The 70,771-nt window shown below is 40.2% G+C and overlaps 4 protein-coding genes and 1 long non-coding RNA gene across 17 annotated transcripts; 1 reads left to right on the top strand and 4 right to left on the bottom strand.

The window, feature by feature from the left end:
- The first annotated feature begins 30,927 nt into the window (after positions 1-30,927).
- LOC133735720 (cyclase-like protein 2) lies at positions 30,928-33,940 on the top strand. Its single transcript, XM_062163155.1, has 6 exons — positions 30,928-31,295; positions 31,395-31,439; positions 31,608-31,680; positions 33,204-33,301; positions 33,506-33,576; positions 33,681-33,940. Exons 1-6 carry the CDS (start codon positions 31,088-31,090, stop codon positions 33,807-33,809), a joined length of 624 nt encoding a protein of 207 aa, XP_062019139.1. The 5' UTR covers positions 30,928-31,087; the 3' UTR covers positions 33,810-33,940.
- Positions 33,941-34,089: 149 nt separating this feature from the next.
- Positions 34,090-38,617, bottom strand: LOC133735719 (cyclase-like protein 2). 2 transcript variants are annotated; one of them, XM_062163154.1, is made up of 7 exons: positions 38,102-38,617; positions 37,847-37,891; positions 37,537-37,609; positions 36,739-36,836; positions 35,725-35,795; positions 35,177-35,307; positions 34,090-34,257 (listed from the first exon to the last, which is right to left on the bottom strand). In XM_062163154.1, the coding sequence occupies exons 1-6, from the start codon at positions 38,505-38,507 to the stop codon at positions 35,182-35,184; spliced, it is 819 nt and encodes a 272-aa protein (XP_062019138.1). In that variant the 5' UTR covers positions 38,508-38,617; the 3' UTR covers positions 34,090-34,257; positions 35,177-35,181. The 2 variants fall into 2 exon arrangements, with proteins under 2 accessions (XP_062019138.1, XP_062019137.1); XM_062163153.1 differs by lacking the exon at positions 34,090-34,257 and having other exon boundaries at positions 34,934-35,307.
- A 2,758-nt stretch (positions 38,618-41,375) lies between these two features.
- Positions 41,376-45,356, bottom strand: LOC133739490 (cyclase-like protein 2). Its single transcript, XM_062167270.1, has 7 exons — positions 44,875-45,356; positions 44,621-44,665; positions 44,311-44,383; positions 43,513-43,610; positions 42,500-42,570; positions 41,928-42,074; positions 41,376-41,717 (listed from the first exon to the last, which is right to left on the bottom strand). The coding sequence occupies exons 1-6, from the start codon at positions 45,284-45,286 to the stop codon at positions 41,949-41,951; spliced, it is 825 nt and encodes a 274-aa protein (XP_062023254.1). The 5' UTR covers positions 45,287-45,356; the 3' UTR covers positions 41,376-41,717; positions 41,928-41,948.
- A 10,625-nt stretch (positions 45,357-55,981) lies between these two features.
- On the bottom strand, positions 55,982-59,561 carry LOC133739318 (uncharacterized). 10 transcript variants are annotated; one of them, XR_009860539.1, is made up of 9 exons: positions 59,183-59,561; positions 59,003-59,084; positions 58,680-58,803; positions 58,460-58,547; positions 58,107-58,294; positions 57,728-57,826; positions 57,494-57,580; positions 57,048-57,121; positions 55,982-56,248 (listed from the first exon to the last, which is right to left on the bottom strand). It is a non-coding gene; the product is annotated as an uncharacterized LOC133739318 (long non-coding RNA). The 10 variants fall into 10 exon arrangements; XR_009860541.1 differs by having other exon boundaries at positions 57,494-57,608; positions 58,680-58,785; XR_009860536.1 differs by having other exon boundaries at positions 58,680-58,785.
- A 4,956-nt stretch (positions 59,562-64,517) lies between these two features.
- On the bottom strand, positions 64,518-70,042 carry LOC133738575 (cyclase-like protein 2). Of its 3 annotated transcripts, none has more exons than XM_062166134.1 (7): positions 69,599-70,042; positions 67,456-67,500; positions 67,185-67,257; positions 66,393-66,490; positions 65,697-65,767; positions 65,128-65,274; positions 64,518-64,910 (listed from the first exon to the last, which is right to left on the bottom strand). In XM_062166134.1, the coding sequence occupies exons 1-6, from the start codon at positions 70,026-70,028 to the stop codon at positions 65,149-65,151; spliced, it is 843 nt and encodes a 280-aa protein (XP_062022118.1). In that variant the 5' UTR covers positions 70,029-70,042; the 3' UTR covers positions 64,518-64,910; positions 65,128-65,148. The 3 variants fall into 3 exon arrangements, with proteins under 3 accessions (XP_062022118.1, XP_062022117.1, XP_062022119.1); XM_062166133.1 differs by having other exon boundaries at positions 64,518-64,917; positions 69,599-70,039; XM_062166135.1 differs by lacking the exon at positions 69,599-70,042 and adding an exon at positions 68,657-69,144 and having other exon boundaries at positions 64,518-64,917.
- Positions 70,043-70,771: the final 729 nt, after the last annotated feature.

Genomic DNA, 70,771 nt, shown 5'->3' with positions numbered 1-70,771 from the left:
TTACAAGTATTTGAACCAAAATTACAACATTGAGAACAAAAGTTACCATATTCATTTACACTATTTACATATAGTTAAACAAAAATTACAACATTGACAACGAATTTGTTCAAAAGCTTGTAAAAATGTCGTAAGAGGTGTAATTACCATTATTAGAACTAAGATTACAACATTGACAACGAATTTGTTCAAAAACTTGTAAAATGTCGTAAGAGGTGTAATTATCATTATTAGAACTAAGATTACACAAAGTAAGACTCAAATTACAATTTTGACAACAAAATTTGTTCTCACTTTTGTAAATGTGGGTATGAGATACCCACCAGTACACTAGAATTTCCCATGTTCCTCTCTACTTGAGTTAATTTTAACAATTTCTTCCAACTTTAAAGGTCTTCACAAGGTACAGATTTCATGCATAAACATCTGTCCCCTAAACCGAAAAATCCCAAACTGCATGCGCCTCGAGGGGCAGGGTAACCCATTTTCTTGCACTCTTCTATACAGAATGCAAATCCAGTGACCCATTGTTTCATACATAAAGTTTTTGGACCATCTTTGTGTCCCCTATAACATATGTTCGTTCTTGGGTCAACATCTGCAATATTCATCAGACTTTAATTACATCTCTATCACTGCAAATTTGAAAATGATTCATGCTTAAATAAATTACAGAGGAGTATGAGAGACTTACACTTGTACGAAGTTGCATTCGAAAAGATCAGGAAGAGCATGAGCATGAAACCAGATAACCTCATAGCCATGGCTAGCTAATTAAGTGTTGTATTCTTCTGGATCTTCAATTCTCCTTTTCTTTTGAAAGTAAAATTTTCTTCTCAATATGTGTTATCACTAACAACAATAACTATTTATGCAGTTTACATGCATCAGGAATATGAAGGAAGGTAAAAAAAAACGTCATAACTAGCAGATACAACCTCAAGGAATTATGACAAATACTCTCATCCATTAGCAGTAATCTAATATAACGTACCATAATTTATATTTTTTGGTCAAAAACGTACCTTTATTAACAACTTCAACTTCGAACAACTCCTTTCTTAGCTGTGTAATTAATAAGTAACTGTTTCATCATTATCTTCCTTTTCCTACCGAGTAATTATGGAGTACAGGTTTCCGTCTCGTTTTCATGATTCTCAGTGTAGCGGTTACTGACTTAACTTGACTCATAAACTCTCGCAAGCGTACGAATCGTTGTCAAGTAATGGAAGTATTAAAACCTTGATTATTGTACCTTGTGGATTAAGCGTTGGACCTAACCGAGGTAATTGGCGCTAGAATCACTCGAAAGCATACAATGAAAAATAAAAATAAAATAAAGTAAAATAATATTCACAAGGCACCAAGCCTCGGCAATGCTCGGCTTAGCGTCAAAGCCACTAATTTGTAGCCCAAATGAGTTATGCACAATGGAATGTGGAATTTTGTTTGGGAGTTTTGAATTGGGAATTTTAAATGCAAACTAAAATAAAAGCAAACAACTAATTATCAAGCAAGAAATTAAATTTGGATTTTCAAATTAATGGGAACATGGGAGTGTCGGGTGATTCACACTAACTATCTTGTAAATATCGATGCCAATTTCACAAATGCATGCATTTCATATATGTGTCGAGTCTCATATCTAGTACCGGTTAAGGCTACTAAACCAATTATCCTTTCGGTGTTTTGACTATGCTGGTTAAGGCCACAATCAACTCTCTAATTTGGGCATTACGCCGGTTAAGACCGCAATATCCAAAATTAGAGGCCTAGAGAGCAAGATAATAGAGACCCAAGCAAGCTTAGCTACAATTAAGCTAGATAATGGTCACCACACTTAAATCCTAGATGCCACAAGATTAATAAGTTGTCAATTTATCAATCTATTCATCACAATTGCCCACAACATAATTTCAAAGGTTGACAAAGCCTAGAAACATGCTTCTAATGACCAATAAATTCGGATTTAAAGCATACACAATAGAAATTGCATTTATTAAAAGTAAAGCATCAATATTTATACAAGATGAGTTAGGGTTTCACAACCCTAACTCCCAAAATTGAACTACTAACAACCTATTATCAAATACATCATCAAATACATAAGAAATTAAGAGAAATGATAGAGGGGAGAGGGAACACAAGCTAAGCTCACAATTTGCTATAGGCAAACATGAACCCAACTTGAAATTAAGTCCCTACTCTTTACCAAGTCAAAATCCCTTTGTGGTGATGAATCATTGATGATATAGAGTAAGAGCCCATTAATTTTTCCTTAATATTTCTTGAGAAAAATGGTTGAGAATGGTATTGGAAAGTGAGAGAAATAGGAGACTAGAGAGGGAGGTGGGTTGCGGCTATGTTGGAGGAGACGATGGAGAATATGGATCTGGGGGTCTGCGGCGCTGGTAGGGTGAGGTCAGAGAGAATAGATATATATATATATATATATATATATATATATGGCTGCAATTATGTGAAGAGATGAGGAGAGTAGGGTGCACGTGCCAGTTAAGAAGGAAAGAACAAAATAATGCACGGTGGGTTTTTAAAAGAGAGAAGAAAGGAATGAAATAGAGGGCACGTGGCTGTTGTCGAAGGGGAAAAGATGAGGATTTAATTGGTCTTGGGCTGCCATCAAAACAAAGGGAAATGAATTAATGGATGGCTGCCAAATGACTCAAGCCAATTAAATAAGGGTCCTTGATCCAAAGCATCAAAATCAGCCAAAATTGTTCCACTTACTCCAGTAATAAATTTGTATTCCCACTAACCCAATTTGAGGCAAAATAACAATTTTACCCTTAACCAAATTGTTTATTCCCCTATCTCTCTCCTATTTCATATCTCGGTCTCTCTCTCATCTCTCATCCTCGACGTACTCGTCGGTAAACCCGACTTGACTCACATCCAAATACAACCCTAGCTCTTTGTTTAGGCCGGAAGCACGTCGATTCCCTCCGGCATTGCCAAACCGCCGTGCGACAAGGCCGGAGAAACTACCTGGAGGATCGTGCTCTTTGCGCTCTCGACCTTCGCATTCCATTTCCTGGTAATTAAATTTGGGACTGGTTATTAATTAAGGTTTCGCTTCAGTCGGGAATGCATAAATGGTGTTTTTGGTGCTCCTGATCAAGCTGATGATGATGATAAAGGTTTCATATTTATAGATATGACTCGATTTGCTTTTTCACTTTTGCAATTTTGCAACTGGTTCTTAGGTGTGATTGTTTTGTTGTTTGGGGTTTTGATCAGTGGTTTGGTAGTGCATGCAGAAGACCAGTAGTTATACAAGAGACACCTGCCATATATGTCACTTTTTTATTTTTCTTTTTTTTGGTACAAGCCAAATATGTCACTTTGGTATTTAATACTATGCACTTCCCGAGACTATTTTGGCTTCTCATTTTCCATTGAAATCGATTATGGTTTTTAGGATTCTAACCACGGGCATACAATTTGGGAAGCTTCTTAATTGAAACAAGCAGCTTCCTAGTTAATGGCTTCCAGGAATGCCCTTTAATCCCTTTGTTCTTTATTATGTTGATGAAGGTTTGACAAAAAAAGAAAAAAGAGGTTGATAAAGGAGGCGGTGGCGGAAGAGAGGTTTGAGGTAGTTATTTTCATTGCAGTGGTGTTCAGAAAAAAAAACTATAGACGTCTATTGGGGGGCAATAGACGGCTATTGGGGAGCAATAGACGTTTTGAATTGATGTAATCTTCTTGTTTTTTTCTTCTGTAATCAAAGTTTTATTTGTCTAAATTTAGGGAGATTAGTTCCCATTCTGGCGACTGAAAGTCCTATTGGGGGGCAATAGACGTCTATTGGGGGCAATACATGACTGATAGTCGTCTATTAGGGGCAATAGACGTTTATTAAGGTGCAATAGACGTCTATTGGGGGGCAATAACCCCTCTATTAGGGGGCAATAGATGTCTATTGGGGGCAAAAAAACCTTTCCGGTGAGATTTTCAGCAAATTCCGGTGGGCAGTGGCCGATGATCAGAATCCGGCGAAAGTTTGCCTGATTCTGGTGGCCGGTGACCGGGCTCCGGCGAAGTCTCCTATGGTTTCTCTCTCTAAGTTTCAAAGGGGTGAGGGCAAAATGGTATTAAAAAAATTAAAAAACAAAAAAAAAATCTTAATGGGGTATTAGGGAATACTTCCTTAGAGTGTTTTGGGTAAGAGTGAATTAAAAAAACTTAATGGGGTAAATGAGAAAAAAATATCTAAAAATGGGGTAAATTGACAAAAACCCATTAAACAAAGATTGTTTAATTGCTGCACGTGATTATGGCATGCAATCATGCATAATTAATCATCAAATGATTAATTAATATAATTGTTTCTTCTTCTTCTTCTCTCTTTTCATTGCATTTCCGCATATATTATCGGAAGCAATTAGATTTCGCTCCCTTGATAGCATTGATCACGGTTGACCCGCAGTGACTATTTCATTCTTCTATCCAAACTCCAGATTGCTCCATTTTCGCTTTGTTTTCTCGCAATTTCCGTAACTCCACTTATTACCTACAAATAAATAAAAATAGATTAACTATATATTAATTAACTTGAGGATTAGCTTAATTCTAGTATTTTAGATATAATTACACGTATAAAAATGCGTGTAATCAGTTACACTGTAATTAGTGATATGTATTCTCATCAAATGAAATTTTCTCTAATCTTACATAAGTGTCGGAATATGAAATATTTCATTCAGTTTTATGTAAGTTCATTAATTAATTTACATCTGAAGCTAAATGTTGTTACTCAAATGATTAATGTATCACAATCTATTCTTATATATATCAGATTGTATCCTTTGCTTAATTTACGGATCACCAAAATATCAAAGAAAAAAAGAACTTTTGTATTTTGATATGAAAACCAATTCAGTTCTCACAGAACCATTGATATATGAACCAATTCATATTCCGGTACGAGAAATTTTTCCATACTACGGTCACACCATCTCATTTGTGTGACGTCCCTATAATAAAACGACACGTGGAAACCTAAGTGTAGTCACCTAACGTTTTCACTTTTGCCATCAAATTTTTTTTTCTTTTTTCTTTTGTCGTCTACATTTGTACTCCTATTCTTCCATTGCATGCCTATCAACGAAGTCTGCAACTCTGCCCAGCAAACATGTTATATTTTGTTATCTAATTAATTCAATGATGGATGAATGTTTTTTCCATCGATCATTAGGTCATAACTATATGGGTTTTTTGCACCAACAGTATCTGGAGAGTTGGGTGACTGACAATATGATACCCGAACTTACAAAGTTATCAAAGTAATACCCAGACTCAATTTTTCTTATCAACGTAGTACCCACGGTCATTTTCAGTCAAGGAGCCGTTAATCTTGATCACGTGTGACGCACGTGAGTCACAAAATGAGGGCAAAAAAGACTTTTTCACTCCATCAAACCCTAAATAAATAAATTAAAAATTAAAAATAATTGGTTTTTCTCTCTCCTCCCGAAACTCCATGTTCATCATCTTTTTTTTTTTTTTTTTTTGATCAACCATGTTCATCATCTTAAATGCAGCAAAAAAGCAACCAAAACAAAACGAATCCCAGCAACAAGAACATCAACGTAACCCATTCAAGTTCATCTTCTTAAACCCAGCAAACCATTATGATGCGATTGATGCCATCTTTCTCTCTCTAGAGTTCCAATCAATTGATACAAACTTAAAGAACAAAAAAAGAAGAAAATTTGATCAACAGTACAAACTCAAACAACAAAATCAAGTAAATTTGATCAACAGATCTGCTATAATTCCATTAAAGGCTACCACATCAGCAGATTCATGTTGGTAACACTTGAACCCAACAATTCTTCATCTTCATGTTCTTGAACCCAGCAAAAAAAAGAATCACAACAATGTTGATTCATTCATGTTCTTGAACCCAGCAGAAAAAAACCTGGTCTTGACTTCTGAGGGCAAAGTTTGCTCAATTGATTCTTTTGATCTTATCTCCACATCCAACCCCAAGGACCTGAGGACACTAACAAATTCAGAGTCCAACTCTTCCTCCAATTCCAAAACCTTCCCCTTTCAGGCTATCATCCAAATTATCAAGGCTAGACACCCCCAGCATCACGATTAGACACAAAAACAAACATTCGAGATTCAAAGGACAAGAAAACAACTAGATTGCAACACTTGAACCCAGAAATTCATCATATTTATGTTCTTGAACCCGGCTAAAAAGCAAAAGAAGAAAATTTCAGCAATCCTTGATTCGTTCATGTTCTTGAACCCATCACGAATTTCTAACCCGCAGCGGCCTTTGACTAGGTTGAGATGGGGATCCACTTCGTTGGCACCATCGATAGCGAGATCGAGGATCGGGTAGTCATCGAGGTTGGATAATGAAATTCTAAGAGAGATGACTTGTTGGTGGGTGTTCTCGGAAATTCCGATGATGTTGTGAACTTTTCCCGGTTGTAAAAGCTCGCCCAAGCGATCCACAGTGTGTTTGACGATGGAGCCGGAGCCGAGACCGAAGATCATGCCGGACTCGACGACCTTGTAGGCGGCGATTTTCTTCAACTCGTCTTGGGTCAGAATTGAAGAGCTGAAAGCAGAAATTGGGAAAGAGAGGAGGCAAGAAAAGGGTCTTACTTCTTTGATCCATTTGTGCGTCACTAAAACTCTTGGTCAGATCAAAAGAAAAAGTTGAAGAGAGGAAGTTGAAGGGAGGGGGACTGGGCGAGAGTGCAGAGGAAGAAGACGAGAGGTGAAGAGGATAAAAAAAACAGTAAATAGGTATATATTATTAATAATAAGTAAAATGTCAAATAAAGGGTAAATTAGTCCTTTGCCCTCATTTTGCGACTCACGTGCGTCACACGTGGTAAAGTTAACGGCTCCTTGACGGAAAATGGCCATGGGTACTACGTTGATTAGAAAAATTGAGTCTGGGTATTATTTTGATAACTTTGTAAGTTCGGGTATCATATTGTCAGTCGCCCAAGTCTCCAGACACTGTTGGTGCAAAAAACCCTAACTATATTTGGGAAAACCCCATGGTCGGTGTTTGAGCCCAAAACAGTCGGCAGCTTTTACTTGAAAATCAAACTAATTCTTCCATATAAACATGGGAGAAATCTCCAGCCTCATAAGCGACGATTTGGAGAACAACATCAGCATGAATTGGATCACTTCAACTCATGGCCATAGTGATCAACCGACCCCAACCCACCCACCGGGAATTAAAACACGGCTTTGGTGGATTTAAAAATTTGTCTTAGCAGATCCCATCATCTTCTACAATCACAAGTAATTTACACCTCGATGCAGACCCATTTATGGACCTTTAGATTAACAATTGATAGAAATGTGGTGTTCATGGAGAGCAAAAGGTTTCTAAAATAAAGACTAATGGAAGAGTTAAGAACAGTAGAAGAACCATGCTGGAAGTAGAAGAGCTTGGTGTTTCAGTCATTCAAGATTTGCATTAATAGAGAAAGATATAGAAGAAAACGTGCCGTAAGACAGCAAAAAAGATATAGATGACTAAACAGTAAGGGTCCACGTGTCATTGTTTTATAGGAACGTCACACGAATGAAGTGGTGTGACCGTAGTATGGAAAAATTTATCCTGGCTGATGCATCATCTTGTAGAGAAATTAAAGGGTTTTTGTCCATTTACCCCATTTCTAGAGATTTTTTTCCCACTTACCCCATTAAGTTTTTTTAATCCCCCCTTACCCAAAACACTCTAAGGAAGTCTTCCCTAATACCCCATAAATTTTTATTTTTTTGTTTGTTTTTTTATTTTTGTAATACTATTTTACCCTCACCCATGTGTTACTGAGAGAGAGAGAGAGAGAGAGAGAGAGAGAGAGAGAGAGAGAGAGAGAGAGAGAGAGAGAGAGAGAGAGAGAGAGAGAGAATGGAAGAGAGAGAAACCATAGGAGACTTCGCTGGAGCCCCGTCACCGATCGTCGGACTCCGGCCACCGGCCAACTTTCGCCGGATTCCCGTCACCTGCCGCCGCTGACTGGACTTTCCTGAAAACCTCGCCGGAGATCCCCAAAGAGGTCGTCGGAGATCTCATAGGTCACCGGAAATGTTTATTGCCTTCAATAGACGTCTAATATTACCCCCCAATAGAGAGGCAGTAGAGGTTTATTGCCCCCCAATAGACGTCTATTGCCCCTTAATACACGTCTATTGCCCCCCAATAGACATACATTTCCCCCCAATAGACGTTTCGATCACCGAAATGGGAACTAATCTTCTTAAAATTAGATAAATAAAACTTTGATTGAAGAAAAAAAAAAAGAGGAGATTACATCAATTCAAAAAGTCTATTGCCTCGCAATACAACTTTCTTTTTTTTCCTTCTTGGATTTATGGCTTTCTGGCCACAGTCTAAAAAAAAAAAAAAAAAAAAAAGCTGATTTGGGCACCCATAAATGATCTCGGCACCAAATTGGAGCAAACCCACCAGAAATCAGGTCAGATCTTGGTTGCAGGCATGCAGCTGAGGGATCCTCGCCGTCGTCATTATCGGAAAGACCGGTTCCCATCAAAACAAGGCCGCGTGGCAGGCCAGGTTCGCGCCGGCACTGTCCCCCGCTACGAAGAGCCGGATATGTCTGCGCTGTCCACGTTGTTTTGATCGACAGTCCACCACATCGTAGAGGGTGGTGCTCCGTTTACCGCTTAAATGACAAGATCCTGTTCTCAGAATCCGATTGGACTGGCAAGCCTCTACGCAGAGACGAAGAAGGCCGGCGAGGCCCACACAATCGACGGGGGAGGATTGGCCGATTTACATGCCTCGAGAAGAGTAACGAGGCCGGCGATGTTGCTGTGGACTGAGCAGAGGTTCTCCATGACGTACCAGACTCCGGCCTGAGCGGCTAGGTGCATGTCTTCGAGCCGTCGCCGGTGAGAGAGTCGTCGACGGGAACAGAGAGAGAGAGAGAAAGTCGTCTGGAGAGAGATAGTGAGAACAAAAATCTGTGAGTGGAATAACTTTTGCTTATTTTAGTGCTTTAAGTCAAGGACCTGAAATTAATATCGCATAATTGTCTATTAATTTAAAAAAAAAAAACTCTCTAGAAAAAATATAATGGACTTTTTTTTTTTTTTTTTTAGTATGGAATACAATGGACTTGGTGTTTTTCATTATGAGAGTTTTTAATTAGAAAGAATATAATGGACTTGGCCTCCGACCAAAAAAATGGTAAGCACCATAATGGTTCGATTAGAAAATTTCTCAACCAATATGTTTATAACGGTGATTCTCCCCAAGTTTGATTATAGTCATTATACAAACCTAGTGCTGGTGTCGAGGCATATCACCCACCCTGATTTGAATAGACATACATAATTTGATAGCAAAAGTCTAACATCATTGAAACTCCAACCGATCTTAACCTCGTTCCGATCAGACAAAAGGTCTTCACCATTTTGTGTATAGTACACTCTTCAGTTCGTTTTAATTAAACTAGAGGAATTAGGACCCGTAATTTAAGAGCCTCAAGTATTCGAAGCTCAAGTGGAGGAGAATGTCGATGTCTTTGGATGCAAGTGTCAACTTTTTGAGAAATTAGATAAAAATTAAATAAAATCTAAGACCAGATGATCAATACTTTTGATTCATCTGTTGGGCAAGGGCCATGGATGTAGAGAGACTAAACTGATTATTTGATCTTTGCATTCTAGCTCTTTGTTGTTCATCCCAGATTTCACAAGGACTCTCATGCAGTTACCTTCCATGTATTGCAGTGGCAGATCCACAAACCTGACGTGTTGTATAAATTCATTTAGTACACAGGTACTTTTTCTCTTAATTAATTGCATAGTGGCATCACAACTCCATTCATCGATGAATTCTACAATGTTGCTCCATAATTTTACAAAACTCATAAATTTGAAGCCTTACATAACTTACTAAAAATCTCACTCAGAATAGTGGACTCCACTCCTATGTTACAATATTAGGTATATAGTGAGAATAATCAAAAAACGACACCAAGGTACATCACCAGGAACAACTTTGTAAAACTATGTTCATTCCTTATAATGTTTGATAAAAAATAACTCATGACTTTTTCTTTTGTTTTAACTCTTTTCAATTCCAATTATTGATCACTTTGGTAAAAGATTGTCCCCTCTTTGGTGCGCATGTACCTTTAGTCCATAATGTTGTCACCGTGACAACAATATGGTTTGTGAATCATTAAAACCAATTACAATTTTGAACTATTTTTTTTTTCCCACCCCACCCAAATGTTAGTGAGATTTGAACACATGACCTCTACGGTGTTAGTTAGGTTAGCTAATCAATAGGTCACGACTCACCGATGATCTATTATTGTTATAACTATGGTTTTGTTGTAGAGAAACTGAAATTGAGAGGAATTTGCTGTATATTCTCATTGATAATAGGGGCCTCTTTATATAGAGGATTACAATGCATAGAATCTCAATCGTACAAGGAAAGTAATCGTACATTGAATAGGAATCTAGATCCTTCTAATTTAACCCTATTACCACTAGGTTAAGTAACCTAGAGTTTGGGCCAAACACAAATAGAGATATCCTTAAACACTCCCCCTTGTGTTGTCCAAACGCGGTGCTTCTCTCGTTGCCTCGTTAAAAACATTGCCGAGTAACAAAAACCCAGTGGGACAAAAATAACCTCAGTCGAAGGGGAAAAAGAGCACAACACACCCTTCACGTTTCGAGACCATACATGTAGACATCTCCCCCTGATGTCTGCATCTCCCCCTGATGACTACGGTCATGGGAGTTCGGGTAACTTCCGCAAACGATGCTACCAACATGTCTCTCGAAAGTGGAATTTAGGCAATGACTTAGTGAGCAAGTCTGCCACTCTGTCCTCAGATTGAACCTAGTTCACTTTGATCTTGAGGAGAGTCTGTTGTTGCTGATTAAGCTTGGTGTTGTCTCTTTGATGTAGCCTTGCTTCATTTGTTCAAAACAAGCTGCATTATCCTAAATGCTCGTAGGCTCATCTATGGTAGACTTCAAACCACAATTGTTCGAACATGCGTAATTATGGATCCAATCCATATACATTCACGAATCTCTTCGTGAAGAGAAATAGTCTCTGCATGGTCCGAAGATATAGCGACTAGGGTCTATTCTGTAGACCTCCAAGATATCGCAGTCTTTACCCATGGTGAACACTTAACCAGTTTGGGAATGACCTTTGTGTGGGTCAGAGAGATACCCAGCATCAGCAAACCTTCCAAAACAATAACTTCGTTTTGGGATGGGGAGAGGGGACGCAGGCCAGTGTTGGCGGCGTTCCTGGTGTGTGATGGGTCCGAATCCATCATCTCTCTGTAGGGATAGAACAAGCCCATATCAATCGTACATCTCAAGTACTGAAATATATCTTTTACACCAATCCTAATGGCGTCGCGCTGGCGCAAAGCTATATCTTAGTTAACAAGCTTACTGCAAATGAGATGTCCGGTCTTGTGCATTTAACTAAGTACAATAATGCGCCTATTGTACTCAAGTAAGGCACTTCTGCCTCTAGCACATCTTCGTCATCATCCTTTTGACAAAGAGGATTCTTTTCAGGATCAAGACTACGAACGATCATGGGGGTGCTTGAAGGCTTGACCTTGTCAAAATGCCTAAGCATCTATCAACACGATGCTCAAGTTCCAAACCGAGACATAATCGTGTTCTCCCAAAATCCTTCATCTCAAACTCGGATTTCTAATGTTCAGCGGTTTCCCTTAACTCTTTAAGGGCTTCTAATGAAGATCATGTCCAACATGAACCGCGATAGAATCCTAAACTTGTTATGGAAACGCGTGGGCATATCCCTTCCCAATCAAGTAGTCACTTTAGTGAGCGTTTCAACCTCTTTGTAAACGCGCTCCGTGGTCTAGAACCACTTGACTTGGGTAAATGAAGTTCACCATGAACCTTCATGTATATTCCGTATCTAGATCCCCATAAAGATACGTAGTGACCACATTTGTAAGCTGCATGTTCAGTTATTCGGAAACTACCAAACTGACAAGGTAGTGGAGTGCAATGACATCCATTACGAGAGAATATGTCTCATCGTAGTCGATTCCAGGGCGTTTTGTGAGAAGCCTTGCGCCATAAGGCGAGATTGCCATCTCTTTTTCTCATCACGCTTTTTAACGAAGACCCATTAGTCAATAGGTTTTATGTCAGGAGGTGTTGGCATCACTAGCTCAGAAAACCTTCCTCTTCGTTAGAGAATCCATCTTAACCTGGATCGCATCTTTCCATTTGGGCCAAATCTCTCTACGTTGGCATTCATTCATCAACGGAGCGTGGTTCGATATCATCGGACTCAACAAACTCATGTGCAACGAAATGCGTGACTACATCATCAATTATGATGGAGTTTTTATCCCACGTCTCATGTACACTAGTGTAATTTTCATAGAGCTCTATATTCTCAGGAATAGGGTTCTAACGTTGAGGCGTCCCCCAACGATAACCATAACCCGGAAGATTCTCATGAGACGGATTTTGAGTGTCGATGATCAAAGGGTTGGAATGTGCCAAAGTATCATTCGAACTCACGGGCCTCCCACGCATCCTAGCTGGGGCCATGGCCTATAACGCCAGAGCACCACTCTCTTTGGCATTGGCGCCATGCCTACCTCTGTGTAGGGTGGCGCTACGTCCTCTCGTAGGGACTTCCATCCTTGCGGGCGTGTTTGCAGCATATTTGTGTGATCTCGTCACTTTAGTAGAGATCGAGATGAGACATAGTGGGGACAGGCCACGACAATTCCTGTCGTTCCTGCTGAACATCTGTGTTCTTATCTCCCCCTAACGACGGGAAGACTGTCTCATCAAAGTGACATCCGCAAATCTAGCGGTAAGGAGATCGCCATGCAAGGGCATTAAGTGGCGGACGATTGTTGGAGTCTCAAATCCAACTGAGTTGCTCATTCGTCTGTAAGGACCCATTATAGAGCGCTGTGGCGGCGCAATTGGCACATAAATGGCACACTCAAATATGCGTAAGTACGATATTTGTACCCAGTCACTAGCTGTAACGCAGAGGTAGATTGAGTGGCGGTGGGTCATAGACGAATTAGCATTGCTGCATGCGATATTGCATCACCCCAAGCGGATAAGGAGATTGGGGCGCATTTCCAATGTCCTGACTACCATCGTAGTCGTTTCCGCGAGACCATTTGGGTGTGTACATGAGAATATGATGTCCAACATCAGTCCCATTGCAATATCCATCGAAAGTCTTCGATGTAAACTCACTAGCATAGTCAAATCCAATTGACTGAATAGGATGATTCGAGGAGTGAGCCCGTTGTCATATGATGTGTGCTAGGAGTGTTTCATAAGCAGCATTACAAGTGGACAATGGCACAACACATGACCAGCGTGTTTGCATATCAACCAACATCATGAGATATTTAAACGTCCGCAAGTTGGTGGAATTAGTCCACAGAATCACTAAGGATTCTATGTAAGAACATAATGAGTATTTTCATATCCTTTGCATAGGACGGTCTCAGTCCTAATTTTCCTAAGGAAGTGGCTTTGTAAAATGAGCGAGAGGCCTTAGAAGCAACCAAGGAGAGTTTTGGTTGGGCCTGAGCGTTTGAAACGCATATTGAAGCAAAGTTTGTGACTACATCACCCATCATGGTGTCATGACCATGGGAAGTGGCATCCATGGCGTTATAACCATGGGGATTGACATCCATGGCGTCATGGCCATGGGTAGCGCCATATATGGCGTTGTCACAAGGGACTTGGGCGGCCATATGGCGCTCCAAGACAGCTGCAGCGCCAGATGCTGCAATTGTTGCGGTCTTGCTAAGTCCAGGAACCAATTTTTGATTCTTGCTTCATTTCGCTCGAGGGTGTCCATGCGAAGTCTTTAGTAGACGGATCATCATATCATGACCAGGGTGACTTATCCTGTCGAGACAAAGCCAATATGTGTCTAAATCCAAGAGATCTTCTCTCATAACTTTATTGGATTTAATAGCTCAAATAGTGACATAGAGTCCACTAGAGAGACACATAAACTTCTCTAAGATGCGCCTTCGTTCGCAATCATTAGAGGCATTGCAAAGGAACTCATTTCTGTTCTCTACATGCGTTTTCACATGGAATCCGTTGGCTATCCATAGGTGCGAGTTGCCCTAGGAGCGTAGAGAGTTTCTGTGACATTAATCAAGGTGCCATTTGGCAAAGAGAACTTGGGCTATTCCATGTCCTTGAATTAATACTGATGGCCCAGCCATCGTAGTCACAAAGTAACATGCTCATGAATCAAAATGGAGTCATAAAGAAAAAGAACTCAAAATTTTATTCATAAGCCAACGGAGTACATCATTGTCTCTTAACCATTAGGAGAATCTAATCCAAATGCTTAGCTAATGCAAAACAATGGTAGTCGTCTAACTTCTTTCGGTAATTCCAACGCAAATGTGACCAGGTGAGTAGGGAGATGTCGGTGGAGCAAAGCTCGCTTAATTACCACTGTTGATATCACTTATACTACATACCGCCAAGCATAAGCAACGACCTCTTAGGTGGGCCCCGCGGCATAGCTAGTCCCGCCTACAACATGCATCCGGTACTCCGACACCCGAGCTACCTCGCTATGGTGGAAGTCGGTCGGTACCTCATAGGAAGGCCACCCTCCCATGCTCTCCAAGAGGCTTCAAGAGAAGCAATATGTACATTGTATCCCACATCGGAAATATAGAATAGATGAGGACTTCCCTTAGCTATAAAGGGAAGTCCTCCCCTTCTTAGAAGGGATGGATCCATTCTCCCCACACTTGTATCACAACAAAGGCTACTTGGCCTCACTCATAGTAGAAATATCTAAGTGGACGTAGCCTTGCCTCAAGGGCAAGGTGAACCACTATACATGTTTGTGTCTCTCTATCTCTCTCTCCCCATCATGATCCACACTTAGTCCCGTTCCGTATTCTTCAGTAGAAACAACCACTTATCTCAAAACCTTCCTAGACATCACATTTACATTGAGTACGCCTACTTTGAAGAAAGACTAAACCATAGGCATCTACTACAAAAATAATATGGCAATTGCCTACATCTCTTGGAAAATAAAGACTTAAACAGAATTGGCGATCTATTGATCCCAGCCAGATTCGTAGTCTTCAACCCTTCACTCTAGATCATCTTCTTGATCTTCTTGTTCTACATAGTGAGCTTCTCTTGCTTCACAAATATGCTTTGTAGGCGGTGGCAAGTTCTTCACGAGCTCTACAAATGTGTGCCCAATGATCAGACACTCCACATTGAGAACATACATCTCTTTGCTCAAACTCCATTGATTGAGGCGCTTTGAAAGCGTCATTTAGATGGCTCTTAGTGTTGGTGGCGCCACCAACATGGCCAGAGGCGTTGCCTCTCTCTCTTTTTCCACGTTGACCTCTTTGGTTCCGTGTTCACATATATTGGCGGTTACCTTCCCAAGTAGAGCGATTATATGGACCAGAACGTCCAGAAGTATCCCTAAGGTTAGGGTTTCGCTCTTGGCGCCGTTTCTTAGGGGCACGACTATAATTGGATTCCGGAATATGCTCTATTTCCACGGATCTCGAATTATAGTTCTTCACAAGGATGTTGTCATACTTTTCAGTGACATTCATAGCTCCAATGAGCTCATGAAACCTTGTGATCCGTCCTGCAGTAACATCAATTCGATAGTTCTTAGAAACCATTCATGCAGAAACGGGGAAGGTAGAGAGAGTCTTCTCAATCAACATCGCATTTGTGATCTCTTTACCACAGAATTCCATTAAGAATTTAATGTGAAGTGCTTCCGAGTTATAGTCAAGAACTGACTTGAAATCATAGGAGCGGAGGCTATGCCATCTCACTTCTAGGTCAGGAAGCAAGGAAGGAGTCACAGACGTTGCCAAATCTTTCTTCGAGTGAGACCCACAGCCTTCTGGGGTCTTCTTCATTCATACACTCGTACTGGAGCGAATCATCCATATGACGAGTCATTAGGATGATGGCTTTTGCCTTATTTCCCTCTAAGGCTGCTCTATTTGCTTCCAAAGCTTGAGCTTGCTCAACAGTTAGCACGTCCTGGCTAGGCTCGAGAATCGTATCCAGGATTCCATCGGCCTTGAGATGCTGGCGGACATCACGAACCCACCTGTGATATTCAGAGCCAGTTGTTCCCAATGGAGCAAAGTCCAATTTGTTCAGGTTACTCATCCTGAAAGAGAACAAGAAATTAGGGTTAGTTTCGGAGCGTGAAAAGCTACCACGAAAACATATAAAATTTCTGAGCGTAGTTGCTTCCAAGAAATTAGGAATTTCCGAGCGTAGTCGCTTCCAAGAAATTCGATTCCAAGAGGGGTTGGATTAGATCGAAACAATGATGTGTGTGGTCGATCGTTTTCTTCTCAACAAACCCTTAAGTTTGGAGGACTCTACAAGCTCCAAGCTTGGAGTGCGCACGAACCCCCACAGTTCGGCTTTTGGTCTCCCCTATGAAGAAGAAAGGGGGGTAGAAGAAGGGATGTTGGAAGTCCCCGAGAAAAGAAGAAGAAATTGAAAAACTTCAAAAACGGGAACTTTTAGAAAAGTTTACCTTGAAAAATAGCCGGAAATCTTGACCGGAAAAGTCTTTGAAGATGGCAGGAAAAAGGTCGTCAGGGGTCGCCGGAAAAGTGGCCGGAAACTGGTGGCCGGAGCTAAGTAGGTTGGTGCAGGGCTGCTGCAGGGCTTGTGCGGGGCTGCTGCATGTGACTTGCAGGGGCTGTGCAGAAGCTATGCGGAGGCTATGCAGGGCTCGTGCAAGGGTTGTCGGCAGGTCTCGGCAGGTGGCTAGCAGGGGCTGTCGGCAGGTCTCGGCAGGGGCCTGTGCGGGGCTGTCGGCAGCAGTCGGCAGAAGCAGGCACACGGGTGCGCAGTACTCGGCAGATGCGCGAGGGGCTTCTCGGCAGATGTCGACAGCACTCGGCAGATCTCGGCAGGGCTGTCAGCAAGTGGAGGCACAGGGGTGCGCAGGGCTCGGCAGCGACTCGGCAGATGCGCAGAGGGCAGGCTCAGGGCAGGCACAAGGCAGGGGCCCGTCTGAATTTTCCGATGGCCGGTTCAGGGGTTTTCCGGCCGGTTCCGGTGGTTCCGCCGCCGGTTCTGGGCTCCTTGGGAATAGGGCTTCGATATGTGAGGCGGTGGTTGCAGGATTTTGAAGGTTACGAAATTAGGGTTTTCAGGGTTAGGGCTTCGTGCTGATAACGTGTTGTAGAGAAACTGAAATTGAGAGAAATTTGCTGTATATTCTCATTGATAATAGGGGCCTCTTTATATAGAGGATTACAATGCATAGAATCTCAATCGTACATTGAATAAGAATCTAGATCCTTCTAATTTAACCCTATTACCACTAGGTTAAGTAACCTAGAGTTTGGGCCAAACACAAATAGAGATATCCTTAAACAGGTTTATAATTTTTATTTTATTTTATTTTAATATAAAGGTTAGTAATTTGCTTAGTGTAGTAAAGTCCTTTCTCCACACATGCAAATATATATTTTTTTTTTTCAGAGAATAGAAAAGAGAATGGTTATTGCTAGGGCTGGGCACCTAAAACCGAAAGCCCGATACCGTACCGAAACCGGCCCGAAAAGTGCCGGGACGGGCCGGGATTAAAATCAAAATTTTACTGTTTGGGCCCGTCCCGTACCGTCCCGAGAGAAACGGGCCCGGGATCGGGACCAGCCCAATAAATCCCGTTAGATCCCGTCCCGTACCGAATTATTAAATAAATAAAATCTTCCATTATTTATTCAATGTGGCTTAGTGTAATTGGTCCATGTAGTCAAGTCTAAGGTTTAACATGTACTCCACGACACTTGATCACAATTTGTTTCAGCCCATTCTACACACCTAAACCCGATCTCCCCATTCTCTCTCATTCAGCCATTTTCTGGTTCTCTCCATAGAAACCATAATCCCCAGTTCTCTATTTCTCCATAGAAAGTTAGAAACCATAACCCCTTCTCCAATATTTCCACTCACACAAATTACACAGACCCTTGTAACCAAAAAAAATTACACAGACCCTCAAAAAAATCCAAAATATCAAAACAAAAACTAAGCCAAATCTAATCCCCCATTGAAGAAGAAGAAGAAGAAGAAGAAGAAGCTGCTCAAGCTCTCATCTCGCCATGGCCAACATGATAATGGCCTCCTCGCCGCGTCCAAATCTCCATCCCCAAGCTCACCAAAACCCACCTCCTCCAATCCCTCAAATCCCTCTCCTTAATCTCTACCACCTCCCTCTCCGTTGCCCGGTCGTCCCTGGCCGCTGAGACCGAGAAGGCGGCGCTCTACGGCTTCGACCTGACCCTGCCGATCCAGGCCATCCAGTTCCTGCTCCTCATGGTGGCCCTCGACAAGATCTACTACTCGCTGCTCGGCAAGTTCATGGGTGTTTGGTCTTTTTTCTTCTTCAGTTTTAGGCTTTTAGATTTTAATGTTGTTCATACTTCATAATGTGCTTGATTTATTGAATAAGATCAGTTGGGGGATTGGACTATTGCTTGTTCTCTTTGAAATGGTCATTTGATTGCAGAGTTGAAGTAATGGAAAAGAAGAAATGCAAACTAGGAAATTTCAGGAACCTGTCTTCTTCTTCTCCTTTTTTTTTTTTTCCTCTCTCTTTCGGGTTTGTCCCGGATTGGGCCCAGTCCCGACCCGGTACCGATCGGGTTCGGGCCTGTCGGGATCACTTCTCAAAATAGCCTTAACCGTCCCGGCCCGTCCCGACTAATAATTCCGGGCCCGGGATCGGGATTAGCGAGATTTCGGCCCGTCCCGGCCCGTGCCCAGCCCTAGTTATTGCAGAGAATCACAGAAATAAGAGAGTGGGTTGTGGGTTTTTATTTTTTATTCTTTTAATAAAAATATATTTTGTCAATGTCATAGTTGTCTTTGTGATTTAATTATTCTCAAAGTTTTTTAATTTTTTAAGGTCGTTAAATTTTTTTTATTTTGGCTAATAAATCCTATTTTCTTAATAATAACATAGACTAAAAAGATTCGTGAAGACTTGAAGATTTTTTTTTTTTGAATTGGGGTTTGGAACCCAGCCTAACTGGGAGGCTCAGCCCCACGCCCGTTATTTATATTATTAAATAAATTTTGCTGCATCGGGGGGGGGGGGGGGACGTAATACCGGAACCCCGAACAAGCATAGTTGCGTTACAATTATCCTCATAGAGAACGTCCTGTATAAAAGCAGGAGCCTCATCTAAAAAAAGATCCACAACATGATCTAGACTAGCAAAGTGTGCCAACCTATTCGCCACACTATTTGCTTCACGATACACATGTCGAACTTTAATCCAATCAAAATCATGTAAATAATTCTTACAATCATCGAGAATCCGACTAACCTCAGAGTTATCCTCCATTTGCTGGTTAAGGGCAGTAACTAGGATATAGCAGTCGGTTTCCAGTTCCACCTGCTTCCAACCCTGATGTATTGCCATAAGCAATCCAGCCCTACAGGCCTCCGCTTCGCCATGGATAAGCCGAGCACATATAAGGTATCTTTCTGGACCAAGCCCCTCGGAAAATACCCATATCATCCCGGACTACTACCCCTATTCCTCCACTCCCTGCATTACTCTTGTAGGCACCATCAACATTTATTTTAAGTCTCCCACGCGGAGGAAACACCCATTTAGCTGTAGCTCCTCTAGGGCTCTTGTGTGAGATTTTCTCAGGATGACAACGCTGGTACTCTGACAGTAAATGCATTGACCACGTAACGGTGTGCATGGGATTGAAAGTACCGCCATTCCAGACCAATTTGTTTCGTTCAGACCATATAGCCCATAGTAGCATGAAGAAAATGTCAACCTGGCTTTTGTTTAGGACATCCAGCATATCCAATACCCATTCTTTCATGGAATTAATGGCATGGTTCCTAGCTCGCAGCCCAAGGGAGCTGAAAAGCCACATGCATGCAATCACATTGCATTCCTTAAACACATGCAACGTAGTCTCATTCTCACATCTGCAGAAAGGACATATACGATCATCCAAGTTCACCCTCCTACACAAATTAACCTTTGTAGGCACAATATTCTTGACAAGTCTCCACACAAAGTTTCGCACCTTTGGTTGTACTCTAGCGTGCCAAACTCGTCTCCACAAGTCTTTATCTCCCTGTGAACTAGACGTAGAGACATGAGAGGATAATGAGGCAACACATCTCGCTACATGATACCCACTCTTCACCGAGTACAAACCACGTTTGTCAAAGTGCCAAATCAACCGGTCTTCTGGATTTCGCAAGCTGAGAGGGATTTTACGAATCATTTCAACTTCATCAGCAAAGAATAACTCTTCCAGCCAATCTACCATCCAGTCCTTTGAGTCCGGATCAATCAAGTCAGCCACCGTCAAGTCCTCCAGTCCTTCCATCACGTTCGAGTAAGGCCGAAAAGAATACGGTCTGGGGAGCCAAGGGTCAAACCAAACAGAAATCCGTGTCCCCGAGCCAACTTGAAAGCGCAACCCTTTTTCCAAAAGCACTTTCCCCTTCATTAAACTCCTCCAGGTATAGGAGTCACCCTGATTCACAGAAGCATGCATAAAATCACTATTGGGGAAATATTTAGCTTTCAAAGTCTTACTAAGCAACGAGTCAGGGTGTCGTAGTATCCTCCAACCCTGTTTCGCTAGAAGAGCTTGATTGAAATACTCCATGTTTCTAAAACCTAAACCTAGCTCCCTCCTCTTTTGGGATGCACATCTTATCCCATGCAAGCCAATGAATTTTCCGTCCTTTCTCTGAATCACCCCACCAAAACTCTGCCATGCAGCGATGCATCTCCTGACAAAGATGCTTCGACAACTCAAAGCAACTCATAACATACGTGGGCACTGATTGAACCACAGACTTGATCATTACTTCCTTCCCTGCCACACTCAGAGTCTTGTCCTTCCAGTTCTTCATTTTGTTCCTAGTTTTTTCCATAATGAATTGAAAAGCCTCTGTTTTTGAATAACTTACTTCAGTAGGGAGGCCAAGATAGTTGTCATGTTTATCAACCCTTTCGACCCCAAACACAGCCGCAAGCTCCTCCTGAAAAACGATATCAACATTCTTTGAAAAAGAAATTTTACTCTTTTGATAGTTGACCTGCTGACCCAATGCATCTTCATACCACTTCAAAATCTCTTTCACTCTTGCACATTCCTCCCTCTCTGCCTTCATAAAGACAAAAGAATCATCCGCGAAGAATAAATGATTTATTGAGGGAGCCCCTGTGGCGATGGCTATACCATGTAAACTTTGCTGCTCTTCTTCACACGACAACATTCTTGACAAACCTTCCGCGCAAAGCAAGAATAAATACGGGGAGATGGAGTCCCCTTGTCTCAAGCCCCTAGAGTGAATTAGATGGCCTCTAGGTTCCCCATTTAATAAGAAGGAGTATGACACTGTTTTTACACACCCCATAATCCAATTTATCCAAGTTTGGTCGAAACCAATACTACGCATTACAGCCTCAATAAATTCCCACTCGACTCTGTCATAAGCCTTGCTCATGTCGAGTTTCAAAGCACCATAACCATGTGATCCCCCAGTCCTTCTCTTCAAAAAATGAGATAACTCGAAAGCCAACAACGAATTATCCGAAATCTGTCGTCCTGGGACAAATGCGCTTTGGTTCGGAGCAATAATATCTTGGAGGAGAGGTTTGAGTCTGTTTGCGAGCACTTTGGAACCCAATTTATAGATCACGTTGCAGAGGCTTATTGGACGGAGTTGTTGCATGTTTTCTACCTCCTTCACCTTAGGTATCAGAGTAACATAGGTGCCATTGACTTCTCGAAGCAAATCCTCAGAATTCAGGAAACAACGTACAGCAGCTATGACATCTCTACCAACCACAGACCAATAACGTTGGTAGAAAATGGGTGAAAACCCGTCTGGCCCTGGTGCCTTCAGAGGATGCATTTGATTCAATGCCTTTAAAATTTCCTCTTCCCCAAACTCCTTAACTAACTCGGCATTCATCTCGCTTGTAACCACCTGTGGGAATAGGTTAGTAAACAAGTCCATGTTTTTAGGAGAGCTAGTAGAGAATAAGTTACCGAAATAGTCAAGCACAGTTTTCTCCAAATCAGAGTCTTCAGTACACCACACTCCTTCATTGTTGAACAACCCAACAATATTGTTTCTTTTCTTTCTGTTGCTAGCTCTTTGATGAAAGAATCTCGTGTTTAAGTCTCCATCAGTCAACCACATAACCCTTGACCTTTGCTGCCAATAATTATGTTCATGATACAGCAAGTCATTGAGTTTAGATTCCAACTCCAACCGCTCCCCCTCAGGGTATGCTGACAATGACTTATCATAGAAAACAGCAAGCTTGGCCCTTATATGCTCAATCTCCGCTTTGAGGTGGCCGAATTTCTGATTGCTCCAAACCCATAAAGCTTTCCTGGTTTGCTCAATCTTCATACAAATAGTTTGAAAGGGGTTGTTGCCCGCAACACTCTCCCAACCATCTTTTACCACATTTGCACATTCCGCATTCTGTAGCCAATGCTCTTCGAACCGGAAGCGCCTCTTCCTCCGCCGCTTCCTCCTTATAGTAGAACGCACCTCCACAAGAATTGGTAAGTGGTTTGATTTTGAGGATTTAAGATGAGTGACACGTGAGGTAGGAAAAAGATCACTCCAACTTCTCGTAGCCATGAACCTATCCAACCTCACCTGTATTTCGTCTCCCCCACGCTTACCTCTCCAAGTAAAGCAAGGACCTACAAAATTTAGGTCGTTAAGATTACATCCTTCCACACATCTTCTAAAGGCTTCCATTTGTCTGGGACACCTAGGAGGACCCCCTTCTTTCTCACAAGCCTTGAGTATCTCGTTGAAGTCGCCACCAATCAACCACGGCCAGTGATTATTATACCCAAGTTTAGTGATGAGAGCCCAGGTCAAATGTCGTAGCTCCACTTTCGAATGCCCATATACACCAGTAAACCTCCATCTATTCTTGTCCCCCACACCACCAATCAAAACATCTATATGGTTATCAGAAAAAGTGCTTAGAGCGACATCAATATCCTCTTTCCATAATAAACACAAGCCCCCAGCTCTAGAAACTCTCCCATTAGGGTTCTTGACAACCTTACAATCAACCGCAAAAGCATTCCGAAAACCCAACTGAAATCTAATCTTATCCATCTCCTGGGTCTTGCACTTTGTTTCACTGAGAAAAATCACGTCGGGAAAGTTGAGGGTTACCAACCCTTTAAGTCCATTCACTGTCCAAGGGTTCCCGATCCCTTGACAGTTCCAGCACAAGACATTCATGGCTCGGGATGGGTCGAAACCGGACCCATCACGGAGGGACGATCAGGAGTACGCCCTTGACTCTTCTTCGGAGAAACATGAGTAACCACAGCCTTGCGCAACACGTAACCAGTTCTAGCTGCCTTGCCGCTACGGGGAACGTCCTTCCCCTCACACTTCCTATTACTAGCTGCACCCAGCTCCTGCCCAGCACTACTACTCCCATTGGAGCCCAACTCATTAACAAGTTGTTTTCCGGTCCTGGGCCGAGAAACCTTCAACCCCTTAACCGGCCCATCCACACATAAAGGCTCCACCGGAATTAAACGGAGAGATTCCCTCTCATTGTTTTGCACAAATAAATTTTGTGGAGTCCCAGTCTTAACAGGTAACTGCATAGAATCCGGAACACACTGTGACTTCGGAATCCCCGTACCCACTGATTTATCTTTCTTTCCAAAATCCGCTCCCGCCATTGAAGCCTCCATTAATGCAGTCTCCCAATCCGGCGCAATCGAAATTGTCACCTCCCGAAGATTAAGCTCTCCATCCAACTCCACCGCCGGAGCAAAGTTCCGGCCACCGCAACTATCTGTTTTCCTCTTCTTTCTTGAACGAACGTCAGCAGACTCCTCCAAGGACTGCACCATATCCTCCTCCATTGCCTCTTCATCCCTAACCGTCTGCACTGCGACTCCAGCATCCCTTTCCTCCCTCGTCCTAATGAAACCAGATACAGTAAGCTCTGGAGCAGTCATGATCCATCCAACTTTCTTCTGAGGATGCAACCCAAACCTGCATCCCCCACCACTACCACCATCCCCCGTGCGCTGTTCCTGCAAACGGAGTTGCTTCAAGAGCCATTCTTCTTTTTTATCAGCATTAAGGAGTGCATCATAAGCCGGCTCCGTCAACTCCCCCGCTTCCCGCCGTGGACACCTTCCTCCGGTATGAGATAACAGGCCGCAAAAGAAGCAAAAGTGAGGGAGACGTTCATACTCGAGATCGAAGCGCCTACTTTCCAAACACCCTGCCGGCTTGAAATTCACCCATCTTTTTAGCGGAACAGACAGATCCACCCCAACCCTAATTCTTAAAAACTCACCCAAGCAGCTCACACTACACCCCTTCTGAGCTCTCACAAAATCCCCAATCGCCTGTCCAATACACCTACCCGTGTTTTGGATTGACCTTTCCTCCATGTACACTGGAGGCAGCCCGCGAATACGAATCCAGAAGAATTGTGTATCTAGGGACACAGCCAGTGGATCCTCGCGGCCATTAGTGACAGCCACCGCTAGCAGTGCCTTATCGAAAGACCATGGGCAACCCTTAATCGCCCACTTCAGATCTGTCTCCTGCTTGAAAGAGAATAACACCCTATTGCTACTCCCAAGTTGGCACGCGCTAATCCTCGATCTATCCGGCGGATCTGACTTTGGGATCCAAAGACCCTTCATCGTACTGATCAGGGATTCAACCCTATAGTTTTTTACCGTAAGTAATTTACAAACCAGGAACCAGCGTCAAGGATCAGCCTCCAACACTTCCTGCGGAAGAACCACCTCCACCTCCGTCTCAGTCAACGCAAGTTTCTTGGCAAAATTCCCCACAACCTCCTCCATCGAGCAAAGAATATGAGATAGCACAAGATAGCTTTTGACAACAAAAGTGGCCAACCAATACATGCGTCAAAGAGACACAACCTTCACCTTTGAAAATAAAACCCTAACTCTCGGTAGCCAGAGAGAAGGGACTATGAAGACTTGAAGATTTTAAACAGCATAAATAAGAAGCTTATGCTAATGCAGCTAATCCCCTCTTCTCAACTCAACCAATCATGGATCACATTCACCATTTTCTTCCTCTTCTGCTGCTACTACCTGTTGACTTGTGAGTCATGTTGTTGATGTGAACATGCATATTAAGGCGGCAGCAGCAAATCTTGACATGAAGATTATGGCTGCAGCAGCACACCTTGTGTAATTAATGTAGCCGTAGTTCTTGACTTATTGTATTCACACTTAGCTCTAGGAAATTTGTACCTCTATATATATCCTCCAGTTTGGAGAAGAAAATATCAAGGCAATTATACCATAAATCTCTATATTTAACATGGTATCAGAGCAGTTTAGCTCTTGAGACCGATACCCATATTCCGCTGCAAGAAATACCAAGAGAAGGACTCTGTTCTTCATCTTTTTACCCAGAAAATATATCCACACCAATATCATACCCAGGAAGCTTATTTCTTCCTTTTTTGTCTTGCACTTCTAGGCCTGCAAGTCTGCCGGCATTCTTTGTGCATGTCTCTCGACCTTTAGATCGATTACCTTCCTTGCCAAGGATAGACTATTGCCCAGAATCAGACCCGGCGACCGATCCACCGTGGTATCTTGGAAGAGGACAGACTGAAAAGAGCTTCTGATCTATCGATCACCTCTTTCTCTCACTCTCTCTTTCTCACAAATCTTTAGCCTGTTGGTTTTGTTGGTGCCGGTACCTTTCTTTCTTTCTTCAAACAAATTGCACCCTCTGTTAAAATATTGTGCATACTTTGTTTGCATGCTTTGTCGGCATCATCCCATTCTCTCACCATTATCATAATACTTTTTCCCTCTCCTTTTCTCTCACCTTGTCGACATCATCCCATTCTCTCACTATTATCATAAATTAATCCCTCTTTCCCTCTCACCAAGCACTAAAGAAAAGGAAAGTAGCAGTTGCTACTCCAAAACCGAGTCATCACATTACATCTTTGGAAGAGAAAGTTGCTTCTCTTTATTTTTCTCCTTTTATTAAAGCCGATCCACTTCCCCACACCTTTATATTCAGTATTTCAATGGCTGGCCTTGATGCTCCACTTTTAGAAGGAAGGAATACCAGCAATTCTGGAATTCCGAAAATTGAAGTTTCCGTTCAACACCCAGATTCTTCTTCAAGTTCATTCGGAGGAGCAAAACTAAATGGGCCTAGGAATTACAGGACATGGAAGAAGATGATTTCCGCTCACCTTCGTGGAATCCATAAGATGGGTCATGTCGTCGGTACCATTAAGGCACCGCTGAATGAAGAAAGTGAAGAATATGTCAAGTGGGAAGATGCTGATGGACTTGTACTATCAATTTTGTACAAAGCCATGACTGATGAGGTGATCCAATTAATCATTGGGTGTGACACTGCTGCAGAAGTTTGGAAGACACTCAATGATCTCTATCTGAATGAATCTGATTTTTCTCAAATCTATGAGTTGTTGTGCAAGGCAACAAGGATGAAGCAAGATAGGCAAGCAGTTTCAGTGTTCTACACTCAGCTGAAAAATGTTTGGGCTGAGATTGATCAGCGACGACCAAACAAATTGAAGAATGCTGAGGATATTACTTGGTACCAAAAAGAGAAGGAGTTGGAGCGTGTGCACCAGTTTCTGAGTGGATTAGATGCTAGACATGACAGTGCCAAAGGAGAGTTGTTACGTCGGCAAGAGCCTCCTTCCCTTACTGAGGCTTTTACCTACATCCGTAAGGATGAGTCTCAGCAAGACAGCACAAGGGCAGTCCATTCTGAAATCTCCAGCCTGACAATCCAAGCTAAGCCCCCACGGGCTCAAGGTCCACCTCCTGGCTTCAGTACACCACGATCAGGATTACAACCCATAACTCAGGGTTCATATCCAGGCAGGTCTGTATGTCAACACTGCAAACTACCTGGACATACCAAGGAGACTTGTTATAAGTTGGTTGGGTACCCTGCTGGATACTTCAGCAAACCCAAGCCAACTGAACCTCGAGGCAGAGGAAAGGTAGTTGTCCATCTTGTTCAGAGTTCAGAGTCCTTTGGAGTCGTTGGGCAAGATTATACCACTAGCGGTGATGGCCCTCCCTCAGTCTCAATGGTTGCTAGACGTACTGGTAAGATCGGTATGGCTTTAAAAGTTTCTAACTTTGTTGGTTCAGATACTTGGATTATTGATTCTGGTGCTTCAGATCATATGACCTATGATAGGAAGTATTTCCTTACCTTATCCACCCCTAATGTGTCATATGTTACAAATGCCAATGGTGAATCATTTCCAGTCCTAGGTATTGGGTCCATACGAGTCACACCTACCTTAGTATTGCATGATGTGTTGTATGTGCCAGACTTGTCTCACCACCTAATCTCAGTTCCCCAACTGAATACTCAATCCTTGTGCTCTGTGACATTTTATCCCATGTATGTGGTGTTTCAGGATCTTCTGACCAGGGAAGTTATTGGCAAGGGGTATATGAGGGGAAGACTGTTTCATCTGGATCAAGCTTATGCTGGGGAGAGGCCAAGGAAGAATGTCCCAGTTGCTTTGACAATGGCTTCTAAAGAGCTCAATGAAATCTGGTTATGGCACAGACGCTTAGGGCATCCTTCATTCAGTGTAATGCGTAAAACTATGTCCTCTTTATTTGTTGGCATTGATGAGTCGACCTTACATTGTGAAACTTGTGTTTTGGCCAAAAGCCATAGAGTCAACTATCCATTAAGTCTTTCCAATAAAAGTTCTAAGCCTTTTGAGATTATTCACTCTGATGTGTGGGGAGTTTCTCGAGAACCCACTGTTTCTGGAATGCGTTATTTTGTCCTATTTATTGATGATTGCACTCGATTATCATGGGTAGCATTGCTTAAGTCTAAGGATGCTGTGTTTTCTGCTTTTCAAGCCTTTGAAAAATTGATTCAAACACAGTTCAATGGTCATATCAAAGTTTTTCGTTCTGACAATGGAGGGGAGTTTGTTAATCATGATTTTCAGGAATATTTCCAAGAAAAAGGTATAATCCATCAAACCACTTGTCCCCAAACACCTGAACAAAATGGTGTGTCTGAGCGTAAAAATCGTCATCTCCTAGACATAGCAAGAGCATTACTATTTGGTGCTCATATGCCCAAGTATCTTTGGGGTGAAGCAGTTCAAACTGCCTCACATCTTATTAATCGTCTTCCTTCCAGTGTTCTTCAGGGGCGCATTCCCTTTGCAGTCCTGTCAACCCATGTCTCTATTCCTTCCTTCCATAATCTTCCTGCTCGTGTCTTTGGTTGTGTTTCCTTTGTCCACATTCCCAAAAATCAGAGGTCAAAGTTAGATGCCCGAGCTCTCAAATGCGTCTTTGTAGGTTATGGTTCTCATCAGAAAGGCTATAAGTGCTATCACCCACCCACACGAAAGTTCTATGTTACCATGGACGTGTCATTTTATGAAGATATGTGTTATTTCTCCCCCAACAACACCTCTCTTCAGGGGGAGAATGAGTTTTTTGAAGAGATGTTTGTTGGTGGAGAGTTGAAGAAGAATAAAGACGCAGAAGAAGAGAGTATTGACATCCCGACATCCCGGAATCAAGGGGGAGTCGACCAGTTGAACGAGGAAACTAGCGAAATAGACAGAAATGTACTCGACTAGTCAAAGGATATTTTTGACCAGCCGATTTCTGAAGCTGAAGAAAACTCTATTCCTGGGCTTCCCCCTCATCTGATACTTCACCCCTTGATGCCGAACTTTCTGGTCAAGAAGCTCCATCTCAGGTATGTCCAGTATCTTCATCTAGTAACCCTGTAGAGTCAGTCTCTTCTACATATGTGTTACCTAGTAGAACTACCCGTGGTCAACCAGCAAAAAGGTATGAACCTTCTATAACTGCTAAAGCCAAATATCCAGTATCTAACTTTGTGTCACACCATAGGTTATCTAAACCTTATGCATCATTTGTGAATCAAATATCCTCTGTATCTGTTCCTAACAAAGTGCAGGAAGCTTTGGGAGATCCAATGTGGGCCAAGGCAATGGAGGAAGAAATGGAGGCGTTAGAAAAAAATCACACCTGGGAACTTGTACCACTTCCTCGTGGTAAAAAGATTGTTGGGTGTAGATGGATTTTTACTGTGAAACATAATGCAGATGGCACAGTAAGTAGGTATAAGGCTAGGTTGGTGGCTAAGGGATTCACTCAGACATATGGGATTGACTATGATGAGACTTTTGCTCCAGTAGCCAAGATGAATACTGTTCGGGTATTGTTGTCCCTTGCAGCCAATCTGAATTGGCCACTTCATCAATTTGATGTAAAAAATGCATTCCTTCATGGGGAGTTAACTGAGGAAGTGTACATGAGTCTTCCTCCTGGGTATGCATCAAATACACATGGTGATGTTGTTTGCAGATTGAAGAAATCCCTTTATGGACTTAAACAGTCACCCCGGGCATGGTTTGGCAGATTCACTCAGTCCATGAGACGCTTTGGATACAAGCAGAGCAATTCAGACCACACCTTATTCTTAAAGCACCAGAAAGGGAAGGTAATTGTGCTTATTATATATGTGGATGATATGGTAATAACAGGGGATGACTTGGTAGAAATTGGAAGTCTTCAGAAGAAGTTGGCTTCTGAGTTTGAGATGAAGAATTTGGGAGACTTGAAGTACTTCTTGGGGATTGAAGTAGCTAGGGGGAGAGATGGCATCTTCCTATGTCAGAGAAAGTATGTGTTGGATCTCTTGGCAGAGACAGGCATGTTGGATTGTTCTCCGATTGACACTCCAATCGAGCAAAATCACAAACTAGCAGAATATCCTGATCAGCTTCCAACTGACAAACCAAGATACCAGAGGTTAGTGGGACGTCTGATTTATTTGTCACACACTAGACCTGATGTTGCTTATGCAGTTAGTGTTGTGAGTCAATTTATGCACAATCCAAGTGAAAGGCATATGGAGGCAGTAGTAAGAATCTTGAGGTACTTGAAGTCAGCACCAGGAAAAGGTTTAATGTTTTCTAAATATCAACACCTAGATGTTAGTGGATATACTGATGCAGATTGGGCTGGTTCTATCACAGACAGAAAGTCTACATCTGGGTACTTCACCTTTGTGGGAGGAAACCTTGTTACATGGAGAAGTAAGAAGCAAAAGGTCGTTGCAAGATCAAGTGCTGAAGCTGAATATAGAGGTATGGCACATGGAGTGTGTGAACTTCTGTGGCTACGAAATTTACTACGAGATTTGGGTGTTAAGCCTAAGTCAGCAATGCAATTGTTCTGTGATAACAAAGCAGCTATTGACATCTCACATAATCCTATACAACATGACCGAACAAAACGTGTGGAAGTTGATCGACACTTCATTAAGGAAAAGTTGGATGCAAAGTTAATCTCCTTTCCTTTTGTTCCAACCGAGGAGCAATTAGCAGATATACTTACCAAAGCTGTATCTAGCAAGTTGTTCCATGACTCACTTGGCAAGTTGGGTCTTCGTGATGTTTATGCCCCAACTTGAGGGGGAGTGTTGACTTGTGAGTCATGTTGTTGATGTGAACATGCATATTAAGGCGGCAGCAGCAAATCTTGACATGAAGATTATAGCTGCAGCAGCACACCTTGTGTAATTAATGTAGCCGTAGTTCTTGACTTATTGTATTCACACTTAGCTCTAGGAAATTTGTACCTCTATATATATCCTCCAGTTTGGAGAAGAAAATATCAAGGCAATTATACCATAAATCTCTATATTTAACACTACCTTGCACGGTGATTTACACGGCCGTTGCCACCGTCACCTCATCCTCTGACTCAGCTTACCCCACAGTCACCGAGGACTGCTCGGTGGGCTCCGGCGAGGCCGTCCCTGTCCCGGTACGTAGAGATCGAGGTGTACGATAAAGGTCGAATATTCGACATCAGCCACAGGTACACCGCTGAGATGCCGAGTTTCGCCTCCGAAAACGGGCGGCTGGGCAGCGACTTCTTGTGGCTGGGATTCAGCATCAAGAACGGATCGCTGGCAAATGCCTCCATGATGAAGTTCTGTGTCCACTCGGGCACTCACGTCGACGCACCTGGTCACGTCTTCGACCATTACTACCATGCTGGATTTGATGTCGATGCTTTAGACCTCGAAGTGTTAAACGGTAAGTAACTAAGTAGAACCTGTTTCTCACATAATTAGTTGTTAAACTAATTTGTGGCTTGGATGTTTGTTTATTTATTTCTTTGGATGTTTGATATAGGCCCCGCGCTGGTGGTTGATGTTCCCAGGGATAAGAACATAACTGGTATGTTTCCATTCTGCGATTAGACTCCTTGATAGTTGATAGCCTTGGTGTGATCGAGCTTGCTTTTGATCTGACCAAATTAAGTTGACTTTAGCTGAACAATATATACCAAACCCTTTATTTTATTTTTTAATGAATAAGTGATAATGTTTTCTGTATAAATATCAGCTGAAGTAATGAAGGCTTTGAACATTCCTAAAGGAGTGCGTCGTGTGCTTTTCAGAACCTTAAATACTGACAGCTGGTAATATACATATACTTGTTTCTTTTTTGGTTCAACCTGTGTTTGTATGTATGAAATACCAAAAGATTTTTTTTTTAAAAAGGACATAATATTATTTGGGTGTTTCTAAATGTACCCAGCAAATATCTATGTATACCCAGCAAATCAATTTTACATGAAAAGACAGTTGTATCCTCATATGAAATGACATTAAAAGTCATGGTAAACTAAGATAATAACTTATGGCAAACTAAGATAATAATTTATAGTTCAAACTCTTTTTTTTTTATTTGTACCCAGTAGTTCAAGTTATTACGTTGTTTCTTCAAGCAAAACTTCAAACCGAAATTTCACTTATCATTATAATTGTCTCATCTCTGCGATAAAGTTGTGAGTGCAATTATGATTTCAGAAGTAGCGATGACGACAAAGATCGGCTCAAATAGACAGCTAGCAAAAGATCGAAAACATGAGTCAGGCCGTAGCAGCACCAACGGCAGCAATAGCAGCAATTAATTTGGGAGGAGGAGCGGCAGGTCAGTTTGAGGACACGACGTACATTGAGGTGTTTGTTGAAGGATTGGCTTGGGAGACCCAGAAGGAGACCATGAAGAGATACTTTGAGCAGTTTGGTGACATCTTGGAGGCTATTGTCATCACTGACAAGGCCACCAGCAGATCCCAGGCTTACGGATTTAAGCGTATATACACCCTATCCTTCTCTTCCATCCATCCATCTCTTCTTCAATTCTTTTATTTTGATCTTGTTATCAGGTGCATTTTTTTTGGTAAATATTAGATACATGGTTTCATAATTGTTTTCTGCCAGATCTTGATGAAACAAATACATGATTATATTTAATTGATTTTGATATTAATTTGGTTAGTTTGTACTAGTAGCTATTTCGATGATGTTTATACATATGATGGCAATATATATATGTGTAGGTAACCTTTCGGGAAGCGGAAGCAACGACGAGAGCTAGCTTGTGTCGAGGCAACCCCAAAAACTTAATATAGGCTTTGGTAGTTGGCCACCAAACTAAATAGGAAGAGCGAAGGAGGTAGTGATGACGATGAAGTCTAAAATGGAGAAATTCTTGAGTTTGGGACTGGGTATGCATCCTTGTTACAAGATCAGTGTTAAGAAGTTTAATATAAACCATCTCAGAAGAAGGAAGTAAGTATTTGCTGGGTGTAAAAATAGGGGTATTATTGGAAAAGTTTATGGGTGTAGTTAGAGATTCTATGATTTTGTTGGGTGTAAAAGATCTGCTGGGTATACTTAGATATTTGCTGGGTACATTTAGAAAGACCCTATTATTTTGAATTCATCTTTCCATTGTATGTAAGTTCATAACTCAAAGTGTGTGTGTGTTGGTGGGGTGGTAAGGCTCTGAACTCTCATTTGGGAGGTCAGGTGTTCGAGCCCCACTATGGGAGGGTTGGGGTGGGGATTAAAAAATAAATAAATAAATTAAAAAAAAAAAAAAAAAAAGGTTCATAACTCAAGAACCTGGATATTAAATTACTACATTCAGGAAAATTATGTGGAACAAAGCGTACGACACGAGCGCCACAGGATTTACGGAGGATGGGGCAAAATGGTTAGTTCAAAACACAGACATCAAACTCGTTGGTAAGTTACTTGAGGCAAGGCAATATAAGTTCCCCTTTACACATTGCCATGTCCTTTTGGTCAAAAACAAATAGTGCTTCATGATTCAAGAATCTTTTTAGTTGACCATAAAAAACTTAATTAAAATAAAAAGTCTTCTTACTTCTAAACAGAAAAAAAATTAAAAAAAATAGCTGACACATTGTTTCTCTACATAAAATGCAGGAATTGATTACTTAAACGTCGTAGCTTTCGTTGATGTAGTTCCAGTGCATAATACTTTTCTGGAAGGCAGGGTACGTAAAAATCAAAACTTTATCATTGTTTTTCCTTTGATATAGATCATTCTATTATCTAGCAATTGGATTACGTTTTTAATCAGAGAATTCATGACTTTCAGGAGATAATTCTTGTCGAAGGTTTAAAGCTCGAAGGAGTTCCGGCAGGATTATATTCTTCTGTTCATTGCTTGCCTTTAAGGTTGATTGGTTCCGATGGATCACCAGCAAGATGCATTCTCATCAAATGATACATTCTGTAATCTCATTCATATGTCAAAGATGAAATTATAGTTTGATAAGGCTGTATTTTCAAACTAAATGTATCCAAGATAACATTCTGGCATCGGTCTTATGCAAGTTAATGAGGGTTTTACATTAATCTATCAATCCATTGATCTAGAATGTGTTTGACTGTGAGTTAATAGGTTCAACTTGGAAACCATTAACTGCTCACCCTTGAATTAAATCTTACATATCCAAATCTCGAAACTCTCGAACATTAACTGTACTAATGAAATACATGAAGGAATTACCAGATAAAGTTATTACTCTGTTATGAAACTACGAATGTAAATACTTGGATATATATACATTCAGGAATATATGTTGCCATGTTTCTTCATTGGTCATTCTTCAAAACTAGGTCTTTAGCATCTTATTCAATGAAACATATATCCTGGGGCCATTCGTCATTTCCTGATACTGTTTGGCGCAAAAACCAGTTGGCTTGCAAACTGTCTCTTTTGAGCGTGTGCGCAGGCGTGCCAGCACCGTGGGGTGCAGTCGTCGGGGTAGTCCCTTGACCTGACTTCTTCTTCAAGCGTTTGTGGACGAGGAGAGCACCAACCTCGCCACAAGGTTCTTCTCTAGCCTTACGGATAAGGACTTTCTGCCTTATGGATAAGGACTTTGGGTGTGATCTCTTCGCGTCACCGAATCGATACTTAGTATTGTAGACTAAGCAGAGCAATCACTGGGAAGTTTGGAGAAAGCACGGGTTGCGCTAAAGCGTGACTTTAGCTTCGCTGGGTTGCGAGGGCATTACCCTTGCTTCGCTGGTAGTAACGGTAGCGGTTGCGCTCGCAGTCGGCTCCTGGGGAGACTGGGACTGGAAGTACGGTCGCCGGGTTTCAACAAGGTTGAAGGTTTGCTCCGGGGAGGCTTTGTAATCGCTAGGATTGATTGATATGGGAGAGGTCTTCTTTCTGTCCTTGAAACCTGGTATATATACCTAGGGTTTCGACTGTTCCTTATCATAGAAGGGATATTGATTGAAGTTTCCTATTCAATCCCCGCTACCCGACTCCAATAAGGCTTCGTTTTCCTCATGGATTACGGAATGGGTGAAGCTGTAATCCAAACCCGAGTAGGCTTATTTTTGGGCCGCAGGTATCGGCCCGCTGTGCTAAATCCACTAAAGGATCTTGCCAAAATTACTTTTGGGCTCAAACATATACAAATATAAGGAGTTCAAAAAAGTCCGAAGGTAGTTGATAATGTACAAAAGTATTCACGTGCTGATTCTCACGTCAAACACAAGAATGATTGTGGCAAAGACTAATGTCGTTGTAGCAATGGTTCCAGATTTCAAATTAGACACTGCTGCAGAACTTACAGGCATCATTTGATAAGAATGCATCTGATTGGTGATCCTTCTGCACCTGTTAGCCTCAAAGGTAAGCAATGGACAGAATATATTCCTGGTTGGATGTCATCAAGTTTTAGACCTTCTACAAGAATGATCTCCTGAAACATTAAACAAGTGTTAGTTATGAGACTTGCCAACTGCTTTTCCACTTCACAATAGACAACCACATAAGAGAACTCGATATTCCTTTTATGTGAAGGTATTTTCAGCACGAGAATCACAAGTTTCTTTGACTGCAAACATTATGCTTCACCTAGTGGACATGGGTTCGTCGACTAAAACAATAGAAAATGAAGAGGCCCAGATGGAAGATCACAGACAATCAACTTTAGTCGAATAGAAAATCATTTCAGTATGAGAAATTGTGTGATTCATAAATTATATTTGTATCTTCTTTTCATGATGTATTTATCACTGTTGGATTATGATTGGATGGAAACAATCACACAACTGTAACTACAAGTCAGGATCACAAGAAAAAGTCATTCATGATTCATCGAACAAAGATTTCTTACCCTGCCTTCTAGCAAAACAAGGTGAGATGGAATCAAATCATCATATGCAGCAGCAGATAAGTAATCAATTCCTACATAAAAACAATTTGATCAGCTTCAAATGAAATAGCATAATCGATAAGATACTAAACAAGCTGAAAAAATTTGAACAGAGACATATTATACTAAATATTGATGCACACTGAACAATGGGGTTGCGGTTTTAAATGCATGCTACAAACCCAGAAGTTCTCACTCAACAGAAGTACACTGAACATAGATGCATTTTGCATCATCCATAAATACTTATGGATGTTTAATTACACAAATCAACTGAGATTTGTCTGTGATCCTTGTGTGGTATACCGAGATGTGATATAAGTCCATCAGAACAGTAAAACACCATCTATAATTTACATGTAGAGAAGTGGTGATACCCAACATAGTCTCAACGCATGCATAAAAGGAAAAGTAGGTGATGTTAAGTGAGGTACTGTGGGCTATTTGGCCATATCCTTGCATCTACTTGAGACTTGCGAGAGGTTACTTTTGATTCCTCTGGTTTGGTATACTGAGATGTCATATAGGTTGATCACAGCAGTAAAAAAAACCATCTATAAACAACATGTAGAGATTCGACACGTGCACAAAAGGAAAAGAACATGATTTAAGTGAGAGGTAGTTTGGGCTATTTCTACACCTCAAATGGTCATATCCTCGCCTCTATTTGAGACTTGAGAGAGATTACTTTTGAATCCTCATGTGGTATACTGAGATGTCATATAGATATATCAGAACAGTAAAAGACCATCTATAAACTACATGTAGAGAAGTGCTGATACCCAGCATAGATTTGATGCATGCACATAAGGAAAAATAAGGTGATGTTAAGTGAGAGGTAGTTTGGGCTATTTCTACACCTCAAATGGCCATATCCTCGCCCCTATTTGAGACTTGAGAGAGATTATTTTTTATTCCTCTTCCAGCGGTGGGGCAGTAGTGTTATCCAAAAAGAAAAAGAAATGTATATCTTACCAATCAGTTTGATGTCAGTGTTCTCCACCAACCACTTAGCTCCATCCTTCATAAATCCCACATAGCTGCTGTCAAACTCCTTTTGGAACATAAGCCGTCTAAAATTGCAATAAGCTTGTTAATATAAACTTTCTTGCATCAAACTGTATGTAAATATTCAGCAACATTTACATGCTTGCATATCAACATGATCTAGTAGAAGACCAGCAATGCAATTATTGATAAAACCATGATCTTTTCAATACATTTTGGAAAGAAGAATGGCAGTGGTGATAGAAAATAGGATAGGTGACCCCTGACATAATAAGTCCTTGCTTGTCTAATAATCTGGTTAAATATATAAGCAAGACATTCTTGTTCACATGAATCATCATAATCACCAGAAACTAACATCGACTCTCACAAAACTCGGAAAACTCGGGAGAAATTGAGTATTTGTAACGACATGCATCGCCTCTAAATAACTGGTAGATGTTGTCATTTAGTCTATATTTGCCTTTTCTTTCTAACCGAGTGAATCCTAAATTTCCTTTAGGCATTCTTTCTGGACCAAACTTCAAAAGAGGTTAACTTTTTTCTAACCAAGCTATCGCTACTGCATATCCAAAACAGGGAGTGGACAAGCAATACAACATAACTAGTACACAAGTAAGGTGTCTCACTTGTGTGTATATAATTCAAGATTGTGCATACACCCATGTTCCAAGCAATAACATCAACAGAAACTCGTATATGACATTGATGATGAACAGACCAAACAGTGGCAATTGTATACAAAGACGATTCACATAAACTTACCTATCCGTGTTCAAAGTTCTGAAAAGTACTCGACGCACGCCCTTGGGAATATGTAAGCCCTCCATGACTTCAGCTGAAATTATTATATACAAAGTCAAAACAGTAGAATCCATTATATCTTCTCTATCACTTATTATTAGAAGATTACACTCTCGGACCAAAAGGCCACTTTACTAGCCTTCCATATTATCACACTTATTACTTATAATTCTCCCTTTCCTTTTTAAGCATTAGTTCAATAGTTTCACTGATTTGAAACAGCAGGCTATGTTTTCAACGACACAGAGCACAAATATTCAGAAATACATACCAGTAATGTTCTTATCCCTCGGAACGTCAACTAACAATGCCGCACCTATTAATACAAAAAGAAACAAACTTTCAATGATCGGTGTTCATATAACAAACAAAAGTTACAACCTTTTTCTCTGGGTCAAAGGAAAACACCACAGCAAAGAAAACCCAGATGCTAAAATCAAACCATAAACCCAAAAACAACTGATTCTCAATTCATCAAACACCACCTGGCATGGCAGCACTTGATGAACTCAGTGAAGATAATTACCATTAAGGACATCCAAGTCGAGCGTATCAACGTCGAAGCCGGCGTCGAAGTAGTGATCGAAGACGTGACCGGGGGCGTCGACGTGGGTCCCGGTGTGGGTGGGGAGCTTCATCTCGGAGTTGTTAGCAATGGAGCCGTTCTTCATGCTGTTGGGGAGCCAGAGGAACTGGCCGACGCCGTCGGCGGAGCCAAACGCCGGCATGTCGGGGCTGTAGCGGTGGGTGATGTCGAAGATTCGGCCGTTTCCGTGGACTTCGCGGCGAGGGGGGATCAGGTTGGTGGCGGTGGCGCCGGAGGAGACGTCGACGGGGGTGGTGCCCGGAATGGAAGGGTAGGCTGTGGTGGCGTGGGAGAGGGTGGCCTGAAGGGAGAAGAGGAGAAGGAGAAGGAGAAGGATTGGATTCATGGTGAGAGTGGTGTAGCAGGAATTTGGGATTTCAGTTTGGGAAGGACGATGAGTGTTACTCTTCTTTCACTAGAGAATTTGATTAGTTTGTAGTTTTATATAACACTCACTCTTCTGTGCCACTTGGACGGGGAAGATCAAGACTACACTTTTACATAGCAAAAAAGTGGACTTTCCGATCCCAAGCAAGGCGTGATCAAAAGTCAAAACTCAAAAGCTATGTTTTAAACATCTTGTTTAAATCACACTTTTAAGTGAAAGACGATTTTTGCCAGTGGTAGAAGCTGTGGCGCCAAGAGACAACCTAACATGTGCTCGAGAGCAAGGCTACAGGTTATACCAGAATTGAAGTTGAAGGTGACTCAAAATTGGTAATTGATGCGGTGTATGGACTCATTAAACCGCCACGAAGATTACTCAAGAATAACAGCGTGCTTCTACTGTATGGCAAACCCTAGCCTCTCTCTAACAGCGCTCTCTCTTGCGCTGATCCTAGCGTCGCTCCCGAGCGACACCGAACACAGCGGCTTCGGCCGCCTCTGTCCCCTTCCTCTCGATGATGTTTCGTTTTCAGCAATGGTTGGACTGTCCTCTTGGGCTGGTTCCTCTCCATCTCAGCTTCTCTGGTCGCGGCTGGCTTTTGGCGTCCCTTCCAAACCTTTGCGGTGGCCGGATCGTGGTCTGTACCACGACATGCAAAGCTGGTGTCCCAAACCCGGGCTGGAAAGGGCGGATTTTGTGCCACCGGAATTTGTGTGGCTCTCGGAGACTGCTATGACGGCGGACGGATCTGTGCTACCAATATGCGACGATGCAATCAGGATCGTAACTATGCTGATCCCGGCTGCGATGCTGGTTGTGTCAGATAGTTCCTGGGTTGGGATTCTTGCGTCGAGGTGGCTGTCGCAGCGACGCCGGTCTAATTGCAGCAATGCCGGTCTACTTGGGCCCATATTGAATCTAACCTGGCCTGTTTTGCTGCTGGTGAAGACGGTGCTGGGAGATGCAAGCTTCGCAGTGATCGGGAGAGCGGTGATTCGAAGCGGTGACGCTAGGGCTCTTTCATTTTGGCTCTGGGTGTCCACATCAGTATGGATGGCCATGTATCTGGGTTATGGGTGGACCCAACGTTAAACCGGGTTCGGGGCGACTTCGATGGCAAAAGTCCTCACTAGCCGGTGGCTTTCTGAGCTGGAGGCGCCGTCGTCCTTGTGGTGGCCGAGAGGGCAGTTGCGTTTGGGCCTTAACAGGCTCATCGGGCCTCTATTTGGGTCAAAAGCCGGGATAGTAATTGGACTGGGTTTGTTGAGGTCCAGAAGGCTTAGTGGATCTCTTGTCCTTGATGGCCTTCTTGGGCCGCGGGCGAGGCCCGGAGAAGTGAAGATAGATCTGGGGCCTGGCTTTCTTAGGTCCAGACTGACTGTTGGGTTTTTATACCCACCCTTTAGTTAGTTTTCTTTTAGACTAGCCTATTACTATGCATACTGGTTCATAGTTAAATAGGCTCGCTTTGAATAAGTGAGCATAACATATCAAATAAATGATCATATCTTATGTATCACTGTGGTGTATTCATCACAACTTCTTGTCTATCTGTACATGGTAGCGGAAGGATATGTAATAGTCATTCTGGCCTTACTCCTACAATAATGAAATCTCTATAATGTTTTATTCAAAAAAAAAAAAAAAAGATTGTACAAGACATTAGGTCCCTTACAACTTCTTTCAATTCCATTACTTTCAAACACATTTTTAGGGAAACAAATTTTATGGATGATGTCATTGCCAACTTAGGTCATAATCTTGTAATGGCTCCTCTTGAACCAATATGGTGCCCAATGAGGCTTCCAGAACTCTTCTCTTTGACGTTGTAAATTGTGGATGTCCGAGAAGCTTTCAAATCTAATCTATAGTCTTTTCGTATATATGGAAAAAAAAAAAAGAAAAAAAGGAGTGAGAGACAATTTATTTTGCTCAATTATGAAATTTGTACACCATATAGTATTTATTTATTAACTAAATAACTCGTTAGTGAAATGAATAATTCATGTAATTAAAAAAAAAAAATTTGGATAGTTCACTGTAGGTCAATTTATACAAAACCAAAATGAAGTTTCACAAAGTATGTTCTTAGAAATTGATATTCTACCTTAAAGTTCATGCCTCCCAAGCCTAGATTATTTGCCATGAACGGTATGCGAGAATTTTACCGGGGATGAAGTAATCTCCAATACGATATTCATTCTTGGAGTGCTCGAGTTCTATCTTGATTACTCCATGAATGTAAGGTATAAGGGGCATTTTGCTAGCCCCTGATAAGGAAGGTGAATCCCAATAAACCACACCTTACTTCAATAACAAGTAACCGACCCCTAATGCCTACTTTGAGCTTACAGGTTGTCGAAGAGTTTTTGTTCGGTACCATGCCTAGCACATATCATGTTTTGAAGGTTATTTATCAACAGTGTGGACAAATAGAGTCCATATGCAGGCTTCAAGAGCCTTAATGTTCGATGTTGTAAACTCAGGATGCCAGAGAGGCTTCCATCTTTAATATAGTCTTTTCGTATCAAAAAAAAAAAAACTATTTATCAACAGTGAGCATGATCATAGCTCTGACACCGACGAACCAAAAAAATTAATGCTAATTGTCGTGAGTCGTGACTATAGAACTACTTGCCCATTTTCAGGTCAAATCAGACGTGACCAGATCTCCGCCTTACAACCACCTTTCAACGGCGAATCGGTACAATTGTGTTCCTCTCGCCGGGGTAGTTCTATCCATTCCATGATTTCATCCGATCAATGATGGCAGCAAATCAAGCTCTAAAAGCTCATGATTCTCAGACAGTATCTAACACTGATTCAGGTATGAATGCTGGGTCTACTTAGAAATAAGTTGGATACAAATAGATGAACCCTTACAAATTCAAGCTCCACTGTTGACTTGTACATATGATGGTGGAGGTTTTTTTATTTAATGAATCAACCACCACCTCCTCCAGTCACATTACATTACATTTCTTGTTTCTTACATTACATTACATTTCTTGTTTCATATAATGCTTACACGCTATTAACATTACTACGGTATTCGTGTGCATATGGTACATTGTGTTTCTTCTTCTCACGTCGTTTCCATTCCTTGCAAGAACTCGGATGCTGTCCGTTTCATTGCTATGCAACTTTTCCTGGGGCTGTTGCTGTTTCCTGCAACATATATAAGAAGTTCAAGGTTGTGTAACACTCAAAATTGGTACAATCACATCTAAATGCAGCAATCCAAATTCAACATCAGACAGATGGCATATGGAAAAGGTGAAAGAAATAGCACAAACAACTTCCATTTGTTCGACCGGAAACTAGTTTTTTTTGCATCAGTTCAAGGGTAGATTTTCAAATCAATGATAAACAACTTACAAGGATATAAAAGGAGTCAGCTCATTTGATAAGAATGCATCGGATTGGTGATCCTTCTGCACCTTGCAACCTCAAAGGTAAGCAATGGACAGAATATATTCCTGGTTGGATGTCATCAAGTTTTAGGGCTTCCACGAGGATGATTTCCTGCAACATTAAACAAGTGTTAGTTTTGAGACTTGATAACTGCTTTTCTACTTCACAATAGACAACCACATAACAGAACTCGAAATTCCTTTTATGTGAAGGTATTTTCAGCACAAAAATTACAAGTTTCTCTGACTGCAAACATTATGCTTCACCTAGTGAACATGGTTTCATCGACTAAAACAACAGAAAATGAAGAGGCCCAGATGGAAGATCACAGACAATCAACTTTAGTCGAATAGAAAATCATTTCAGTATGAGAAGTTGTGTGATTTATAAATTATTTTTGTATCTTCTTTTCATGATGTATTTATCACTGTTGGATTATGATTGGATGGAAACAATCAACCAACTGTGAGTCTGTGACTACAAGTCAGGATCAAAAGAAAAAGTCATTCATGATTCATCGAACAAATATTTCTTACCCTGCCTTCTAGCAAAACAAGGTGAGCCGGACTCAAATCATCACATGCAGCAGCAGATAAGTAATCAATTCCTACATTTCATAAAAGACAATTTGATCAGCTTCAAATGAAAGAGCAAATCAATAAGATTCTAAACAAGCTGAAAAAATTTGAACAGAGATGATATAATACTAAATATTGATGCACACTGAACAATAGGGTTGTGGTTTCAAATGCATGCTACAAACCCAAAAGTTCTCACTCAACAGAAATATATGAACATAGATGCATTTTGCATCATCCATAAATATTTATGGGTGTTTAACTGAAGAAATCAACTGATATTTGTCTGTGATCCTTGTGTGGCATACCAAGATGTCATATAAGTCCATCAGAACAGTAAAAGACCATCTATAATATACATGTAGAGAAGTGGTGATACCCAACACAGACTCAAAGCATGCATAAAGGAAAAATAAGGTGATGTTAAGTGAGGTATTGTGGGCTATTTGGCCATATCCTTGCCTCTACTTGAGACTTGAGAGAGATTACTTTTGATTCCTCTGGTGTGGTATACTTAGATGTCATATAGGTCAATCACAACAGTAAAAAACCATTCATAAACTACATGTAGAGATTTGACACGTGCACAAAAGGAAAAGAACGTGATTTTAAGTGAGAGGTAGTTTGAGCTATTTCTACACCTCAAATGGTCATATCCTCGCCTCTATTTGAGACTTGAGAGAGATTACTTTTGAATCCTCATGTGGTACACTGAGATGTCATATAGATATATCAGAACAGTAAAAGACCATCTATAAACTACATGTAGAGAAGTGCTGATACCCAGCATAGATTCGATGCATGCACATAAAACAAGGTGATGTAAAGTGAGAGGTAGTTTTGGCTATTTCTACACCTCAAATGGCCATATCCTCACCCCTATTTGAGACTTGAGAGAGATTACTTTTGATTCGTCTTCCAGGGGTGGGGCAGTAGTGTTATCCAAAAAGAAAAAGAAATGCATATCTCACCAATAAGTTTGATGTCAGTGTTCTCCACCAACCACTTGGCTCCATCCTCCATGAATCCCACGTAGCTGCTGTCAAACTCCTTTTGGAACATAAGCCGTCTAAAATTGCAATAAGCTTGTTAATATAAACTTTCTTGTATCGAACTGTATGTAAATATTCAGCAACATTTACACGCTTGTATATCTACATGATCTAGTAGAAGAACAGCAATGCAATTATTGATAAAACCAAGATCTTTTCAATACATTTTGGAAAGAAGAATGGCAGTGGTGATAGAAAATAGGATAGGTGACCCCTGACACAATAAGTCCTTGCTTGTCTAATAATCTGGTTAAATATATAAGCAAGACATTCTTGTTCACATGAATCATCATAATCACCAGAAACTAACATCGACTCTCACAAAACTCAGAAAACTCGGGAGAAATTGAGTATTTGTAACGACATGCATCCCCTCTAAATAACTGGTAGATGTTGTCGTTTAGTCTATATTTGCTTTTTCTTTCTAACCGAGTGAATCCTAAATTTCCATTAGGCATTCTTTCTGAACCAAACTTCAAAAGAGGTTAACTTTTTTCTAACCAAGCTGTCGCTACTGCATATCCAAAACAGGGAGTGGACAAGCAATACAACATAACTAGTACACAAGTAAGGTGTCTCACTTGTGTGTATATAATTCAAGATTGCGCATACACCCATGTTACAAGCAATAACATCAACAGAAACTCGTATATGACATTGATGATGAACAGACCAAACAGTGGCAATTGTATACAAAGACGATTCACATAAACTTACCTATCTGTGTTCAAAGTTCTGAAAAGTACTCGACGCACGCCCTTGGGAATATGTAAGCCCTCCATGACTTCAGCTGAAATTATTATATACAAAGTCAAAACAGTAGAATCCATTATATCTTCTCTGTCACTTATTATTAGAAGATTACACTCTCGGACCAAAAGGCCACTTTACTAGCCTTCCATATTATCACACTTATTACTTATAATTCCCTCTTTCCTTTTTAAGCATTAGTTCAATAGTTTCACTGATTTGAAACAGCAGGCTATGTTTTCAACGACACAGAGCACAAATATTCAGAAATACATACCAGTAATGTTCTTATCCCTCGGAACATCAACTAACAATGCCTCACCTATCAATACAAAAAGAAACAAACTTTCATGATCGGTGTTATATGACCAAACGAAAGTTACAACCTTTTTCTCTGGGTCAAAGGAAAACACCACAGCAAAGAAAACCCAGATGCTAAAACCAAACCATAAACCCAAAAACAACCGATTCTCAATTCATCAAACACCACCTGGCATGGCAGCACTTGATGAACTCAGTGAAGATAATTACCATTAAGGACATCCAAGTCGAGCGTGTCGACGTCGAAGCCGGCGTCGAAGTAGTGATCGAAGAAGTGGCCGGGGGCGTCGACGTGGGTCCCGGTGTGGGTGGGGAGCTTCATCTCGGAGTTGTTAGCAATGGAGCCGTTCTTCATGCTGTGGGGGAGCCAGAGGAACTGGCCGACGCCGTCGGCGGAGCCAAACGCCGGCATGTCGGGGCTGTAGCGGTGGGTGATGTCGAAGATTCGGCCGTTTCCGTGGACTTCGCGGCGAGGGGGGATCAGGTTGGAGGCGGTGGCGCCGGAGGAGACGTCGACGGGGGTGGTGCCCGGAATGGAAGGGTAGGCTGTGGTGGCGTGGGAGAGGGTGGCCTGAAGGGAGAAGAGGAGAAGGAGAAGGAGAAGGAGAAGGATTGGATTCATGGTGAGAGTGGTGTAGCAGGAATTTGGGATTTTGGTTTGGGAAGGATGATGAGTGTTGCTATTTGAATAGAGAATCTGATGGGTTTGTAGTTTTATATGACACTCACTCTTCTGTGGATACTGGATAGTACTTGGCTGACCAGGTGTGGTTAGCATCTCCTGACCAGGTTTTAGGGTGCTCCTTTAAGAAGTTTACACGTGTCCCTTCTTTCCTGTCTACTTCTATCTTTTTCCTTCAACATCAAGCCTTCAATATAAACTCTTAGAGCAAGTGCACCGGTGCTCTTTTGCCCGGGCACCACCTCAGCTTTCCTTGATTTTGATTGGGTATAATGAACATCAAGCTTCCACCGGGCCATGCTTGACTGGGCAAGCTTTGACTTTGCATGACCCAGGTCAAAAAAATGGGCAAGCCCATGACCAAACTCTTGCCCAAAGGCATCCGGCTGCCAGCTCGATATAGAGAGGAACGTGGGTGACGTCAGTGGGTGACACAATGAACCAAACGCGGTAATGGCCCAGAGTGGAGGACACGGCCCAATCGAAACGCGCCATGTGGCCGACCATCAGACTGAATTGTTATTTTGTCGCGTAGCGACAGTGAGTGGGCTCAGGGGACAGGTGGCATCGGGCCGTTGGCTTGTTCAGAAAATTTGAAACCAACGGTCCTTTAATCTGGGCCGTTGGTTTCAATTAATGTTCACAATCCGACGGTGGATGAATTAATATGTATATATATGAATTGTAACGGTAATGTTCAGAATCCAACGGTAGTTTTTAATATGTATATACATTAATAGTAACGGTAAGAAACGGTAAGAAAAAAATTGTTAAAAAATTTTAAAAATTTCTCTATAAATACCTAGCATTTTCTTGACATCTCACACCCAAAAAATTAGAGTTCATAGTTACACATTCCTCCTCTTCATATAGCTCTCACCATTCAATTTTTTCATTATCCAATATGGCCGAACAAAGGGGAAACACACGTCCAGTGCCCGGACAAGAGGGAGATCAAAGTGAAGATACCCAAGATAAAAGGAGATGGACGGATGAGGAAGATGTTCAATTGTGCAAGTCTTGGAAAGTTGTAAGCCAAGATCCGGCTGTGGGCACAAATCAGAAAAAAAACGACTTATGGTTGCGCGTGAAGCGACACTTTGACGCAAATTGTCCCAAGAGCCGATCAACCCAATCTTTGTAGGGAAGGTGGAAAATTTTGAAGGTTGAACTCTTTGAGTGGCATTGTGCATTAAGACAAGCGAAAAATTGGTACAAGAGCGGTTCGAATGCGGTTGATGAGGTATGTATTTGTTGATAAATCATTTAATTTGTTGATACATTATAGTAAAATATTACATGATAAATAATGTATAATTATAATATCATTTTAATTGTAGTAATTGCTTTTTGTTACAATTAAGATAATTAGTTGATAAATAATGATGTAATTACAACGATGTTTATATTTGTACTTATTGATTTTTGTTGTAAAACGGTAAAAATACATTCTTATTAAAATTATGACCTTTATATTTTTTGATAAATCATTTAATTTGTTGATACATTATAGTAAAATATGTCTTGATAAATAATGTAGTAATTATAATATCGTTTTAATTGTAGTAATTGTTTTTCTTTATAATTAAAATAATTAGTTGATAAATAATGATGTAATTACAACGATGTTTATATTTGTACTAATTGCATTTTTTATTAATTTTTTTAATTACGTAGCAAGATGAAGCACAAAAATTGTGGCATAACGGGATGAAGAAAAAAGGGAAGACCAAAAGACACCTGTTTCAGAGTTTTGATAGTTACGCTGTTGTGGAGGGCTTTGCACAATTTAAAGACATCCCTAGCCATACATCCGGAGGAACATCAAATGTAGGAAGTCAACATACGCACACACAACCAATTGCTGAAAATTCCCCCATCAACTTAGACATGGATGTAGATGAGGTAATTGCAGGTGAAACTGCAGATCCTAATGTGAGGCCTCAAGGAAGGAAGGCTGCGAAAGAAGCAATATGGAAAGCCAAGAAGGCAGCGAAAGATCAAAGTCCTTACTCAAGCAGTCTCGAGAGTATAGCGAACAACCAAATAGAGGCAACCAAGGGCAAGAAAAAACTCGATGACGAATTCGCTCGAAGTCTCCAAGAGGAAGAGAAAAGAGCATGTATCCTCTTGCAAATCGAAATGCGAAAAGAGCAACTCCTATTTCAAGAAAGGCAAGATCGAATTAAAGAGAGGGAAGAGTGAAATAAAGAGAGGGAAGAGCATATTATGGAGATTGATACAAGTAAAATGACGCCAAATAAAAAGCGTTATTGGTCAAGAAAACAAAAGAAGATAGCGGAGAAAGAAGATCTTGACGAGCAGTCGCCACCTTCTATGGGTGGATACTATCCGCAACCCAATTTTGGTGGTGCATTCCCACAACCAAATGTTGGTGGTGCATACCCACAACCTCCTTACCCCGGTGCATATCCACAACCACCTTACCCCGATGCATTCCCACAACCTCTCTTAACCGGTGGATTCCCACCACCTCCCTTCACCGGTGGATTCCCACAACCCCCTTACCCCGGTGAATACTATCCGCAACCACCTTACCCCGGGGGATATCCTACACAACCACAATTTTCACCTTTCTCTACGGGTGAGTCCACCAACCCTAACCCTAATGATGAGCCTTCAAACACAAATTGGATTTCTAGAGAGGATGAGGATTATGATTTGAATAATTAGGTTATTATGCATGTTTGTAATTGTATTGTACTTTTTCCTAGTTTTTCATTTATGTAAGCGACAATTTAATGAAATAAAAGTTGTATTTGAAAATTCCACGTATTAAAGCACTCACCTTATATTCAAAATCATAGCACATAATAAACATAATACAAGCTAAATTCAAAGCACACAATTATCCATTATTATCATTAAATATATATATTTTTTCTAACAAATTTTTTTAGTAGAGATGAACAGTAATAGGAACAGTACATTTAAACAGTATGATGAACAGTAGATACAAACAGTAAAAAGTGAACAGTGTTGACCGGGCAAGAAAAAAACGGATGCAAACCTATGTCCAGTTGCAGTGAATAGTAACTTGACCGGTCGAATTCTTGACTTCTCGACTTTGCCTTTTCTTGACTACGGATGCACTTGCTCTTAAAGCATAGATCTAGCCTTCAACATGCCACATTTTCACCTAACGACTTCATGTATAAACGGTTACTTCTCAGGGCAGAATCACTGCTGTTCTAGGCTTTTGGGAGAAAAATCTTAGCTTGATAAATAGTAAACAGATAATTGCAGCAACAAAACTTAAACAAATATTTTCAAACCGAGTACTGGGCTTCATATAGAACTTATTTATTCAAACATAATTACAGCAAAAAATTCAGAGCCTCATTCTCAGGTAAACAGCTAAGAAGCTGTTTAGCTATCATTTACATATACTTACTTGAAAGAAAGCACACTGCGTCACACTAGACTGGAAGGAAAGAGCACACTGCTACTATATTTGAGAGAAGACTCTTCTGCTCAATTTCCTGATCTATAACTAATATGAAAGTGTTTTTGATGGGATTTTCTCTTTCTTTTCCCTCTTTCGAATGCCTTACAAATGAAACTAAAGCTCCTTATATAGGGAGCGAAAATCAAACTAGAATTCAAAACATCAAAATGTACAGAACAACTCCGTGATTATCTGCTTTCGTTAGTGCTCCTGATGATGGAGGTCGGACAGGAAAAAGCAGATTCCTTTAGGTGAAATGTTTTTCACCTTTCTTTTTGAAAAGCAAAAGCAGCTTTTGGGAAGAGTCCAAAAGTACTTTTTGGTGCTTTCTACACCTGCTGCTTCACATGTTCTCGTCTGTTTCTGAATTGTGACCAAGGACAAACTAGTTGTTATCCGCCTGGGCCATTCGAGCAGTTGTTGCATTGTCTTCGACATCTGTATCAACATACATCTTGTAGTGGTTGTCTGTTTCAAGCTTTTCAACCCACTGTAAGCATGCCAGTGTCGAGTCTATCTCTTTTCTGGTGAGAGATAGGAAAAGGTCACTGCTGACTACGTCAGGATGATCGTAAGCAGTGATTATTGTTTTTTCTCCTGCTGCCAAGAAAGTATTTTTCGTATCCTCAGAGATGATCTTTTTAATATATTCTAGAGACATGGCCTTCATCCATGGAATGCTTGAATTTGGCTGGCCATTGTATCCAACACAGGCAGACTGAAGATATCTTCTTTAAATAATTCTCACATAATGATACGGCGAAATGTATTCAACTTCACCATTCATTTTTTGAATCCATTCTGGTGGAGTGGATCTGAACTTCAGTCTTAGGGTGCAGTCATTTTTTCTGACATTTTTGACTGTGTTGACGATGATGGGGGGCAGGCCTTTAAGATCATCATTAGTTTTGCTCCAAAGATTATGAACAAAACCATTTTCAACAAGCCAAACCTTGTGTTCTTGAGGGTGTTTACTCTGAACATTGACCAAGTATCTTCCAACATAGGGTCCAGCAATAATGAAGAGAGTTGGAGGAATACATGCCTCAGAATTGTGACTTCCGATCAGATTATGGAATTCAAACCAATCTGAGTCTTTGAGTGCTATGATAGGAACTCTAGCACTTTCTGGATCTTCAAGATAGTGAATTTTTTCACTTTTGCCAGCACTCTGCTGTGTGTAAATTTCTGCATTCTGTGGTCTAGCATTTTCATAAAGTTCTTCAGCTAAGGCAAACAGAGCTGGGAACATGATACCACTGTTTCTTTCTTGAAAGGCAAATAAGGAGATTGTCAAGGATTGCCTTTTGGTGGTAAGCTAGTCTCCTGCCAGTTCTGAACACAGGAGTATCAAACGTTTGCAGTTCATAATTAAAAACATTTATTACTCCATTTGGAGTAGGTTTGCTTTTTGGCAAAGCAACAACTTTCAACGGTCTTGATGAGCCTTTACCGTCCGCCGTTTGAGACGGGCTAGCCAATCCTTTACCATGGGATTGATCAGTTGTGGCTAGTCCTTTTGGACCTAGCAAGAATCTTTTGAGGATTTTTTCTTTGGGATCTTCAGCAGGTTCATGTTCTTTCCCAGTTCTTCTGCTCCTGGGGTTGCGACCTTCGTCGTCATCTTTTCGGCTGAACATTGCCATTTCTCTGGTTAAGGCGTCTGGAAGATAGTTCTTGTTTCCTGCAATTAATTCAACAGTATAATCATATTGGTTAAGAAATAATTTCCAGTTTGCTAATCTTCCTCTGTCAGCAGCTTTATCAAGTTTAAAATTTTTGAAATTCTTTACTCTAGCACAATCGGTGCGGATAGTAAAGGGTTTTCCAAGAAAAGCTGGAGAGTTTAAAATTGTTTTCTTGACAGCCAAAATTTATTTTTCCCCTGTGGGATAAGTTTGTTCTGCAGGGCTGAACTTGCCGCTACAAAATTTGCAAATCTTTTCAATGTCGGTTCCAGGCGTTTTTGCCAGGACAACACCGGACCAGTAATTATCACTCGCATCTGTCTGTAGGATAATTTCATCATTTTCCTCTGGTTGTTGTAGAGGAGGGAGATTTTTGCAGAGATTTTTTATCTGCTTCACAATTTTCTCATCATCTTCTGTGAAGTTCCTTTTTCTTTTGGAACTTGTTTTAGGAGATAACATTGCTGTTAGTCCTAAGATTTTGGGAATGAAATCTCTCCCATAATTGATAACTCCTAAAAATCTTTCTAGACTTTTAGCATTAGGAATTTTATTTGGGAATTTCCAGATCTTCTCAAGGATGTGAGGTTGGAGTTTTATTACTCCATTCTTGATGTTTATTCCTAGGAAATCAACTTCATCGAGAATAAAGAAGATTTTCTTTTCTCCTAGGATAATCCCATGCTGAACTATCAGCTTTACAACCTCATGGAGGTGTTTCATGTGTTCTTCTCTGTTTTTGGAGAAAACCAGGATGTCATCAATATAGACGACGCAGAATTCAGCCACATGTTTAAAGATGTCATCCATCTTTCTCTAGAAGATTGAAGGGGCTTGCTTCAGACCAAAAGGCATTACTAGCCATTCGTAATGACCTTGTTGCGTTCCAAATCCAGTGAGAGAAACACTCTCAAGATGCATCTTGACTTGCCAGAAACCCAACTTTGCATCAAATTTTGAAAAGACTTTAGCTCCTCTTAGCTGGTTGATCAGTACTCGTACTTGAGCAATTTGATAACCGTCTTTCACGGTCTTCTTATTGACATCTCTGTAGTCAATTACCATCCTAGCTTTTCCTCTGACATTTTCTGCATGATTTCTCACGTAGAATGCTGGAGCATGATGAGGGCTAGTGGAAGGTTGAATTAATCTCTTGTTCAGGAGATCTTCAATGTCTTTTCTGAATTCTTTTTTATCCTCCTCTTTGTACTGAGGAATGGCTTTGACATGGCAGATAGCATTCATATCATGTAATCGTAATTCACAGACCACTGGGTCTTTCTCCCAAAACTTTTGAGGATCTACATCGATATTATGTTCGAGTAGTTTCTTGATTTTATCAAGAGTAGGAATTTTCTGAGACTCAAGCTTATTCTGGAAGTGCTTGAGGTTATGCTCATGAATGAAACTAGCTTCTTCTTCTTCACTAGTTTCTTTTTCTTCTTCTTCTTCAGAAGATTCTTCAACAAGTAGTTCTTCTTGTTGTTTGATTTGGAGTATGGTTTCAAATTTGGGTTTCTAGGGGGTAAGATCACCACTATTCTGTTGCGATCTCTGATACTGTGTAGTGAAGTTTGGTCATACTACACTTTTGGCCTGAGTAAGCCTATCTTCCCAGAACACCTGTTCTCCTTTTCTGAAGCCTATCTCTTCTTCATCTTGGATGAATCTCTGTTGGAGAATAAAATCATTTCCCAACAAGAAATCTGATCCTTGGCCTTCAGATTGCCAAACGTTGTGGATGATAAATGTTCCTCCACCAATGGTGATATGAACATTTTTTGCTACTTTGTTCATTGTAAGGTGACTTCTGTCAAAAGTGACACCAGTAGCAATTCTTTTCTTATCTTCTTTCCAGAGTTCATCTGGAATTGCAAATCTCTTTGCAACAGTGAATCCTGATCCATTATCTACAAAGGCATGTAAATGATATTTCTTGTGATCAGGGAATTTTAATCCAATCTCTATGTAGTTGCTGTATCTACTAGTAGAGACGACTTTCGCTTGTTGAAGCTCATTTTTTTGAGGTTGTTTCTTTGGAATGAACGGTTTACATTCTTCTGGAATAATTTGTGGTGGTTCAACCAATTCAATATTGTTATCAATTTTTTCTTCATCGATATTTTCTTCCTTTATTTTTGAGGAAGATGGTTCCATAATTTCTTGGAACAAGGCTTCTACCTTTTTCTCTTTTTGTTCAGAGAAATATTCTTCATATTCTTGTTCTACCAATTGGCTGACAAGGACTTTCTTGGTTTTCCTTCGTGCTTCTGCTATGAAGCATTCTTTGTGATAAGTCTTTTTTGACTCTTCACAGAACATAGGAAGTCCATCCTTTTCATGACATAGACAGTAGTCACAAACGAATGTACCAGGGTTTACCTGATAAGTAGACACTATTGCTTTTGTCATGCTTTCTTCCCAGTTTTTTATTTTCAAGACATTCATCTGTCTGGATTCTAAGTATTCTACTTCGGAATCAGTTTCAGAGTCAGATGAGTCTCATTCTTCAGACCAGGCAGAGTAGACTGACCTGTCGTCTTCTTCGTCATCAGAATAGACTATTTCGTAACCCTTCATATTTGCAGTTTCTACTATAGGCTCGTATTCGTCAAATAGAGCTTTAGTAGATCTTTTACCCTTTTCTGGGCATTCATTGGCATAGTGCCCTTCAGCTTTACATAACCAACATCTGCAAGCTTTTTTGCTTGGTTGTTGTTTATGCTGATGATTATTCTTCTTTTTCTTAAAGAATTTCTTTTTAGGATCTTCATCCTGTTGTTTCTTGGAACTTTTCTTGAATTTCCAATCTTTTTTACCCTTTCTAAATCTTTTGGGGTAATATTTTTCTTTTCTTTTTTTTGTGGAACTTGGATTCATGACATCCCCAGTTGGTTGGCATATCCAGTATTCCGTAACAGAAATTTTCAACTCTTTTGAGTTGTTTCTTAGCCATCTTAGCTCTAAGATTGGCCTTGCATTGCTCTTTTAGTAATTGCCGTATTCTATCGGCAATCCCTCCAACTGAAAATCTTTCAATTGGTTTTTCAGCTATGCTTTCTCTCACAGCTGTTTTCCATGGTTCAGGGAGTTTCCTGTGCAACGTACAGGTTGACTAGATCAGTATTTTCTAGTTCACCAATCGTACAGTAATATTCTTGAAATTCATTCAAGTATTCTTCAAAATATCTCATGTCACAGATTTTGAGAGCATAGATATTTGATTTGGCCGTTTCTTTAGCCTTTTCATAGTACACCTGAAGATCTGGTGCTTCAAATTTTCCAAGGGTTAGAGCAGAAGCCATCATCAGGCTATCAACCCATTGGTCAAGAGTTTTTCTCTTATCTAGAGGTTTGTCTAGATTTAGCCAGATACCATGAGAGAAAATTGGTACTCTGGGTATATTGTCCTCTAGGACAAATCTTTGAGAATTTCTTTCTCCATTTTTGCCCGTAGGGGCTTTCTGTACATGGAGTTTTATCTTTCCCTTTTCTCTAATGATGACTGTTTTGGAGTTGGAGCTTTCTCCTTCTTCTATTTCAATATCTTGATATGGTAGGAGTTTTCTCTCCTTTCTTGGTTTGAAATTCTTCATTTCTTCAATTAGTTTTTCTAATCGTTCAGGATTTTCGCAAAGTTCTGCTTCATCATAGAGATTATAGAGCTTTTGTGATCTAAGTATATTTACTGGTCTGTTCAGATCAGCTTCTAATTCTTCTTCAGTGATGGACTCTGTTGGTTCTTCAGAGTATTGTGTACCACTAATACTAGCTTCTCTAGTGCTATAGCTTCTTCTGAGAAGATTTTTGTTTATCCTGATGTTCTCAGGACAGACATCACTTTTCCTGTGATTGTCAAAATTTAGACTGATTTCTCCAGTCTTTCTGCTTTCAAAAATTTTGGCTTTTGCACTTTGTGCTGGTAGTTTCGGACCAGATAGTTTCCATTCAATAGGAAAAGTTACTTCATTCCAAGTAACCTTATGAATCTGTTGTGAATGGTTCTTTTGACTGGTGAGGAATCCAGTAGTAAGACCAGGGATGTTTGATATCCTTGTCTTAGGTTCTACTGTGGTACTCATCAGTTTATAGTATATTATGTATACTATTGCCAATTCTTGCATATCTTTTTTCATGGATATGCCATCTGTCTTGACTCTCAGTCTTAGACAGTGAGCTGCATCTTTCAAGCTGGTTGAGAAATTTGGAAAGCAGTTGAAGTATGCCACCTGATTGCATAAAGATGCTTCATGTGTTCCCAACAGACTAGCTTGAAAATCTTTTAGTCTATTGTCTTGTAAGACACATAGAACTAAACAGTTTATACCTTCTCGGGCAAGAAGTTTTATGCCTACTTGGACTGCTCCAATATGCATAAATTGATAATTTTTTGTTCTTGCTCTGGCCAATTCATCAGGAGTGATCATCAAGAGATCTGTTTCTCCTGTTGTTGAGGGGGTTGTAAATTCCAATAATTTGAAGTGATGGCTATCCAGCAAATCAAATTTTCCCCTTTTGTAGATTTGTTTAAAATCTAACTTTGGAATTGCGGAGTTTTTTACCTCCTGTTCGATTTCGTTGAATTCGAATTCTTCAGCATTTAGGAGTTGTACTCCTTTCTTTTTCCCGAAGATGCTCATCATTTTGACATCTTGTACTTTTTTCGGGTTTTCATACCAAATACTAGTTTGACTAGTAGATGGTTCCAGAAAAATCATGTTTGGAACAAGATTCTTTTCTGATCTTTCTAATGGTTTGAATCCATTAGCTTTCTTTGTTTTTACTGTAGGCACTTTCTTGTCCTTCAGTATATTTTTCATAGAATCCAGCGTTTTTTGCTGTTCATTGATTTTTCTACTAACACTTGTTAGCTTTTCTTCTTTCGTTTTTGGAAGTTCCTTGATATAATCTATTTTGTTTTCCAATTTTTCTAATTGGTAGAGTATATCCGGTAATTTTTCTAGATGATTTTGACATCTAGTCAATTCTTTCTGCAGGGTCTGATGTTTCTCATCAGAGGATTTCAGTAGAGAATTCAACTTCTCTAATCACTACACCAAAAACTGCATCACACGACGGTGAAAAAACGTTGTGTGATTTGGAGACTCACCGTCGTCTATCTCGATGTTGTCTGATGAAAACTCAGACGACTGTGAATTCACCGTTGTGTGAGATGCAATCAGTCGACATATATTCATTTGCACCGTTGTCTCAGAACTCGGCAGATGCCAGTCGCAACCATGTGCAGCAGTCATGCGCAGCAGTTCACACAACAGAACTTGTTTTTATGCCGTTGTGGGTTAAGATTCTCATACAACGTTTTTTAAATTATTCTGTTGTGTGATTTAAACTAGGACAACTGAGTTCTAGCCTTTTCTGTTGTATGAGATTAAAACTAAATGATGTTAGTTATTAAAATCCATTGTGTGATATATATAATTGCGTTGTGTGAATGCCCAAATTTTGAATGGATATAAATTAATAGTGAAAAATTGGAATACAAATTGAATGCAAACCATCAAATGATCAACATTTGTACCAAAGTCATTGGGATACATCAATTCATCAAATATTGAATTTAAGGAACATTGCTAAAGCATTCATACATTGGATAGACTAAAAAGCATTTAAATTTCCTGGTTAAGTTTTACATGATGAAACAAAATATAGCTTGTTGCATTAATGCTTGGTACTCCACGCTCGATCTCCCAAAGACTCTTTATGCAACATTCCACCATATAGTTCCTGACACAATTAACAAATGCATTAACTGCCAAGTACAAATGGGCGATGCTAGGGACAAGCGGATTATCTGCTCAAAGATGAATATCAGTACGAGCAACAGAGAAAACCATTAATCTTAGGCAAGGTGGTTTCTCTATAAACTCTATTGAAATGCTGCTATCAACATAGCAATGAATTAAGTTTGCTAAATAATTTAGAGAAGTGTTTAACACTACAGGAAAATAGGTCAGAATACATAGTTCAAATTGCTCATAGATTAGAACTGAAACAAATTGAGACGAAAGCTCAATCTAAGAATGCTACTGTTTCCAGTAGCATTAATTGACCCAATTCATTTTAATGCTACAACTTTGTTCTTTTTGAAAGCTAAATGACAAAGAACAAGGCTATCTCTAGGTGCTTTGAAGAATCACAAAATATATGCAACAAAGCTTGTACTAACAAGTGAAAGCAAGAAAGATTGATTTGCTAAAGTGTGCTGCAAGTTCGTAAGGCCTTCAAGTCAAAGAACAAAAGGCCAAGATGCCTAGCTACATGGTCTTCTCTCAATCAAACAAAAACAAAATCAATACTCAACGCATAATGCAAGCACCGATATAAAACAAGGAGACCAAGCGGTGGTGTTGCAGGCAAACATAAAGCAATTGAAGGAATGAAATTTATCAACAAAAATATGAACACCAGTCTAAAAGCAGACTTACAGTTTCAAATTGACCAAATTCTAATTACTCAATTCTTTCAAGCATAGGTAACATAACCCATAAACACAGATTTATTTTATTAGCAGAAAGAGAGATACCTTTGTGTTGTTGGTTGCAAGATGAGCTATGTCGATTAACAAGTGCATGTGCTTAGCAGATCCAGCTCCGCCACCTACATTGAAATTTCAAACGAAGTAGGCGTTACTATCAGAAAATTGAAAGAAAGGGATGCGCAATCAGATCTATGGGTATCGAACAATTGGTAGCAGTCAACAAAGATTCAGTGAATTGCAGAGTAATATTGTAACACACATCAGCATACACCTTGAGATTTTATAAGCATAGAAGGCATGTTATCATTATATAAGGATAGCTGCATAGGTGGAAAAAGAAAAAAAGAAAAAAAGGTTGCAATTACATCGACAAAGCAGAATAATATTGTAACACACATCAGCATACAGGTAACGAAATCCTCCCAGCAACATGATGATATTGCCCAGTTGACACAATCATTAGCATACTACAGCTAAGGAATATATGATACCTGTGGTTCACACTTTACAGCATATACAGTAGCACCATCACGCGATCATCATACTCTTTGGTACTCGTGGGAGGAAACAAAAAGTACCTGCCACCATATAGCTCCATGAGAAATACTGAAAAGTGATAGCAAATCATGTAAGAAGGCTAAGGAGTTAGACTTAAAAACTGTAAAGAAGGGACCAACTGTTCCCATTTGAGCAAATTCACTTAAGCAACCGAGTATGATTCTTACTTTTGCATGTCTTGAACTTGCACCAGATGACTCTATGCTTCTCAATAATGATGACATATGTGAATAAATATGACATTTGACAAAGTCCTCTAACAAAACCTACAAATTGACAAAATCCTGTCAACAGAAATAACTCAATCATAGAAAAACTCAATTCCATTCTCCACAGAATTCAAATGATGTTACTCTTGAGACAAATGAATTCCAATTTTGGTTAGAATGCTACAGAAATCGAGAGTTGAGGCATTGTAAAAGTCTAGAGTACTTTGATAGTTATTGTCCTACAAGATCCGAAATTGTACAGGCAATAGAATCACTTCTACCTCTAACATAGAACAAAAACCAAAGTCATGCTCCCTAAGATAAAACCTAAACTTACATAGCACCTACAGAGTCAATATCATTCTTGTGTATTCCAATAGCAACCCTCATTAGCATGTGTTGAGGCCTTTCTACAACCTTCCCATGAACCTTCAAGAGGTAAGACCTCTCAAGAGTCTTGAAACCAAAGTAGTCGTAGTCAAAGTCGCGGTCGTAAATGATCTCACTGTCCAAACACACTGCATTCTAAACAGACACAAAAGCACTGATATAAGCTATTTCAGATCACAAGTCTATTTTGTTTCAACTCCAGTATCTATCATTGCACAGTTATAGCGCCAAGAAGATCATCTAAGCCATCAAAAACCAGAACACCAAGTCAAATGACCAAGAGTTGCTGAAAGATATTACCTTCATGATGATTTCATAAACATCATTAGCAATCAGAGGAGCTTCCATCCCAGATCTATCATTGACATGGTTGTACATAATTTTGACCCTGCATCAACCACACACACTCTCATCAACACAAAGACCAAAAAACAAGAAATGATAAAAACTAGTAAAAAGTCTCGATAAAACTCACGTCTCCGATAAAAGTCATGCTCCCTAAGATAAAACCTAAACTTACAGCGTTCAATATTATCGAGAGGTCTTAGAACTTCCCTTATAATCTGACCGAGACTTTGAGGCGACTTCAAATCATCTCTAGTTTTCCCAAACTCCTTCTTCTCGCACTGCAAATCAGAAAATTTCTTGCAAAATTTAAACAAAAAAGCCACCAAGAACCAACAGAATCTACGATTTCTCAACATGGGTTATGCAATTACACAAACACAAAGTCTAAAGATTAAGCCTTTTCATCAAAATCACCCAATTATGAACATTTCGATTCACAAATAAGATGAACAATCATCAAGAACAACAAAACCCCCAATTAGAATTAGGCAATACCTCTGGCTTGTTGTTGATCAACGACTCTCAAAGCCATTCCTAAATCAATTTGATTCAAAATCAATCCTTTCAATCTTTTTCTCTGTGAAGAACAAGAAGAAGAAGCAATTCAGAGAATGAATAAGAATTTGGTGCCGAATGGCCCCCTTTATAAAGCTAGGAAGAGAGAAAAGCACATACGAAAGAGAGAGAGGGAGGAGAGAGAAAATGGATATGGAGGACTCACTCCTCCGTCACCGATCTCCGACCACCGGGGTGGGCTCACCGTGTCCACCATATTCTTCGCCTTCCTCTGATGAGTCAACACCAGGTTGCACCTCGGAGATGATCCACAAAGAGATCTCTGCGAATTTGTTTTCTGGGGCTTTGAGGTTTTGGTTCGATTAGGACGGGGGAGAGAGAGGGATAAGGTTTGGGGGAAGAGCCAGAGAAGGGTCGGGTTCTGGTCAGAGGCGGAGAAGGAAGAAGAGGACGATTCGGTTTGGAGATGGAGAAAAGCTCGAGGTTTCTCTCTCTGATAGGAAAAATGGCCAAGGCGTTAACTTTGTTTGAGTGTGCTCTCGAGTTGGCTAAGGCAATAGTCATTAACTTTTTTTTTTTTTTTTTTAAACTCAGACAGACAACGTATAGATGCGTTTACGTTGTCTGATTTGTTACATAGCTGAGGGAATAAAAGATGAAAATTTCCCGCCTCTGCAATCAAAATGTTTGGTTTCGCGCTTAGGCGAGTCATTTCTCATTCACACAACAGAAATAATTCATTCTGTTGTTGGAACTTGCAAGCATAACAAACAATTGAAGCCAAATTTTCTCATTTTGGGGGGAATGAATGTCATTTTGGAGCCATCTCCAAATTTTGGTACTCACTTGCACAACAGGACATTAAAAACCATTGTATGATAATTTGTAGGTATACTCCTACAACGGAAGTAACTAAACTGTTGTCCAATTTAATAGCATCTAGGGTACAATTTGGAACCAAATTTGACTCAATGGTAGGAGGGAAATATACCAGTCTTTTTTTTCATTCAGACAACGGATAATCTTTCTTTCCGTTGTGCCATCACCTCCTAACTAGAAGTTTTAGAATTTGAGCATCTTTATACAACGAAGATTTATTAAATGTGTTGTATGATTCAATTGTCGTCATCAGACAATAGAGGATTTGTTCTTCGTTGTGTGATCACCGTTGTGTGATGCAGTTTTTGGTGTAGTGAATATTAAATCAGACATTGTCCCCATTGCGGATTCCTTTTTTGAGCTATTTTACAAGCTCTGATACCAGTGATTTGCGGATCTAACCAATGCTCATATAATCAAGAGGTTTTTGTTCCTCTTTAAGGATATACAAGAGATTTTCAATATCTTGCTCTCTTTTATAGATTCTTGTTTGAAGTCTAAAAATGATATCTCAGTAATTGGAAGTTTCTCTTTTAAGACTTTCTCTATACTCTTTCAATTTTCTCAATTTCTCTCTTTCCTTGTTCAATTCTCTACTAGTATTTTTGCAAATAACATTTAACTCAAGTCTGTCAACGATCAAAATTATAAATAGTAAAATAACTGTTTACCTTTGAGTATAGAGGATAAATCTATAATTGCAATATGTGAAAATAAACAAAGTCTACATGGGCCCACTACGCTTTTGTTAATAAAAGTAAGTAATAGTAGAGCTGCAGTAGATGAGATTTTTGGTAAAAGGAAGAGACAAAAAGGTACCAGAAAAAATGGTGCCCTACGTGTAAACCTTGATTGGTTTTTAGGGAATCATGGGCAGTCCATGCTGACCAGGGCTGGTTAGCGAAGTTTTTTCCCTCTTCTGTGCCACTTGGACCGGGAAGATCAACTTCTATGTAGCAAAAGTGTGGACTTTCTAAATCCTTTCTATTGGTTAATCTAGCACACCAAGTAAAGCGTAATCAAGAGTCAAAACTCAAAGCTATGTTTTAATCATCTTGTTTAAATCACACTCTCAAGTGAAAGACGATTTTTACCCAGGGTCGAAGTTGTGGTGCTAAGAGACAGCCTAACATGTGCTCGAGAGCAAGGCTATAGGTTATACCAGAATTGAAGTTGAAGGTGACTCAAAACTGGTCATTGATGCGGTGAATGGACTCATTAAACCGCCATGGAGATTACTTAAGATTGTACAAGACGTTAGGTCCCTTACAACTTCTTTCAATTCCATTACTTTCAAACACATTTTTAAGGAAACAAATTTTATGGTTGATGTCATTGCCAACTTAGGTTAGGTTATAATCTTGTAAATGGCTCCTCTTGGACCAATAAGGCTAAGAGAGAGTGTAAATTGTGGTTGCCCGAGAGGTTTGTAAATCTAATCTATAGTCTTTTTGTATCAAAAAAAGAAAAGTGAAAGACGATTTTATTTTACTCAATTATGAAATTTGTACGCCAAGTAGTATTTATTTTATAACATTTACTCGTTAGTAAAATGAATAATTCATGTAAACAAAAAAAATATTATTAAGAATAATATAGATAGTTCACGTCTATGTAAGTCAATTTCTACATAACCAAAATGAAGTTTCAAAAAGTTTGTTCTTAGAAATTCATACTCTGTCTTAAAGTTCATGCCTCCCAAGCCTAGATTACTCGCCATGAACGGTATGCGAGAATTTTACCGGGGATGAAGTAATCTCCAACACGATATTCATTCTTGGAGTGCTCGATCGAGTTCTATCTTGATTACTCCATGAATGTAAGGTATAAGGGGTCACGATAGTCGAACCATTTTGCTAGCCCCTGATAAGGAAGGTGAATCCCAATAAACCACACCTTACTTCAATAACAAGTAACCGACCCCTAATGCCTACTTTGAGCTTACAGGTTATATTATCCTTGATTGTCGAAGAGTTTTTGTTCGGTACCATGCCTAGCACATATCATGTTTTGAAGGTAACCGCAAAGCTTGATCATAGCTCTGACACCGACGAACCAAAAAAATTAATGCTAATTGTCAGTGGCGGAGCCAGGAATTTAAGTTTACTGGGGCACAAAAAAATAATAATATACAAAATATGTAATTTCTATCAATTACAATGGTAATTGTGCTCGACAAGATTTCATATTTTGAAATCGATCGTTGCATAATAATCTCATCATCTATACTAATAAAACTTTCTTTCTCAATATATGAAATCAAGCAATCATTTATAAACTTGTCACCCATTCGACTGTGTAAACGGGTGAAGACTCGTTCATAGCAGAAAATACTGAGAATCATTACTTGACGATACACGCACACATGTTATTGATATAATAAAATATTTTTTAAATTGTATCTGTATTAGACTTGAAAACCTGTAACTCTGTAAGTAATATGGAAATAGGAATGAGAAAGAGAAACAGAGAGAAAGAGAGAGAGCGTGTTGCCTCCGGTGGCTCGCCCTCATGGCGGCGTCGTCGGACGGGATGGAATCGGATCTAGTGTCCGGCGGTATCGTTCAATGGAATAAGGCCAGTCGCAGAATTGGTTGTGTGGCAGCTTCGAGGTCCAGATCGCGCGGTGGTTTTGCCGGATTTTCATTGCAGGTTCAGCGGCTTGTGGTGTGGTGGGGGTCGATCTCACAAGGAAAGGGAAGAGGACAGCCGGAGATGTCGTCGGTTGGTGGTGCGAGAATGGGTTATGGGCGGCACAGATCGGATCGGAGATCTCTGATCTGGTTGGTGTGGTCTGGAGCCGTCGTGTGGAGGGGGACGATTTCTTTCTGGTTTAGATCGGATCGGAGTGTTCCGATCTGGTTTGGATTGGTTGGAGCCTTCCAGTGGAGGGATGTTGTTGGATGGGGCGGCGATGCTTGCGGGCATGGTGGGGAGATCGACGGAGTGGAGGGACGGCTGGAGTGTGTTCGGTGCGGTGGGTGTGCTGTTGAAAGTGGAACGCCGAATGCTGCTTGGTGCGGTAGGGTGGTCGCCTGTGGGTGGACGGCGCCAATTTCTCTTGCTGATCGGTGGCGAGATGCTTGCATGCAACTGTTCTTTTCGATTGGGCTAGGTGGGGATTGGGCTTGGGCTTGGGCTATGGGCCCAATTTCCCTTTACTTTATGTTTTATTGTTTTTGGCTTTTATTAGTTAATTGTGGCTATATGCCGGTAATAAGTCCCTACCGAGTAGTGGTAGGGCCACGTGGGCTCTGTCCCGGACTGCACCTTTTGTGTGCCTGGTCTGCCCTAGCTTGGTGGCGAGTTCCCAAATGGTCGCAACCTCCTAGTGGCAGGATGAAACTTAGTGTCACCGAAATTGTTTTTCGGTGGCAACATAGTGGGAAAGCTGATAGTAATAGTAACTTATGGCTCCGTGTGAGCAAAATCTTTCCGGTATGTCACCACCTTTGTAAAGCGAATAGAGTAGCCAATGTTGCACTCTTCGCTAATTGGTGCTTGTTAGAATACATAGATTTTGTGGAGAATCCCGGTTTTAATCTAGGATGTTCTCTCTATGCTTATTGTATTTTGGGGTTTAGGTCTCATGTCCCCCTCATGTATTCTGAGGTTTCATTAATGGTCAAGGCTTGAGGGCAGCCGTACTGACCCTATTTCAAAAAAAAAATATGGAAATAGGAATTATTAACTATAACCGATTCTATTATTAATGTTAAAAAAAATTTGGGAAAGAAAAATATTATATAATATTTATGGTGATTAATTATCGAGGTTGAGAGGCTGGGAGCACCAAACACATCTCAAATTATCTCACAAAAAAGAACCAAAAAAGGAGCACGTGAGTTTATCATCGTTAGCCAAAGTTTTAATTAATTTAAAAATATATAACAAAATCAGATTGTAATATAATATTAATAATATTAATATACTATATATATTATTATTTTTTACAAAAACTGAGTGGGGCACGGGACCCACTGGGCCCCTGCCTCCCTCCGCCCCTGCTAATTGTCGTGACTATGAAACTACTTACCCATTTTCAGGTCAAATCAGACGTGACCAGATCTCCGCCTTACAACCACCTTTCAACGGCGAATCGGTACAATTGTGTTCCTCTCGCCAGCGTAGTTCTATCCATACCATGATTTCATCCGATCAATGATGGCAGCAAATCAAGCTCTAAAAGCTCATGTTTCTCCTACAGTATCTAACACCGATTCAGGTATGAATGCTGGGTCTGTTAGGAATTTGACCTAAAATTCCTCTTGCGGAAGCAGACAAGTGCAAAACAATATAGATAAACGATCGAGAAAACAAACACGAACTTGTTAACGAGGTTCAGCAAAGAACTTTGCCTACGTCCCCGGGCTGCTTGGGTTTCACTATAGAAGAAGAAGAATACACGAACAAGAATACAAGGATCTCTCACAAGAAGTTCTCACCAACTCTCAAGACCTCACTTGCTCTCTCTGTTTAATGCTTCAAAGACTTGATCTACTACTACAACCTATGCCCCTATTTATAGATATCTAACTAGACCCTATAAGACATTGGAAACCTATTCCCAATAGACATAGAAACCATTACCAAGTAGGATTATATAAGCAGGTAGGAAACAATCAAAACTCCTCTTTGATCAAGGATTAACAAATCCTTATCCTATGTGGAATCGGATCCACACACCCAACAGGGTCTACTTAGAAATAAGTTGGATACAAATACATGAACCCTTACAAATTCAAGCTCCACTGTTGACTTGTACATATGATCATTATGATGGTAAGGTGGAGGTTTTTTTATTTAATGAATCAACAACCACCTCCTCCAGTCACATTACATTACATTTCTTGTTTCATATAATGGTTACAGGCTATTAACATAACTACTACGGTATTCGTGTGCATATGATACATTGTGTTTCTTCTTCTCACGTCTTTTCCATTCCTTGCAAAGAACTCGGATGCTGTCCGTTTCAATTGCTATGCAACTTTTCCTGGGGCTGTTGCTGTTTCCTACAACATATATAAGAAGTTCAAGGTTGTGTAACACTCAAAATTGGTACAATCACATCTAAATGTAGCAATCCAAGTTCAACATAAGACATATGGCATATGGAAAAGGTGAAAGAAATAGCACAGACAACTTCCATTTGTTCGACCGGAAACTAGTTTTTTTTGCATCAGTTCAAGGGTAGATTTTCAAATCAATGATAAACAACTTACAAGGATATAAAAGGAGTCTGCTCATTTGATAAGAATGCATCGGATTGGTGATCCTTCTGCACCTTGCAACCTCAAAGGTAAGCAATGGACAGAATATATTCCTGGTTGGATGTCATCAAGTTTTAGGGCTTCCACGAGGATGATTTCCTGCAAACATTGAAACCAACCTTAGTGCTCACGAGTCTTGACATTATACTTATCCTAAACTCAAATTTTTTTTTTTTTTTTTATTGCATATCGTGAAGCTAGTTCTATACAGGAATCATGAGTATTTGGGGCTGGCAAAAATAAGTTCCACCTAATAGATATGATTTCATCAACTAAAACTGATCAAGATCTTCTTTGTTTCTGTGTGAAAGGAAGAGGTACAGCTGATGGCCCTTAATCAAATTCTCATCAATTCAGTACAAGGTATGCATTTTAATATATTTGGCTCTTTCATCCTGCATTAGCACTGGTGAACTACGAATGTATCAAAATGATCTATCAAGTGGACCTAATCCCAACTAAAGCAGTGCAGGTGTAGGAAAAACTGCCATTCATGAATGATAAACGAAACATTTTCTTACCCTGCTTTCTAGAAAAACAAGGTGGGATGTAATCAAATCATCAAATGCAGCAACAGATAAGTAATCAATTCCTACATTTCACAAAAGACAAAAGCATCAGTTTCAATGAAAGAAGATAGATTATAATTACTGAGCGTAGTAAGTTAACAAACATTTTTTTCACTGAGGAAAGGCTCAACATAAGAATCAATTCTGCTATATATATGCACACCGAACAATAGTAACAGTTTCAAAAGTTCTGAGTTAAAAGAGCAGATAGTAGGCACAAAATGCCATTTGCATTATCTATGAAAATTAACATATCACAGTTAAATTTGCGTCAACTGCAAAATCCAATTGAGATTTGTGACTGATCCTTGCATGAAGTACTTAGACATGCATGGTCTATTTTAAAGTGAAAACAGTATTTGTTGTATTTTATAGACTTCATAAAGACAGACAGAGACATCAATTCTGGTATTTCAACATAGATTCAAGATGCATGCACAAAGAAAAAGGAGAAGCCAATGCTCCATAGAAAAGCAGTGGGGATATCCACACCCAAATGGCTATATTCGCACCCCTGAGGCAGTTGACTCCTGACGTTCTTACAGGGGTTTGAGTACATTGGTTTAGGGTGTAAAAATAGTTTTACTTATGGTTTAGGGTGTAAAAATAGTTTTACTTCAAAAAAAAAAGGCACAACTAATATCTCACCAACAAGTTTGATATCTGTGTTCTCCACTAACCACTCGGCTCCATCCTTCATGAATCCCACATAGCTTGTGTCAAACTGATTTTTGAACATAAGCCATCTATAAATTGCAATAAGCTTTAGTTAATATAAAGATTCTTCTAATTGGCACATTGTTAATCTTCTCAGAAATATTTTCAGACTGGCGAATCAAACTGAATCGGAACTTAGTACATAGTTTAAACATGAGTAGTTCAGTTACTGATAGAAACAAGATTTCACAGATTGGATAAATAATTGGAAACAAGTAAGAAATTGTGTCTATGAAAATCATCAGAATTACTAGAAACTGAAGAGTAATTGATCAAACTACAGTGCCCAAACAGCATCCACAATTTCCTAAACTAAAACAATAAATTTTGTTTCCATTGCAAGACACATATTGCACCAAGTATCATTCTAATATTCACTTCCCTTATGGAGCAACTCTTAATTTTTTCTGTTACATCGGGTACGTTAATGGACAAACTCATATGACTTGGGACAGCAGTAGGACTGATGTGGAATTTAGAAGGTGGAAATTTTACTTTTGGAAAGAGGTTTAGAGGAGAAAGGATTCACGATTTCTCATTTAGAATACTAGGAACATGTAAATAGGAGAAGTCAACACAACCAAACATTTTGACATTAACATACATGCAAATAATAACATCAACGGAAACTTACAGTTCAACTGATTGTAAATGTCCAAAAAGTAGAAATATTTTTATACAAATATGAATAATTTCAAAGTAGTTAATTAATAAGTACAATACCTGTCAGTATTTAATGTTCTGAAGAGCACACGACGTACTCCCTTTGGAATATTTAAGGACTTCATCACTTCAGCTGCGATAAGTATATAAATTAAAGGAATTAGAATACAAAAAAAGCTCTCGTCACTAATATATTTGTTTAGCAACTAAAAGGCTATGATCCATGTCAACAATTCTGAGGTTGCATCCCAGGAAAAATTAGTCAACAGGTTCCATTCATTGAAACCAGCAGAGCAGCATAGGAATATGATATTAGAGCAGAGATACATACCAGTTATGTTCTTGTCCCTCGGAACATCAACTAACAATGCTGGACCTATAGGCACGAACACATATAAACATCACAAAAATATTAGTGATGGCAAGTTTGCAACAATATCAGTAACATGCTTGTTTTGCTGTTGTCTACGTCACCTTTAGAAACAGGGTAAAATGTAAGTATGTAATATGCATGGAAAGATACGAAGGGAAAAACTTCATAAAGAAAACAGAAAGTATACTTCTATGCTATAATTTAATCAGAGTGAAAGAGATCAGATCCGCAAAGTATAATCCCCAGTTATGGAGCATAAGGTCAAGGTTAAGCAATATATTATGTATTAGTTTTAGCATAAAATCCAATAAACTAGTTTCAGTCCCTTTGCACCACAGTTCCCCCAGGGTGTTAGAAAAAGTAGATGTTCTAAGGAAGAAGGTTATGTCTATTGCAATGGAAAATGTTCTCTCTGGGTCAAGGTTGAAATCTAAGGCTTTGTACCCAATCTTTGATCTTCGACTGCCTCCTTTGATATTGTTTGTGATGGTTTTCTTTTTCTACAGTTCTAATTCTGTTCTCATCTTTCATAATTCTAATGTTTCCTTCTAATTTCTTTCGGTGGACGCTTGTTTATATTTATATTCAGGGGTATTTTAATGATGAAAAGACGAAATGAATTTTCAATCAGCCATGGGTTTTACCTGGCTATTTGTATCCTCTCACATACTCTGTTCCATTCATTTCAGATTTCCCTCTCTAGTCTCTCCTCACACAAGCATAAGCTAATCTCTCACATGGCTTATCTGCTAAGTTAAACTTTCTCAGAAGCAAGACTGAACGTAAGCAAAAATTGTATGACTGAGGCAGAGATTTGGCTATTTAAGATCACTACAATCAAATATACAAAAAGCTGATTACCATAAGGTAGAGGGAATCAACAATCCTAAGAAATCAACGTTCAAATATACTGTAAGAGTATTGAAATTTCTAGAACACGGATGGGAGAGGGAATCAACAAACCTAGGAAAAGCCATTGTTATCTAGCAAATTAACTAGATGCAGAGACCTGACTATAAATTTTGCATTTCTTTCACTTGCCCTCCCCATAAAATATGACATATCTAAACCCTATACATACATGAGCATAACTTCGTTGGAACACATAGCAAACCATCCACTCAAACGGTTCAATGTTAATGAAACAATGGATAATTACCATTGAGCACATCCAAGTCAAGCGTATCGATATCAAACCCCGCATCGTAGTAGTGATCAAAGACGTGGCTGGGGGCATCAACATGGGTGCCAGAGTGAGAAAGCAGTTTCAACACAGACATATTAACCATTGAGCCATTTTTCATGCCATCAAGGAGCCAGAGGAACTGCCCCACCCCATCCATAGAATGATAGGAAGGCATGTCCGGGGTGTACCGGTGGGTAATGTCAATGATTCGACCATTTCCATACACTTCACGGCGAGGTGGAATCAGACTATAGGAGCCCCCACGGGAGAGGGAGCAGTCAACAACTGTAGTTGAAGGATAGGCTGTGGTGGCGTGGGAAAGGGTGGTGCTAGTAAGCAAAATGGAGCAGAGTAGGAAGAGGAGTACGAGTTTCATGGTGCGTTGCAGCAGTTGCTTTGGGATTTCAGTTAGCTAACTATACACTAATAATTTCCAAATTCCACTTCCAGTCTACCGATGGTCCAGGCCGTATACAATCTTTCGACTTGTAATACTCTAATGGCAGTGTAATGGAATCCGATGCGGCCAAAACAAGAACGGCTGGCACAATTCGGCCGGTTTTGTCCATTTTTAGTAAAACTACAAGGAGGAATCTCTGATAGTCCTTCTAAGGCCAACGATGCACTCTGACAATTATAAATTTGAAATAATTTTTGCTTGCGTTTATCATTTAACTAATTAGTACCACAAAAGGTGATGGTGGAGGAGGATATATGTGACCACCAAACATGCAACTTAGTTAAGATAATAAGAATAAGCAATTAAGCATCGAGCGGTAACTTTTTTTTTTTTTTTTTATTTTATTTTAGAATAAGAATAAGCATCTAGCGGTGATCCAACATCTAACATGCAACTAAGTAAAGCCTTAGCAAATCAACCTGAAACGAATAATAAGAATGAAAGCAGTCAATTACCATTAAGCACCTCCAAGTCAAGCGTATCGACGTCGAAGCCAGCATCGAGGTAGTGATCGAAGAAGTGTCCGGGTGAATCAACATGCGTGCCGGTGTGAGTAGGCAGCTTGAAAACTGACATGTTTGCGATAGAGCCGTTCTTCATGCTGTGGGGGAGCCACAGGAACTGGCCCAGCATGCCGTCCGGGGAGAAATACGACGGCATCGCCGTGGTGATACGGTGGGTGATGTCGAAGATTCGGCCATTTCCATAAACTTCGTGACGAGGGAGAATTAGAGGGGCGGTGTCGCCGTCGGAGAAAGAACAGTCGGCGGAGGCGGTGCCGAGTAGGAGGAGAAAGAATAAGGTCTTCATTTTTGTGAGGCGGTGGTTTGGGATTTTGCTTTGGCTAACGACAATTTGTTGAGTTGTCGTAGTATTGATTCTCATTGATCGAATGAATTACACGAATTACGAATACAAATACACACACGGCCATATCAATAGCGACCTAAATTATAGTTAATTCTATTTATAAATTATTAGATCATATAACTACTTAGCTCTCTCTCTCTCTCTAGAAATCACTCATCGGAGACTTTTTGGAGTTTTGATCCCTCTGATGGTTGAGATTGAATAATAATTTCTTATTTGATTTTTTTTATTAAATGTATATTCTAAAATACAAAGGTATATTATCCTTTTTCCTTTTATATCGATCCTTTATTTACTGTAGACAAAACCCGATTTGGAATACCCAATCGATTAAAATGATCTATTTAGTTACTTTCTTCTCTAACCTCATTCATGTAAGGTATCAATTGAAAAACTACTTTTAAATTTTCATGTAACATAGAGTAAGAGGTTAAGAAAAAAAAATCTTCATTTGTTGGTTTTACTCCTTTTTGAATGAAAGTCAAATTTATATTCCTCACAAGTCAGAATAGGCCGTTACATACCCTTCCGCTGTCATAGACAGACAAAAAGCTAGTGGTAGTACCCACAGGTGGTACATACATATAGTCCCACTCATTATACATTCAACTACGTAGAAATAGCGGATATCCTCTTTCGGTACTACTCCAGAGACGCTAGAGAGACATAGAGCATAAAATGCCTAGCTTCCTAATACAAGGAATTATTGTAATTAGACTAACTAAAAACTTAAAAGATGGGCCAAGGGCAAAAATCTT

Source organism: Rosa rugosa, chromosome 3 (assembly GCF_958449725.1).
Source record: "Rosa rugosa chromosome 3, drRosRugo1.1, whole genome shotgun sequence".
NCBI classification, from domain to species: Eukaryota; Viridiplantae; Streptophyta; class Magnoliopsida; order Rosales; family Rosaceae; genus Rosa; species Rosa rugosa.
The sequence above is the reverse complement of the archived record's forward strand: the minus strand, read 5'-3'. Positions and strand labels throughout refer to the sequence as shown.

What these genes read in the sequence shown, in the direction of transcription:
- LOC133735720 (XM_062163155.1), top strand. Translation starts at nt 31,088, where the DNA reads ATGCCGAGTTTCGCCTCCGAAAACGGGCGGCTGGGCAGCGACTTCTTG. An exon ending in AGACCTCGAAGTGTTAAACG is followed by an intron (nt 31,296 to 31,394) that starts GTAAGTAACTAA and finishes TGTTTGATATAG; the next exon opens with GCCCCGCGCTGGTGGTTGAT. An exon ending in CAGGGATAAGAACATAACTG is followed by an intron (nt 31,440 to 31,607) that starts GTATGTTTCCAT and finishes TATAAATATCAG; the next exon opens with CTGAAGTAATGAAGGCTTTG.
- LOC133735719 (XM_062163154.1), bottom strand. Translation starts at nt 38,507, where the DNA reads ATGAATCCAATCCTTCTCCTTCTCCTTCTCCTCTTCTCCCTTCAGGCC. An exon ending in CGACTTGGATGTCCTTAATG is followed by an intron (nt 37,892 to 38,101) that starts GTAATTATCTTC and finishes TTGTATTAATAG; the next exon opens with GTGCGGCATTGTTAGTTGAC. An exon ending in AGAACTTTGAACACGGATAG is followed by an intron (nt 36,837 to 37,536) that starts GTAAGTTTATGT and finishes TTGCAATTTTAG; the next exon opens with ACGGCTTATGTTCCAAAAGG.
- LOC133739490 (XM_062167270.1), bottom strand. Translation starts at nt 45,286, where the DNA reads ATGAATCCAATCCTTCTCCTTCTCCTTCTCCTTCTCCTCTTCTCCCTT. An exon ending in AGAACTTTGAACACAGATAG is followed by an intron (nt 43,611 to 44,310) that starts GTAAGTTTATGT and finishes TTGCAATTTTAG; the next exon opens with ACGGCTTATGTTCCAAAAGG. An exon ending in TTGTTTTGCTAGAAGGCAGG is followed by an intron (nt 42,075 to 42,499) that starts GTAAGAAATATT and finishes TTAATGTTGCAG; the next exon opens with GAAATCATCCTCGTGGAAGC.
- LOC133738575 (XM_062166134.1), bottom strand. Translation starts at nt 70,028, where the DNA reads ATGAGAATCAATACTACGACAACTCAACAAATTGTCGTTAGCCAAAGC. An exon ending in TGACTTGGAGGTGCTTAATG is followed by an intron (nt 67,501 to 69,598) that starts GTAATTGACTGC and finishes TCGTGCCTATAG; the next exon opens with GTCCAGCATTGTTAGTTGAT. An exon ending in CACAGATATCAAACTTGTTG is followed by an intron (nt 65,768 to 66,392) that starts GTGAGATATTAG and finishes TGTGAAATGTAG; the next exon opens with GAATTGATTACTTATCTGTT.